The 70,446-nt window shown below is 39.9% G+C and overlaps 1 protein-coding gene across 7 annotated transcripts; it reads left to right on the plus strand.

Moving 5' to 3' along the window:
- The first annotated feature begins 26,636 nt into the window (after positions 1 to 26,636).
- On the plus strand, positions 26,637 to 50,727 carry LOC100019645 (leucine-rich repeat-containing protein 14-like). 7 transcript variants are annotated; one of them, XM_056822901.1, is made up of 7 exons: positions 26,732 to 27,110; positions 30,590 to 30,707; positions 39,687 to 39,741; positions 40,335 to 40,503; positions 41,909 to 42,352; positions 43,602 to 44,225; positions 44,872 to 50,727. In XM_056822901.1, exons 5-7 carry the CDS (start codon positions 41,958 to 41,960, stop codon positions 45,437 to 45,439), a joined length of 1,587 nt encoding a protein of 528 aa, XP_056678879.1. In that variant the 5' UTR covers positions 26,732 to 27,110; positions 30,590 to 30,707; positions 39,687 to 39,741; positions 40,335 to 40,503; positions 41,909 to 41,957; the 3' UTR covers positions 45,440 to 50,727. The 7 variants fall into 7 exon arrangements, with proteins under 7 accessions (XP_007488873.2, XP_056678880.1, XP_056678881.1 ...); XM_056822902.1 differs by lacking the exon at positions 40,335 to 40,503 and having other exon boundaries at positions 26,726 to 26,848; XM_056822899.1 differs by lacking the exon at positions 40,335 to 40,503.
- The last annotated feature ends 19,719 nt before the right edge of the window (positions 50,728 to 70,446 follow it).

A 70,446-nucleotide genomic window follows, 5' to 3' on the forward strand; every position in this document is an offset into this window, starting at 1 on the left:
TCCTGGCATTAATCTCATGGTCTAGGGACCCGTCATTGGCGATGGTGCTGCCCAGGTACTTGAAAGTGTTGACGTTGGAAAGCTGCGTGCCATCGATTGTAATGCACGGCTGGTTAGTTGGCCTCCCTGGTGCAGGTTGTAACAGCACCTCTGTTTTGCTGAGGCTGGTAGTCAGGCCAAACAGTTTTGTTGCGGTGGAGAACCTGTCCACAATGGTTTGAAGATGATTTTCCTAGTGGGCCATGAGAGCACAGTCATCTGCGAAGAGAGCTTCCAGGATGAGTCTCTCTGTTGTCTTTGTTTTTGCAGTTAGGCAGCAAAGGTTGAATAGTGAGCCATCCAGTCGGTATTTGATGTAGACGCCCAGGTCTAGATCCATCACAGCATGTCATAATACTTGGGTGAAAAATAGGTTGAATAGTACCAGAGCGAGGACACAGCCTTGTTTCACGCCATTGGAGATGTTGAAGCGATCGGAAGTCTCTCCACCAGATAGGACTTCCCCTGACATGTCGACATGAAAGAGCTGGATCAGTTTGACGAATTTTGCTGGGCAACCGAGCTTGCTGAGAATCACTGTGTCGAACGTCTTTGTCAGGTTTATGAAGACAATGTAGAGACTTAGGTTCTGCTCAAGACATTTTTCCTGCATTTGCCTCACCATGAAGACCATGTCGATGGTGCTGTGATCTGGTCGGAAGCCACATTGTGATTCAGGCAGGTTCTGCTCTGAAACAATGACAGGAGTCTATTGAGTATAACACGGGCGAGGATCTTTCCAGCAGTGGAGAGTAGTGAGATGCCTCTGTAGTTGTCACAGGCTGCTCGTGAGCCTTTGTTCTTGTATAGGGCTACGATGGAGGCATCTCTGAGTTCTGGGGGCATGTCTTCCTCTTCCCATATGTTGGTCAGCACTATGTGGAATGCCTGGAGCGCCTTTCCATTTAAGGCCTTGTACACCTCAGCTGGGATCCCTTTTTTACCGGATGCCTTGCCTGCACTCATTTGTTTAATGGCTTTTTGGACTTCCTCTATTGAAAGAGGGATGTCAAGTTGTTCAATGGTGCGGTTTTGGGGGATCTGGTCAAGGGTGCTTTGGCCAACTGAAGAGGGTCGGTTGAGAAGCTGACTGAAGTGTTCTTTCCACCTGTTGCTGATGCCTTTTTTATCTTTTATGAGAGTGTCACCGTCAGAGGATAGCAAGGGAGTGATGGTGGGTTTTAATGGCCCATAGACAGTCTTGAGGGCACTGAAAAATTGTTTGTAGTTTTTTGTATCAGCAAAACGCTGGATTTCTTCTGCCTTTTTTTCCCACCATCGGTCTTCCATCTTCCTGATCTCACGCTGCGCCGTGGCTTGGAGAGACTTGAATCTGTCCTTTTTAGGAGCAGAGTTTGGGTTATTTTGCCACTCCATAAAGGCTTTGTTCTTTTTGCTCAATAGGTCTTCAATAGCAGTGTTGTTCTCGTGGAACCAGTCCTGGTGGTTGCGTTGTTTGAGGCCTAGGACTGCCTTTGATGTTTCCTTCACTGCGTCTCTGAACTGGTTCCATTTCTTGGTTGAGCTTCCAGTCAGTGGTCCCTTGGCAGACAGCTTGTCGTCCAGGCAGGCCTGAAATGTTTGCAAATAAGATGGATCTCTAAGACGACTCATGTTGTAAAATGTGCTAACTGTCTGGGCGCGTTTTGGATGGCGAGGCGCAATGCGCATTTGAAGAGTCGCTCTAACCAATCGATGGTCTGTCCAGCATTCAGCTCCTCTCATGGCTCTGGTGATCTGTACATCCTGGATGTCTCGCTGGCATACAATGATGTAGTCAATGAGATGCCACTGTTTTGATTGTGGGTGCATCCACGTTGTTTTATATTTGTTCGCCATTCTGAACACAGTGTTCGTGATGGTGAGTTTGAACTCTGAGCATTTGCCGAGTAGCAGTAGGCCATTGTTGTTCATTTTGCCCACGCCGTGTTTGCCGAGTACTCCTTTCCATCTTTCATGGTCCTGGCCAACGCGGGCGTTGAAGTCTCCCAGTAGTATCAGCTTGTCATTTATGGGCACTGAGTGCAGGACAGCACTCAGGTCAGAGTAGAACTGCTCGATGGTCTCCTCTATGCTGGTCAGTGTAGGGGCATATGAGCTGATGATTGTGGCATATGTCTTTGTTGAGAGCAAACGGATCTTCATGAGCCTCTCGCTGATGCCCACAGGCAAGTCTGGCAGCTGTTTGAGCAAACTGGTCTTGATGGCCAGGCCAACACCGTGGATTCTGTCTTCATTTGAGGCTCTACCTTTCCAAAAGAAGGTGTATCCAGTGGTGGGTTCGCTGAGTGATCCCTCTTCTGGTAAGCGTGTTTTGCTTAAGGCTGTGATGTCGATGTTATATTGCGCCAGTTCTTTACCGATTAGAGCTGTTCTTCTCACAGGTCTTGGGGTATTCTCTCTATCAAGTAATGTCCTGATGTTCCATGCTCCTAGTAGGAGTTTCTTTGTATTTTTTCTTTGATCTCCTCCACTATCAATTAAATCAACATAAAAAATTCCAGCTGACTTGGGTATTTTATTATTTGGGATTTCTCCTGGCGACCACTTAAATTTAGATTTCAGTCTCAACCACAATTTTAAACTTTACAGTGGGACACCCCCTTCAGCATGAGTTCTGGGGAGATTCTTGGTGGTCTTAGTCTTGTGTGAACTGAAGGTTCTTTAGTGTTTCCTGGTTTTCCTTTTTTCAGATTTGCATTTGTGGTCTGGAGACATTAGGATTAAATTTAGGGTATTTTGTAGCTAGGTAGTACTTTCTGTCTCTTTATCTAGATTTTTCCACTTTCGCTCTTTGTAAATAAAGCTGCTAAAAGTCACCTTTACTTAAGCTGTAAAACTTTTAAATCAGTGACCACAATATTACTTTAGAACTTTCATATTTAGCATCAAACCTAAATTTTAATTCTTATACAGGCTTGTTATAAGGGTAAAATGGGATAAAAATGTATAAAGTATTTTATAAATGCTTATTATTATTATTATTATTATTGTGGATTAGATATGTATAATGAAACTAAATATAGCATAAGGCTATATTTTCTATAGTCCCAAAATTATACCATACAGGAGAAAGAAGACATTGTTTTAATAATATTAAGCTGCTTTACCAGGTCTGGATCTAAAATTTTTGGGTTGCTCTAACTTCAGTGTGCTGGAACAAAACTTTCTTGGTTTCATTTGATTCTGGATCAGAAAATTTACTTGGAATAATCAGTTTGCGCATGGAAACTTTACATGATTTAAGAGGTATAATAGCCAGACTATTGGTCAAACAGGTGAAAGATTCAAAGGAAAGAAGCAGGATAACAGGAAATGGGTCAGTGAATCCTGTCACTGCCATTATAAGATCATCTCAGCAACCCAGCATGTCCATCCTGATCTAGGTTAAAACCTAAGGTGTTTCAGATGAGACCTGCTAATAATTTATCCTTACATGATAGGCTGATGATTCATCAACATAAATAATATTTTTCCCAATACAAGATTATGACTAGGTCCCAAATAACAAGGGCTTCAAAGTAGTCACAGTATCTGAATACTTACTATTTGAAGTTATAATCAAGTCAAATATGGTTTCTGGTCCTAGCCCAGTCAAAACATGCAGGATACATTTGAATAATACAACCAATTCAGGAGATTTGTTACATACTAATTGGATCTAATTATATAGGCAATTGGGTAATCACAATTCCAATTCCAGGATCTCACCTCATACAAGTTCCAGCATTCACACTCAAAGCAATGTGCAATAATTCTTCAAGTTAGGAGTTTGGGCCTTTAGACTCATAAAAAGAATGTTTTTATATACATAAAATAAAATATGTAGAATTTAAAGGGAAGCTAATTATTTTGAAATAAAGATGTAACTTTTTCCCATTCAAGTTCATAAATCCTCTGAAATCTATCTATAGACCCCCTAGGGGGTTTGTCCTTCCTGGATTAAGAACCTCTACTTTATGATCCAGAACAATTCTGAGGGACTTGTGGCAGAGAATGTTCTCCACCTCCAGAGAAAGACTGTTGGAGTCAGAATGCAGATGAAAGCATATGATTTTTCAATTGTTTATCTGGGTTTATGTTTTGGGGTTTGGGTTTTTATATAATTACTTACAAAGATGAAAAATATGGAAATAGATTTTGCATCCCAGACTGAATTATTTGCCGGCTCTGGGAGGGAAAGGGAAGGGAAGGAAACAATTTGGATCATATAACTTTGGAAAATTTAGGAGAAAATGAGTTATTACATGTAATTAGTAAAATAAATAAATAAACATTTTCAAAGGGGAAAAAGAACCCCTATTTTAACTTGTGGGTGTATTTAATAGGTGTTAGTCACAATTCTAATAAGTAACTGATGCTACTTGTACTAAGTGTTAGAATTGTTTAATATTTGTGGCAGAATACATGATATTCATTAAATATTTTGTGCTAATTAAGGTCAAAAGAATTTTTCTAAAAGTTTCTAGCTTATTTTTCACCTTAACTTTCTAAGTTTCTAACTTTCATTTCTCCTTTGTATGTGTCATTCTCCCTTCCTCCCCTTTCTTTCTTTCCTCCCTCCCAAACTCCTCCCTCCCTTCCTTCCTTCCTTCCTTCCTTCCTTCCTTCCTTCCTTCCTTCCTTCCTTCCTTCCTTCCTTCCTTCCTTCCTTCCTCCCTCCCTCCCTCCCTCCTTCCCTTCCTTCCTTCCTTCCTTCCTTCCTTCCTTCCTTCCTTCCTTCCTTCCTTCCTTCCTTCCTTCCTTCCTTCCTTCCTTCCTTCCTTCCTTCCTTCCTTCCTCCCTTCCTCCCTCCCTCCCTCCCTTCCTCCCTCCTTCCCTTCCTTCCTTCCTTCCTTCCTTCCTTCCTTCCTTCCTTCCTTCCTTCCTTCCTTCTCCCTCCCTCCCTCCCTTCCTCCCTCCCTTCCTTCCTTCCTCCCTTCCTTCCTTCCTCCCTCCCTTCCTCCCTCCTTCCCTTCCTTCCTTCCTTCCTTCCTTCCTTCCTTCCTTCCTTCCTTCCTTCCTTCCTTCCTTCCTTCCTTCCTCCCTTCCTCCCTCCCTCCCTCCTTCCCTTCCTTCCTTCCTTCCTTCCTTCCTTCCTTCCTTCCTTCCTTCCTTCCTTCCTTCCTCCCTTCCTCCCTCCCTCCCTCCCTTCCTCCCTCCTTCCCTTCCTTCCTTCCTTCCTTCCTTCCTTCCTTCCTTCCTTCCTTCCTTCCTTCTCCCTCCCTCCCTCCCTTCCTCCCTCCCTTCCTTCCTTCCTCCCTTCCTTCCTTCCTCCCTCCCTTCCTCCCTCCTTCCCTTCCTTCCTTCCTTCCTTCCTTCCTTCCTTCCTTCCTTCCTTCCTTCCTTCCTTCCTCCCTTCCTCCCTCCCTCCCTCCTTCCCTTCCTTCCTTCCTTCCTTCCTTCCTTCCTTCCTTCCTTCCTTCCTTCCTTCCTTCCTTCCTTCCTTCCTCCCTTCTTCCCTTCCTTCCTCCCTTCCTTCCTCCATTCCTTCCTTCCTTCCTCCCTCCCTCCCTCCCTCCCTTCCTTCCCTCCTTCCCTTCCCTTCCTTCCCTCCTTCCTTCCTTCCTTCCTTCCTTCCTTCCTTCCTTCCTTCCTCCCTTCTTCCCTTCCTTCCTCCCTTCCTTCCTCCATTCCTTCCTTCCTCCATTCCTTCCTTCCTCCCTCCCTCCCTCCCTCCCTCCCTTCCTTCCTTCCTCCCTCCCTTCCTTCCTTCCTTCCTTCCTTCCTTCCTTCCTTCCTCCCTCCCTCCCTCCCTCCTTCCCTTCCTTCCTTCCTTCCTTCCTTCCTTCCTTCCTTCCTTCCTTCCTTCCTTCCTTCCTTCCTTCCTTCCTTCCTTCCTTCCTTCCTTCCTTCCTTCCTTCCTTCCTCCCTTCCTCCCTCCCTCCCTCCCTCCCTCCCTCCTTCCCTTCCTCCCTCCCTCCCTTCCTTCCTTCCTTCCTCCCTCCCTCCCTCCCTCCCTTCCTTCCTTCCTTCTTTCTTCCTTCCTTCCTTTCTTCTCTCTATCTCTCTTTCTCTCCCTTCCTTCCTTCTCTCTCTCTCTTTCCTCCCTTATCTTCTTTCTTAGAATTGATACTAAGTATCAGTTCCAAGGTATAAGATTAAAATTAATATCCAATAATTCCAAGTGTTATATGTTATAAGATTTATTAATAATACTTGAAGTAGAAGAAAAAAAGAAATAGAAGTAGAACCTGAGTAAAACTCTCCTGCCTCTCACCTCACCCCACTTCCACAAAGATCAGGGGAAAAGAAAGAGAGGGACGGGGTCACACACAAACTATCTCCAAAACATAAGGATGTAACATGAGAACGAAAGTAGAATGCTGGGAGAGATAGTCCTGGGGTTCAAATTCTAATTATACAAAGGGAAAAGAGTTGTAAAGACTAAGCAGTTGGGGTGAGGTCACACAGCTAGAAAGCATATGAGGCCAGATTTGAACCTCTGACCTCCTGTCTCCAGGCCTGGCTCTCTATCCAGTGAGCAACTTAGTTGGCCCACTACTGAACTTTTAAAATAAGACATTGCTGCTATAAATGAACAATTATAAAAACAAAATAGTGATGTTGTGGAATTTTATATAGGAAATGATGGGGGGGGGGTTACTATTTTAAACAACCTGCAGCAAGGAGATATGGCACAAATTCATTAAAATTCATATTTTATGTCTTAGCATAAATAGTTTTCTGGCAGTGATTATGACTAGATAGAGATAGAGGATCTCAGCAGTCAGGCCCAAAGGATTTCCAGGTCTCTGCTATACATTTACTACATTGTTTATTCTGGAAAAGAAAACATTTCAAACAAAGCAGTAACAAAACAAACAGTATAAAAACCCTATATTGTTGTTGTTTAGTCATGTCCAATTTTAGTCATTTAGTCATGACTCCATGGACCATACTGTCCATGAGGTTTTCTTGGCAAAGATATGAGTGGTATGCCATTTTCTTCTCCAGTGGATTAAGACAGAGGTTAAGTGACTTGCCCAAGATCACACAGCTAGTAAGTGTCTGAGGCTGGATTTTAACTCAGGTCTTTCTGACTCCAATCCCAGTGTTCATTCTACTGAGCCATCTAGCTGCCTCCATTAGCTAGCATTTATATAGTGCTATATTGTTTACAAGGCATTTTTTACAATTATTGTCTCCTTTTATTCTCACAAAAATGCTGATTGGTAGGTGCTTTTATTATCCCCATTTTACAGTTGAATAAACTGAGGTGGACAGAGGTAAAATGACTTTCTCAGAATTATACAACTAGTAAATACCTGAGATAGGCTCTGAATTCAAAATTCTGACTCCAAGCACCATCTAGCTGCCTCCATTGTGCCAAATTCATGATTCTTACTCCTCCAGGGCTGTTCTCTCTTGCTGAATTTTGGGATGGGGTAACATTGTCAACAAAGAAAAAGGCAGTACTGTTTTTATCACTATATTTCTAAATATATAATATCTACTTAGCCATTAATTATCATTCATTTGAAACCATTAATGGCAAGTACCATTTTTTTTTGTCATTCTATTTGTACCATTATTTGTAAAGGTCCATAAAAATACAGGAGCCATTTCTTATTTCAGTGAAATATTTTAAATCAGAAAACATTTCCCATATAGACAGAAACTACTCCTTGGAACTAGAAACCGGTAAGATTTTCATTCAGAGAAGATACCATGTTCCCAGATTGATACATATGTACTATTTTAAGAGACTGAATTCTTGGTGTCAAAATTTTATCTTCTAAAGTTTCCAAAGAGTTTCTATACAACAACTCTTCCCTTTTCAAAAAATTTCCACATCTCTAACAAAGATACCCATTTGCCTTTCATTTTGAAATTATTTCTAAAGCATTTCAAAATCTATCATCTAAAATTTTTGTCTAGGTCACATCTCTTTACACTTTATATTCTTTGTAGGTACATCTTAGTAAGTACACAATAAATAATTGTTATCTACAAAAACTATACATTTGCAGAAACAAAAATTCTTTGGCAAAATCTGGAAATCCCAGCCTACAGAGGGATATTTGAGTCATTATAAAGCAAAAAAAAAAATGAGGATTTAACTCAGTGAATAGCTATTCACATTTGAACTTAATCATAACAGTTTCTAATAATATACTCCACAATTTCTGTTCTGAATTAGGTTCATAAAAATATTTATGCAATTCTGGGAAAATAATATTTAAGACTTGAGTAATGTCTATTATAAAAGAGGCCCGTTAAGTTGGTACAAGATTTGAGGGAATTTCTGTATAATCTCTATAATACCCACTTCTATAATAGTGAGACATTATAACATCAGTCAAGAAGTAGTGGTAATAATGCCAGAACAATGCTCCTATGAGGCCAGGGGAAATATTTGAATCTATACTAGCCAGAGGAATCTATGTCCAAACAAGACATAAAGATGACATAATTAATGTAAAATAGATAACTTTGATTACATTAAATTAAAAGGGTTTTGCACAAACAAAATGAATGCAACCAAGACTAAATGGCAAACAACAAACTGGGGGAAAAATCTTTATAACAAGTGTCTTTGATGAAAACCACATTTCTCAAATATATAAAGAATTGAGTCAAATTTATAAAAATACAAAGCATTCCCCAATTGACAAATGGTCAAAGGATATAAATAATGCAATTCTCAGATAAAGAAATTAAAACTATCTTAAGCCATATGAAAAAATTCTCCAAATCACTATTAATTAGAGAAATACAAATTTAAAAAACTCTAAGTACCATCTTAGACTAACATGACAAAAATGGAAAATGATAAATATTGGAGGGAATGCGGAAAAATTGGGACATTAATACACTGTTAGTGGAGCTGTGAACTGATACAACCATTCTGGAGAGCAGCCTGGAACCGGGTCCAAAAGACCAACAAATTGTACATACTCTTTGATCGAGTAATTCTACTACTAGATCTGTATTTCAAAGAGATCAAAGATAGGGGGAAAGGACCTATTTGTACAAAAATATTAATAGCAGCTCTTTTTGTGGTGCAAAAAACTGGAAACTAAAGGTATGTCCATTAATTGGGGAATGATTGAACAAATTATGGTATATGATTGTAACGGAATAGTATTGTGCCATAAGAAATTACAAACAAGGTGATCATTAAAAAAACCTGGAAAGATCTATATGAACTGATGATGCAAAGTGAAGTGTGTAGAACCAGGAGAATGTTCTGTGCAGTAACAATAGTAATGTAAATGACAATGATTATCAATAAGACAAAGATCCAGGACAACTCCAAAGTCCCTTATGGGTCCAAGGACTGCACAGAAAGAACTGATGGTGTCTGAATGCATATTGAAGCATATCATTCTTCCCTTTATTTCCTCCATGAATTTTGCTCTAGTGTAAGCAACATGTGTCTTATTTCACATGATGAACATTAGAGATATGTATTATATTATAACATACAACATATATCATATTACCCACATTATTGGGGAGGGTGAAGGGGTAGGAGAGAACATAGATTATAAAATGTTAGAAAATGATTATTTAAAATTGTATTAACATAGAATCTGGGGAAAATACTTTTATTCATCTCTAATAGCCAAGTTAACAATCTTAGTGAAATGCTAGGTCTTTCCTCCTTTCACCTCTCTCAGACAAGTGTCCTGGGCTAATAAAAGAAACCAACTGACCTACTATGGAATAAGTTAAGGGGGAAGCTCTGACAACTGAGAAGAGAGGCAAATCTGAAGAAAGAATTTACATTTCACTTTTTCCCTTTCACAACATAGAGAGTACAAAAAGGAAGTGAGGATATTTCTATCTCTTCTTCCTCTCCATCCTTTGTATCTACAAAAGAGAATGGGGAATGTTATAATATCACTTTTCTTCCTTTTCCATCTCAAGGCTTTTGCCTTGAGTTGATTATGTCAACTGTCTGACTATTAGTGAAGAATGAAGACTGCTCATGAGTCTCAATTTTAGATAAACTCACTGAGTAATTGAAATCTGAGATAATGATCTAGTTTGAGTTGGGGGGGGAGTGTCAGAGAAGAGGGTGATATTTGTGTTTGGAGTCAGAAATTCAAACCCCTTCCCTACAGCAGGAAATGTCCTAGAAAAAAACTAGCTAGATTTGTGATCAAATTGATATCCAAAACAAGTCAGACAATTTCCCTTTTCTCATTTGAAAGTTAACTGTCTGTTTGCCTGCCCGTCTGTCTATCTTTGAAAGGATTTCATTTTCTCAGAGTCCAATTAATGTAATTACAAATGAAGGGTTGTGAATATATTAATAAAAAATTACCATGGCAATTTCTTTGAGAAATGTGAACACCTTTAGAGTAAATTGGAGAGAGTAAGGTCACTGGTTAGACTTGCCCCCTGGATGATCCTTGAAAGACAGTGTGAGAATTCTGTAGTTTGAGAGAGTAGTAGCCTATGGAAAAGACCCCTATAGAGGATTCTCCCTCCTCACCCCAATCAGCCATAGCATCTATTCAACCAGAGAGAGGCACCACAGAGTTCAAAGTATAGTTAGGGGAACAAAATCACACTCTGGACAGACATGAATATAGAGAAGCATATACTTGTGGTAGGAAGGAACTTCTTCAAGGAGAATCAACCCCTGGCATCTGAGAAGAAAGCCAACTTTGAACTCGAGAATGTTCACTCCAGCATTGAGAGTTGAGTTGTAAGAGGGCACCTGCTGACTGTTACTGGTAAAATTTAGGGGTTGAGATTGAATATATTATATTAGTGGTTGCCAGGGATTGAAATTCAATCCCAATGAAATACTCAAGTCAGTATGGGATTTATGGTGCTTTATTTACAATAGAAGGAAGAAATTAAGGAGAAGAGAGAAAGGGTAGAAGATCTGCTCTGACCTGGCCTAAGCCAGAGGGAGTTCAGAGGCCTCAGCCAAGGGGCCTTCTCAGAAGATTAAATCTAGCTTGGCTTCCAGCCACGAGTCCTCCTCCAAGATGAGGGGCCTCCTTGGAGGATAGTGCCTTCAGAAGGTCAAGGAAAAGGGGAGTCAGCCTTCTCACTCACCAAGTCCAATTCAAGGAAATCACCTCACCTAGACCATACTACGGAGCTCCTCCCTGGCAACTCCAACGCAAAGTCCGCTAAAGCCTCAAGTACGCCAAACGCCACCAAAAGCTCCCAATGCTGCTGAGTGAAAGAGCTCACAGGAAGTGATGCAAAATATATAAGCAGTTCTTTATATCACCTCTTGTATCTCACATGTACCAATGGTGGCTTAAGCTTGGCTTAGGACAGCCCAGGGGGGTCAGTCAGTTGTTTCTGATTTGTCACTTGCTAGCACATGCCAGTCATAGGCCATCCTCCCCTACAGTTAATCCTTAAGTGGGGGTGTATACATTTCTGGTTGCTAGAATTCTAAAGACTAAGCAGGGTAGAGTAAATCTAAAATCTAAAAAAAAATCTAAAATCAGCTAAGCATCTATTTTGCAGAATTGCTGCATCCATGGGAGAAATTTGGGTGGTCTCAACAGGAAAGGACGGACTTTGAAGTCCTGGCAATACCACAGTAGTGAGCTATATGTTTGGCCACATGTTTACACTACACATATCCCGCTCTAACATTGTATATTTGGCTTCTGCCTACTTTTACCTTGGACACTGTGTTTATTACTAAGTGATTTTTACTAAGAGTTAATTGTGGGGCAGTTAAGTGGCTTAGTAGATAGAGCCAGGTCTGGAGACAGGAGGTCCTGGATTCAAATCTAACTTTGGATACTTCCAAGCTGTGTGACCCTGGGCAAGTCACTTAACCCCCATTGCCTGGCCCTTACCACTTTTCTTCCTGGGAACTAATACATAGTATTGAATCTAAAATGGAAGGTAAGGTTTTAAAATATATATATTTATCATACTAGAAGTAAAAACATCTTCGTATTGTGAAAATAGTTTTGATCTTGCTGACCCCCTCAAAGGGTAGAGTTCCTGAAGTACTATTCTTCTTTCTATGGAATGGTTCAGGCTATAATAATAGGAAGTGGGAATCATCTCAGAAATGTTTGTTTTGGTCAACTTGAATAGGTGGTGGTCAGGCTAAAATTGAAAAAAAATTTAGCTTATCTCCAACAATGTTCTTCCCTTTGAGTTTTGCATATTTTAACAACTGAGGATACAATGATATTATTTTTTGCATTCAATTTCTCTATATCGCCATAATTTCTTCTGGTACTCCTTCCCCTCCCCTCTCAGAGAGCAATCCCATATAACAATATTTTCCAAATACAAAGAAGAAAAAGGGGGGGGGGGAATCATCCTAATTGATTAGTAGATTAAAAAAGTCTGAAAAATATGTGCAATATACCACACTCATGGACTTCCTACCTTCTCAAAGGGGTGGGGATAGAAATATTTTCTCATATATATCATATATATGTATATCTTCTCACATCTCAAGCCATTGCAATATTTATTTTTGTTTATTTTTAATTGTTCTTTCTATTTACATTGCTGTTGTCATTGTGTATGTTTTCTTGGTTTTACTTGTCTCACTGCATCAGTTCATGTTGATCTTTCCATGTTTCTCTGTAATCATCATATTCTTTATTTCTTTCAGCACAATAATGCTCTATTATATTTAAATTCTACAATTTATTTAGCTATTCCCTAATGGATGACATGCAACAATTTTGTTTATAATTCTTTACTATAACAAAAAGTGTTGCTATGAGTATTTTGGTATATCTAGAGTCTTTACTCATCAATGGATTCCTTTGCATATTAATATTATAAATATACAGCTCTATAAATATACAGATTGTCAGTATTTTATTTTGCCCTTTAATTTACATTGTGAGTTTTTTAAATTATGAATTTGAGATTCCTCTCTCAGTAACTTTCTCAGGTTAATGTCTATCCCAAGTTTTAAACCCTCAGGACTCATGGACTTAAAATTTTTTTTTTTTTTATCTAAGCCAAAGCTAAATTGTAACATCCCTTATTTAGAAGATTATCACAAACAAGAAAATTTCATTTAGTCATAAATCTCCTTATCGCAGGATCATAATGAATATTCATGAATGAGACTGGAGACTCTTTTCTTTAGGACCAACAAGACCTTAGAATCCCTGGAACCCTAAAACAAGATTCATTAAGGCTTGTACACTGAATGGATTAAGGGAGCTACTTGTGTTGCCTACAGTAACTTGAGAAGGAAGGTCGAAGGCTTCAGTGCTGCAAAAGGAAAGTAGAGCAGAGCTGCTCATTACCTTTAACCTAGAAACAGTCTCAGAAGTCTCAGAATTAAAGGGGTGATTCCAACTTCTCAGGGCACAAGATTTTACCATTACTCCTTGTATGATAGCAAAATGGACATGGTAGCAAACTCACAGTCATGTATAATGAGCAATGGTTGAGGTTTAGATCTTGGCAATGGGCTAATTTTGCTAAAAGAAGGAATATTACAGGTATGGCTTTGGGGAAGACCTATTCATTTCCTTACTGGAGAGGGAAATAAATTTACAATCTGAATACATACCTACACATATGATGTGTAAAAATACACACATATATCCACAACACCCAAATCTATCTATCTATCTATCTATCTATCTATCTATCTATCTATCTACACCACTACTTTTACATACATACACACATAGTATCTGTGTCTGCATCTGAGTTCATACAGCAAAAGATAAGATCACAGATTTAGAATTGGAAGAGACCTTAGAAATCATCAAGTCCAGTCCTCTCCATTTTATGGAAGAGGAAAATAAGTCGAAAGAGATTAAAATGACGTGGCCAGGCTTGCATGTGATTCATGCTAGGGTATAAAACATCTGCGAACTCTCTGGTACCAATTCAGTTTACTCAGGATTGATGATAGGAAATAAGGGAGGGACACCTACATTCCAGATAATCTCTCACTTCACTCATGAGCTAAAAACTCAGTTTCCTCAGGGAAAATCTACTGACTCCAACTGACAACAAAACAAAACAAACCCTAGATTTAATTTCAATATTTTCTATCATAAAAGTCTAATGTTTAATTAGTGAATTTAACCTATTATATGTAGATACATATAGAGAGCTATTATGTGAATATATACATATATATATGTGTGTGTGTGTGTGTGTGTGTGTGTGTGTGTGTGTTAGCTTGGAATACAGTTCTTGGCCATGTTCTCCATCCCCACTCCCCCTTGTGTAGATGTGTACTATGCAAAAGGATTTGCTGTTTTGAAAAACTCAACATTTTCTTGCTCTCCAGAAAGGGGAGGAGCACATCAAAAAAAGAATTAGCCACTCACACAGGAAGGACAGGCTCCCTCTTTAGATTTGAAAGGAAAAGGGGCCTTCCTTCAATTTCAACTTCTCCCTCATTCCAGGATTTCCCATGGGTAAATGTGGAGCTCCTATCCTCTCTGTAATGGCAACTGCTCCCACATGACATCAAGGGCATGTGTTAGCTAGCTGAGCCTGAGACTACTTCTCAAGGTCCTGACTGTCTCTTCTGCTTTGTGTTTCTCTTCCTGGACATTGTTGTTCAGTTGTGTCTAACTCTTTGAGGCCCTATTGGGAGTTTTATTGGCCACGATACTAAAGTTGTTTGCCATTTTTAGGAACTAAGACAAACTAGTTAAGAGACTTTCTTAGGGTCTCATAACCAATACGTGTCAGAGGTTTCTGGAAGGTAGGATATAGGAACTGCCTTCAGTACCTATACAATTTACTTGTGGGTGGTGACCTGAGAAGGAGAATGGAGACTAAAGGAAGATGGATGAATAGATAATAGAGATAGAGGGAGAAACACTGGAATAAAGACTCAGAGACAACAAGTTAAGACATGTGGGGAGTCGCGATTTCTGGTAATACTTCTCATGGACCAGAGAGCCAGAGGAATAACGAGAAGTATGAGAAATAAGAAAACACATGGGGAGCAACGATCTCCATTAATACTTCTCATGGGCAAGAGAGCCAGAGGATTAATGAGAAGTATGAGGGGCAACAGCATTGTGAGAAACAAGAGGTCATGAGGAACAAGGTAGGCTAAGGCGGCAAGAGCATCTAGAGCAGTCAGAAGATCAAGAGAGGATCAAGAACAGGATCAAGAGGGAAACTCGTGCTTGTTTTTTTAATTAATTAATTAATTAATTTTTATTTATTTTATTGGAGATTTTAGGAAGGTGAAATGGAAGGTGATTAATGCATATGTAATGTGGCATAGCTTTTAATATTGGTTGAATTGGCAATCACGAAATCAAAGAGGAGATTAATGTATAATTGCATAAGTGAGTAGGAAGACAGTCAGTAGGAACTCTAGTATCCTAATGGAATTCACTTTATTTCTGCATAACTCAACCATTGCCTATGTGGCCTTAGAGTTGGCCTTGAGACATACTATTTGGTGAAGAGGCAATAAAGGCCTTTATTTAAGGAATTAGCAGCTTTTCCTTGGTACATTTTCTAGCAACCAATGTCAATCTTTCACAAAGGAAGATAACCTCTTTAGTTTTCAAAAATCTTAAAAAACAGACATATTCTTATGTACATTTTGAAAAAAAGGTATAATAGTTACAAACCAGCATGTAATGCATTGTCATATTAACAGTTTAATTGGACCAGCCATAGTGTAAAAGCAAATAACAAGAAGCCATTAAAAAAAGAAGAGAAATATGTCATGACATGTATATCAGTATATAGCAACATATGAAGTTATAGCCAAAGTATACATTCGACACATATATATTGTTAGAGTTTTCTTGACATGTGTAATCATTTCTATTTTTTCTGCAATATCCTAAGTTAATTTGTTCACTTGTCAGATAATCCTAACCCTTCAATGACCTGCTACTCACCTTTTGGCACCAATACCTGAGTTGGTTGATGGTCTATACCAGTGACGACAAACTTAGGGTATACATGCTGGAGGGGGCTGGTCCCCTTTCCCCTTTCCATGCATGTTATAAGAACATTTCTCACATCACCCACTCCTCTGCCCAGCAGCCCAATGAGAATGTTTCCTCCCTCCCTTGTCTTGGGTAAGGGGGCAGTTCACATGAGTCATGAGGGTTGCAGTTTAGGCATTGGGTATCTAAAAGGTTCACCATCACTGGCCTAAGTTGACCACTAGCATTTTAAGGCTCATAGACCTTGCATTCCCAAATTTGTGTTGACAGTTGGTCCAAATGGCTGTAAGCATTTTTAGATACCATAGATCATCTTTATATAACATAAATACACACACATACATACATACATACATACATGTATATATATATTATAAACATATAGTTGAAGCAGTAGTCAGAAAACTAGATGCTTCAGGATTCAGTCTATCTCCATTCCCCCACCAGGTTCCCTTGGGACTGAGCAAGTCAGTAAACCTCCAAGTAAGTGACAGTACATAGTATCTTCTTCTGAATTATTGCCTTGAGTGTTACTATCTAGTTCAATTTCTTTGTGCCGGTTGATTGGTTTTTTCTCAGAATTATGTCTATCATATCTTTCCTCTAGCTCAATAGGGATTCCAATTTCCTCTACAATGAGTAATAGGTAAATAATTATCTTTATATGATCTTCATCATTTTAAGAGCCTGTTGTACAAACAGACAACTTACCCAAGCCTTCAACTACTTGGCATGTAATAGTTTTCCATGTCCATGTCCACTTTCTTGTATTGTCCCCTGAACACCAAGATTTCTCAGTAAGATCCTCACTTTGTTGAAGTTCTTGATAATATACTCAAGAATCACACCATGTCAAACCTGCTTTTGCTTGCCTATGCCCCCAGGCTGCCTGGCAGCTAAGGTGCACCATAAAATGGATTGGAATTAGGAAGACTTTTCTTTGCAAATTCAAATCCAGGCTCAGGACTTACTAGCTGGGTGACCCTGGACAAGTCACTTAACCCTGTTTTCCACAGTTTCCTCATCTATAAAATGATCTGGAGAAGGAAATGGCAAACCAGTGGGGTCATGAAGAATTGGACTCGACTGAAAATAACTGAATAACATCTGCCTAAGCCAAGAGAGGATTTGCAGGGGGACAACCCTATGCTGTATATGCAGAGGGAAATGTGACTCTGAATTGGCTGAGAGAGTTCTGAGCATGACCCTGAGGTAGCTCCATAAGAAATTTACTTTGGTTTCAAATAGTGATTTCAAAGAGATATTTTATAGACATGAGTGGAAAGAAGAAAGAAGCCAAATGAGACTTGAATGTCAGATCAGAGACTGGAGTCACAGACACGTATGGGAGCCAGTACTATCCTATACTTTATGCTCTGGAAATTCTAGAAACTGTTGAGAATGAACCTCCCCTAGGTGAAATCATTCTTTCTTATTTGGCTTCCAGCAGGAGAACTTGTTTGCTATTGTGCAATATTTGGCACATTCTCATCTGTGGAACTCTAATTTCTATTTGCTGTTTTGTTTGGGTTTACTTGCTCTTGCTTGTGACAGTCTTGCTTTTGGTGGGAAAGAGCTAAGCTTGCAATCATTAGTTAAAGGCTGTTCTCCTTTTCTCATTCAACAGCGATGCCCTAGAGAAGTGGCTTTTGTTCCAAGCCCCTAATGACATACTCCTCGGCTAGAGATATTTGATGGGAGACAGGTAGGTATTATTCTACCCCAATATCCCATAGAGATAGAGAAGTTTCCCAGCCTTCGGTAGTCTTAGATCCCAACTGTCCATCCCCTAGTTAGCATGCTGGTGGGACACGTACATCCTATTCTACTTGGGAGCCATACTATGTATCGAGACAGACAGCTACACATAGCTTACAACATTGTTTCTGTCAGAACTCCTCTGAACTAGAGTTGTAACTAGATAGTAGGCTACATCTCAGACAAGAGGCCTCCTAACTGTGGGTCTCCATCTTTCCATTTTCTGAATGTGCAAGTCCATGGGGAAGTGTGGCTCTTTCCTAAACAGTAACAAGGTTGAGGTAACACTGTGATATCAGACCTAGAAAGATAGGATTACGCATTGGAAATACCACATGTATCAGGATTTGTTTTGCTTGACTATGTAGATTCATTGTTTTTCTTGCTTTTTTTTTTAGTGGGGAGGGAGAGTTGGGAAGGAAAAAAATGTTTGTTAATTGAAAAAATATATCATTTAAGAAATGTCACAGTTTGGCTCCTTTGAATCTTCTATTCACTATTTTTAGCATGATTTTTAAAAAAATCCTTACTCTTTATTCTAAAATTAACACTGTGTATTGGTGCCAAGGCAGATAAGTGGTAAGGGCTAAGGTAATGGGAGTTAAGTGACTTGCCCAGGGTCACAGTGCATAATTGAAAATTTGTTACCCTAAAAAAGAACTACATTTCGTTGGAGCCTACTTCCTGTCCTTACGTACTTCCTGTAGACAGAGGATATTAGCAAGTGGGCAGGCCTCTTGGGGTTTTTTGGCAGGAGGACAGCAAGTGTGGTGGTGGTGGTAAGCTAAGCACAGGGATTTTAAAATGGGCTAAGTAGCCATAGGCACATGGTCTTTATTTTGTATCTTCTTTATTCCTTGATTTCTAATGATCATTAATAAATCTCTTAAAATAAAATATTTTTATTATTGAGATTTAATTTTAACTTTTAACTTTAACTTTTAATTTTTAACTCTCAGATCAAATCTGGTTTGAGACCAGATTTGAACCCCTGTCTCTAGGCTTGGCTCTCAGTCCACCTAGCTGCCCCCTCAAGGTATGATTAAAACATTTGGGTTTTAAATCCTCATTGGTCTCGTAAAGTGTAGTTTTAGACTTAATGATTTCTTCCCAAACCAACATTTCCTGGAGTAGTTTGATCAAATAGCAATAAGTACTGGACACCTACTATGTGCTAAGCACCACATGTACTAAGCAACAATAGGGATATAAAGAAGAAAGTGGAGAGTACCTACCCTGCAAGGAATTTGCTTCTTAGCCAGCAAAATAACTTGTACATATATTAGCATGTATGCTTGCAGAATGTATATCATATGGAATATGATATATAGTTTTAATCTTCACAAGTTTCTATTCTATAAATACATATTATCTATATTGTGTACAGATACATGTATACACACACAGTGTACATGCATACAATATTGTATACTCATACAATTCAATAAGATATACATAGATGACAATATATGTATACCATGTATACTTATATAATATATATATATGTCACATATCCAATATACATATACAGAATATATATAAAAAGAATAGAATGAGGCAGCTGGGTGGCTCAGCTCTAGCCAGGCCTAGAGACAGGAGGTTCTGGGTTCAAATCTGGCCTCAGACCCTTCCTTGCTGTGTGACCCTAGGCAAGTCACTTAACCCCCGTTGCCTTGCCCTTACTATTCTTCTATCACATACATAGTAGAGATTCTAAGGTGGAAGGTAAAGATTTTTTTAAAGATGAATAAAAGGTCATTTGGGAAGGGAGAGCACCAGTAGCATGGAGGATCAGAAAAGACTTCATGTAGAACAGTATTTCCAAGTTGTTGTTTATACTGCTTGTTAATAAGCACTAAAAACAATTTTAGAGGACCTCTACCACTGTAGAAAAGTTTGAGACCCACTGAGGTAGATGGAACTGCTTCATCTGAGCCTTGAAGGCAAGCCAGAATTCCAAGAGGATGAAGTGAGGAGGGAGAACATTCTGGGCATGGGGGGCAATCCGCACCAAGGTATGAAGACAAGAGACAGAGGATCCTTTGTGAAGAACAGTGAGGAGCCAGGGGATTTTGGTTGGAGTTTGTGGAAGAGAGTAATGTGTAGAAAGACTAAAAGGTAAAAAGGGCCAGGTTGTGAAGAGATTTCCAAACCATACAGATGAGTTTCCACAAATCCTAGAGATAAGGAGTCACTAGAGTTTATTGAGTGTGTGGGTGGTGGGAAACATGATCAGGCCTGCACTTCAGGACAAACACTTTGGCAGCTTATGGAGGATGGATTGGAATGGGGTGAGGGTTGAGGGTGGGAGACCAATTTGGAAGATATTGAAGAAGTCTAGGTGAGAGGCCCTCTGGCAGGGAATCCACATGGAGAAAAAGATTTCTCAAATATTACTTCAACAACTGCGGAAGTTCAGCGATTCCTGATTGGGTTTGCCTTTTCATGTCAGGCAAATGTATCTGTTACACCCAAGATGTTGCGTATAAGCAATCTCTCCTTCCAGAGATTTTTTTAATCATTGCACTTATTTTGACTACTGACTAGTCATTGCCCAGACTAGTAAAACAAAAAGTTTTGCTTTAGCCATTTTGAATTCAATAAGCCTTTTACTAGGGGAGAAGGGAAAGGAAAGAATATTTATTAAGCATCTGCTATGTGCCAAGCACTGTGATAAGCCCTTTACAAATATTCTCTCATTTGATTCTCACAATAACCCTGTGAAGTCAGCATTTGCTAGGAAGTGGGTGGTGTTATGGTGGGATTGTTAAGGGGAAATAAGAGGGAAAACATCTAGATATTTTAAGTTTATTGATGGGAAGATTGAGAGGAAGGAGGGTAAAAGGATGAGGGAAGGTTCTTGATCTTAATCCCCAAAATAATTCCCATAAAACTATCTTAATGGCTAACCTATCTATGCTAAATAAATTACGTTTTCCCAAACACAATCTCACAAAATAGAGTCCAGTAAATGAGCCAAGATCCCAGAAGAAATGTCCAAAGTAGGTCCAGCAGAGAAGTGGTTCTTCTTTGGTCTTCTGTCCAGCTGCCAGCAACCAGTCCAAGCAGGTTTTCCTCCACTCAAGCTGGTATCTTCCAAAGGGCCAGAAACCTTGTAGTAAGATGGAAAATCTCCACTCTCCTCCAAAAGCTTCCTCCAGGAGACTGTTTTACAGTTAGGACCTTAGAATCTTGACTCAGGCTCCCATGTGACCTTCTGTCACATGTCCCTGTCAATCAAATGGAAGTTCATTTTGCAAAATCCTTTTGCAATCTTCCTTTGCTTACTACAGTAGATAGAAGAAAGGAAAGAGAACAAGCATTTGTAAGCACCTACTGTGTGCTAGATATAGTAGAAGTCACTGGAGATACAAACACAAAATAAAAGCTTTGCTTAAGGAGCCTACATCCTATTTGTTGAAAATGACATGTAGCTAGAAAATTAAATACAAAATACATTCAAAATGTCCAGGGCAAGAGTACAAGCATCTGAAGGAACCAAGTTAGTCTTCCTAAAGGAGGCAGTATTTGAGCTGAGCTTTAGGAATTTGAAATCAGGAGAGAGTATATACCAGGCATTAGAGACATCCTTGACAAAGACATGGAGATAAGAGGCGGAATACCATATACAGAAACAATAGGCAATAGAGATGGGAGGTCCTAGGTTCAAATCTGGTCTCAGACATTTCTTAGCTGTGTTACTCTGGACAAGTCACTTAACCCCATTACCTAGCCCTTAGCACTCTTCTGTTTTAGAACCAATACATAGTATTCTTAAGCAGAAGGTAAAGGTTAAAAAAAAAAAAAAGAGCAGGCAAGCCACTTTAACTTAAATAGTAAGTGTGAGGGAAAGTAATATATAAGTTTTTAAAGGAAGAATGGAGCCATATTATAAAGGACTTTAAAAAGTCAAACAAAAATTTGTATTTGAACTTAGAGACAAGAGTGAACCACCAGAGATTCTTGAGCATCATATCATGCTAACCCTGCTTCTGCCTGCCCAGGCACCCAAGCTTGAGAAGTGCAATGGAGAGATCACTGGGCTCGGAATCAGAAAGACTTATCTTCACATGTTCAAATCCAGCCTCAAGTCTTACTAACTGTATGACCCTGGGCAAGTCACTTAACATAATTTGCCTCAATTTCCTTATCTGTAAAATGAGCTGGAGAAGGAAATGGCAACCCACTCCAGTATCTTTGCCAAGAATGGAAAATGACTTTGTCAATTGTGAAATTTTGCCAATTTAGTAGTCATGTGGAAGAGTTCTAGAGTCAAGATCTAAGTATCCAAAGTCATCATGTGATGCCTTCATAGCCATAGAATGAAATACCTTGGATGGCATGATCTGCTTTCTTGTTAGTAAAAAAAAAAATTGACATTAAATATATTCAACAAAGGTCTAACACTTAGAATTTGTAAAAAAAGACACATGGTCCACAAGGGAGTTTGGCTCTAAACTCACAAAGTACTAGGTTCAACCTGAGAGTGGCCTGACCCTTAAAAGAGTCAAGCTTCTCTCATTCTTTCTGGCTCATTGCCCCCACCTCAGAATGATTTCAGACATCCCTTAAAGTTTAGAGGCAGCTATGTGATTCTGTGGCTAGAGAGCCAGGTCTAGAGACAGGGTTCAAATCTGACTATGTGACTTATTCCACTTATTTCCCCTTATTCCACCTAATTCCAATTGCCTGGCCCTTGCCACTCTTCTGCCTTGAAATCGATTCTCAGTGTCTATTCTAAGACAGAAGGTAAGGGTTTTTATGAAAAGAAAACAAAGCTTAAATATGGCTTATGACTAGGATCTCCTCCAAAAGTGGATAAAGGGGCCCTAAAAAAGGTACTCAATGGTTCTCCCTTTAACAGTACATATGTTAAAGTCAGAAAGTTATAGAAAAGATCAACATGTCCACTGTACAAGGAGAACATGAAAGGCATTCGATTTCTGATATAAGTATCAGGTATAGGACAGTGGTTTCTTTTTTCTATCATAGAAAATGCTTAAAACATGAAAAGCTCATAAGCATCCATTAACAAATACAGAAGTATAAAACAATAGCCTATCACATATACTTTTCCAAAGGTAAAAAGACAATTTCTTGAAATGGATTTTTCACTTTTATCTCAGATCTGAACAAATCACATGGCCCAGATGGCCTTGGCCTGACTGAACAGGGTTTGAGCTATCTTAATTTTTACTTCTGCTACATCCTCTTGCTGGAGTCAAGACTTCTTTGCTGTGGCAGGAATTAGAGTGGGCAACTAGCACCTGATTCAGAAACTTTTCAATGACTAAAACAGGAAATGTTTATTTCTCATTCTCATTGGTCATGGGTCTGAATTCAGGTAAGAAAATAAGCAGAAAGAAGCTTAGTCTCAATTCTAAAACAGAAGGTAAGGGTTTTTTTTTTTTTAAAGGAATTTTGCTGTTATATCAGCAAGGGGGCACATTGGTTAGCAAAGAATCAAAGTAGTATCATATTCCAAAACTCACCCCATTTTCTCTCCCTGTAAGTTGCAGCCCCTAACTGTGCTTCCATTTCATGGTCACCATCACACCCATACAGGCTACAGTCTCCTTACCTTCCCCATTTTGACCAATTCAATTGTACACTGCTTTCTTCTTTTGAGTCCCTTGCTCCCTTATCCTCTTGCCAATCTTGGTCTGTAAAACCTCAGATTTCGACCATCCCACCACTTACTGCCTTTGTTTCTACTCTTTTGGAACTGGCCAAAGCTGGAGAAAGTCACAAAAGGATAACAAGTGGGATCCACTATAAATTTGTTGCATAATCTTAAACTGAGTCCTCAAATGCAGCAAGAAAATCCTTTTACATCTACCTAATTGATTTATCAACCCACTAACCATAGGATATTATTTCTACCATTTATTCCCTCTTCAAATCTCCCTCAGCTACCCTTCCCCCCATCCTCTCAGCTGAGAAGCTGGCCTCATCTTTTACTAAAAAAAAAAAAATCAAGGTTATTCCCTGACAGTTCCATTTATCACTTACTCTTTACCTTACATTACTCAGATGCCTTCTGCTACTATCTCCTGTACCCCTGTCTCATAAGAACAAGTAGTCCTTTTCTTATTAAGGCAAACCCCTCTACATGCAGAAGTGATTACAATCCAACCCATCTTCTCCAGCGGATTGCCTCCTCTGCCATCCCTGCTTTCCCTAATCTTCTATCTTTCCCTGCCTAATGGCTACTTCCCTATATGTACATGTCTCCCTCATTCTCAGAAAAAAAAATCTCTTAGACTATCCATCCCCACTTACTATTTGAAAGTTGTCTACAATAAGTGTCTCCATTTACTTTCTTCTCACTCTCTTAACTCCTTGAAGTCTGACTTCATCATTTCACTGAAATTACTCTCTCCAAAGTTACCAATAATCTCTTAATGACCAACTCTAAAGACCGTTTCTTACTTCTTATTTTTTTTTTACCTCCCTGCAATCTTTGACTCTATCAATCACCCTCTTTTCCCTTATACTCTTTTTTCTTTAGATTTTTGTGATTCTGCTGTCTTCTTGGTTCTCCTCCTACCTGTTTGGCACTACTAGTGAGTATTCCCTAGAGCTCTCTCCTGGGTCCCTCTTTTCTTTTTCCTCAACATAATTTCACTTGATATCGTCAACTCCCATTATCACCTCTCTGAAGAAGATTCCTGGCAATTAGGTGACCCAATGGAGACAGAAGGTCCTGGGGTCAAATTTGGCCTCACACCTGTCCTGGCTGCGTGATCCTGGGCCAGTCATTTACCTTCAATTGCCTAGCCCTTACCACTCTTCTGCCTTGGAACCAATATATAATATCAATTCTAAGAGTGAAGGTAAGGCTTAAAAAACTATTTCTAGATCCATTTTATCTAGCCCTCAACTCCTTCCTGACTTTGTCTTACAAGCCCTATAGCTCATCAGACATCGCAAAATGGATGTCCTGTAGACATCTTAAACTCAATATATCCCAAATGAAACTAATCTTCTTTCTACCTCTGCTCTTCTCTCTTTTTAACTTTACTATCACTGTCAAATTCACCATAGTCCTTCTAGTCACCTAGGCTTACAGTAACTTAGGTGTTATTCTCAACTCTATTTTCTCACCTTCTCATATCCCACTTGATGCTTGATTCTGCCTTTCCAACATCTCTCATGTATACCCTCATCCCTCCTCTGATATGCTACTACCCTGGTTGCAAGCCTTTTTCACCTTATGCTTGGACCATTGTGAAAGCCATGGTCTCCTTGCCTCAAGGGTCTCTCTTAGTCTATCTTTCACTTGGCCATCAGAGTGAACTTCCTAAAACATAAGTCTGACCTGTGTCCCCTTCCTATTCAGTAAGCTCCAATAGTTCTCTATTACCTTTAGGATAAAATATATATCCTTAATTTGGCTTTAAAGGCCCTTCATAACCTGATTGCTTTCTACTTCTCTAGTATTTTTACAATTTATTCCCCTCCATATACACAGTGATCCAGTGACATTGGTCTCCATGCTGTTCCTCAAGCATAATACTCCATCTATCTCCTGACTGGACATTTTCACTGGCTGTCTCTCATGCCAGTAATTCTCTCCTTGTCTCCTGGCTTCTTGGGCTTCCTTTGTGTCCCAGCTAAAATCCCATCTCTAACAAGAAACCTTTCCCAATTCCCCTTAATGCTAATGTCTTCATTCTGTAGATTTTCTCATTTGTACATAGTTGTACATTTATCTTGTTTGTACATAGTTGTTCGCATGTTGTCTCTCTTTTTACACTGTGAGCATCTTGAAGGAATCTTCTTTCTACATATTCTCAGAGCTCACAAGATGACTGGCACAGAGTAGGCACTTAATTGCTTCATGATTTGACTTTGAGATCTAGAAGGCAGAATTTCTTAACTTTTTGTGTCATGGACCTCTGTGGCATTCTTTTGAAGTCTATGGGTCCCTTCTAAGAAATTTTTAAAAAATTTTTAATTCATAATTGAAGTAAAGTCTATATTTCTGTTAGAGATTAGTGAAAATGAAGATGTAAATTTTTTTTCTATCCAAGTGCAGGGAACCCCCTGAAATCTATCCAGAGATTCCCCAAGGGACCCATGATCCTCAGGTAGAAATTCTCTCTCTTGAAAGAAACATATTTTCCTCAGTGAAGAAACGGTCAAAAGGAAATACATAATCTTTGAGGAATGAAGTATATAGCTAAATTTAAGTCATGAACATTACAAGTCTACTATATTTCAGATACCGTGTTAAGCTCTATAGTCAGAGAAAGGCAAAAAACTCTGCTCTTAAAAGTTTACAAACAGAAGCTGGGTATACAGTGGATAGAGCACTAGGTCTGGGGTTGGGAGGATTTTCAAATCTAACCTCAAACACTTTCTAGCTGTGTGACTGGGCAAGTAACTTAATCCCAATTGTCTAACCCTTGCTGCTTTTCTGCCTTAGAACTGACATTAAGGCAGCAGGTAAAGAGGTTTTGTTTTTGTTTTGTTGTTTTGGTTTTTTTTAATAGAATATAGATCTCTCATTTTAATTGTATTAGTCCTTATCTACGAATGATTTCAGAGGTATGGCTAACTTGTACGCAGGCAGAGATTGAACCTCAAATTTTAGGGAGTTGCTTGGGACACAGAGGATAAAGGGATTCTGTTCAAGGTCACCCAGAAACACAGAAAGAACACTTGAACTTCTTTAGTGTTCTAGACTACAAAACCAGCCCGCTGGCCGGGAGGAAGGGAACCCCCGAGATTTGGCCAAGTTTTTTGTGGTCGGCGGCACCCCCTCCGGAAGGGAGGAAGGATAACAGAGGACGGTGGAGGAGGGGCGTTCAGGCAGTGTGGGAGGTGCAGGAGCCCGAGTCCGGGAGGCTCCATTCCGGTCCCCCAGCCCTAGCTTTCTGGCCGGAGAAGCAGGAGGCGGAGACTCCATCCCCCTAAGTGCTTGGGGCCCAAGAGGAGGGAGGAGACGAGGCCAAGGAGGAGGAACGGCGCCAACCAATCCTCGGGGGAGCTTTCGATGAGCAACCAATGGTGACCGCGGAGTCTCTCCAGCTCGCGCCTCCGGTGAGGGGCGGGACAGGATTCATTGTGACGCCAGTGACAGCCGCGCCCTCAGAGCGCGGGGAGGTGGCGGTGGGAGAGGCTGCTTTGCGGCTGCGGTGCGGGAACGCTCGGGTGTTTGCTGGCTTTGGGGGCAGCGACAGCGGCAGCAGTGGCGGAAAGAGGTCGGGGCCGGTGCTCGTTTGCGGGCCTGCGGCGGAAAGCTCAGGGCGGGTGCTTCTTCGCTGTCCTACGGCGGAGAGCTCAGGGCGGGTGGTCCCTTGCTCACCCGTGGCGCGGCGGAGAATTGGGGGCGGGCGTTCTCCCGCTCGCTGGGAAGCGGAGGCTGCCTAAGTGGTGTGGGGTGAGGGCTGCGTTGGCGGCTACAAACACGGCGGCCAAGACGGCGTCGACCGGGAGAAGAGCGAAGATCAGGCCGAGGGCTAGGTGAGGGCTGCTGGGCCCTGGGCGGGGGTCTGCAGGCCTGAGGCCTAGTGCTCCGTGACCTGCGCCTCGGGCTTACCCGCACGGGAGCTAGAGAGGCCAGGGAAGCGGGGCGCTGAGGCCTGCTTGGGGTGGGTGGCGGAACCTGAGGAGCCCCCAACCTGGGGGAAGAAGCTGAGAGGTCGCGCTGGAGCCCTCTGCGGGGGAGATTCCGGAGGGAGGGGCAGGAAGGCCTCTGATGGGAGGGGGTATGTGAAAGGGAAGGCAAGAACGGCCTTGGTAGGGGGCGGGGCAGAAAAGCTTCTGGTGGGAGGGGATATATGCAGGAGAGGGTAGAAAGGCCTCTGGTGGGAGGGGGATGTGAAGAGGAGGGGCAGAAAGGTCTGGTGGGAGGGAGGTCTGAGGAGGAGGGGCAGAAAGGCCTTGAAGGGGGGGGGCGTGCAAGGAGGAGTGGGCAGGGAAGCCTTTGGTGGGAGGGGGCTGTGAGGAGGGGCAGAAAGGCCTCTGGTGGGAGGGGGATAGCTTGGGAGGAGACAAACTTGATATCCTGTTTTAAGAGAAAGGGTGACCTCTATAGAGCAGGAGTTATGATGGGAGAAGAGGGAACTTCATAGCAACTTTTGGTCAGGAAGTGCCAATAAGGATGATAACACCTTACATTTTGCCCCTAAAAGTGTTCCTTAACAAAAAGATGTTAAACCCATGATGAATAAAAATGGTTTGCATTTATATAATGCTTTAAGACTTACAAAGTGCTTTCCTTAATATATCCCGATGAAGTAGTGTAAGAATTGTCACTAATTCTTGGGTTTATATGTTTTAATGCCTTCTAAGCAATTTCCTCACAACTGTATGAAGTAGTATTAGGAACTATTGCCAAGAATATCATATTCCTATAATATGACATTTTGAGTTTTTCAAAAATAATTACTGTAACCCCCATTCTTCTGAGGGAGGTACCACAAATAGTATCATTCCCCATTTTATAGGTGAGAAAACTCAGATCCAGAAATGAAGCGAGTTGTTTAGGGTTACAGAATTAGTAAGTAGTAGGCCAGATTTTGAAAATGGACATTTCCTGACTGCATACATTTTTCTACATCGTATTGTAGAAAGTGGTATCTTTCTAGTACTTAGGTATTTGACTTCCTGAGGTCAGGTGCAACTTGCTGGAGTTTTTTGAAGAGCAACTTCTTTTCTCCTTATAACTTGTTTTTCAGTTTCTACTAAGACCAAAGAGCTGCCACTCATGTCCAAAGGCTAAACTTTGTTTCTCTTGTTTGGCATTTGGGCACCTTGACATTCTGGGACATCTCTTGATACCATGTAACATCAAATAAGGGAACTAATACAGTTGTGAGGGTAGTAATATGGGAAAAGGTGATACTAGGTTGTAGAGTGCCAAGTTGAGTCTGGAGTTTATTTGGTAGGTAATAGAATCTTTATATTGCAGGGTTGAAATGACCATATAGGCATCTACCTAAAGATTATCATGGTAGTAGATTGAAGAATGCACGAAATTTATTTGAGATTGCTGGTTAGATATTTCCTATCTCCTCCAGTGTCTACAACAATGCACTCTTAAGTAGTAGCCCCTCATTAGAGGAAATGTTAGAAGAGAAATCAGAACTGGAGATAAATTTGAGAGCCATTGATATAAAGGGGATATTTGAAAGAGCAAGAGTGAATGCGATTGGTGAAGAAAATACAGGGGGGCTGAGAAAATTGAACTTTGAGAAGTAATCAACTTAAGGTGCTTCAAGATGAGAGAGCAGAAAAAGATTATTGATGTCATGTAGACCCTTTAGCGTTTATGGCTTTATTCTGTAATAATAATAGAAACTTGGTGTTGGAAGGGAAGTCAGGGCATGTAGTCCAACAGGTATCTGAACAGAATACTTTTCTATATTCAATATAAGTGGCCACTTGAAAACCTTTTCTTGAGATGTCTCCTGAAGTAGCTTGTTCCATAATTAGCTCTGATTATGTAAGTTTTGCAAAATCTGCAAATTTTACCCATTTTTCTTAATTCTGTCCCTAGGACAAAATTAATCCATCTTCAGCAAGACAGACTCTTAGATAAATAAAGACTCTTATATAGATCTCTTTTTTTCCCCTTCCTCTGCTTGTCTCCCCGTACAAATCTAGCTTCTGGTTTCCCAATCTCCTCCTTAAATGAAGCTGAACTGAAGAAGATATTCAGATAACACTCTGGCCAGTGCAAATTACAGTAGAACTATTGTAGTCCCTTACTTTTTTAATACCATGCTTTTACTTCTGTTATAACAATTTAAAATTGCAATTCCACTTTTAGCTGTCATCACATTTTAACTCACTAAACTTCCTAGATCCTTTTCATATAGTATTATATAGCCACGTGTTCCTCAAACTGAACTTATGTATTGATTTTTTTTCTTAACCCAAGTGAAAGTTACTTGTTATTCATCCTTTTATATTTCATCTTTTTGTATTTGACACCCCCTGCCCCTTGTTCTAGTCTCTTCTTTTTGGATCCTAGTTCTGTTACTTTAAATGCTAGCAAGCTTACTGGCATCCAATGCAGATTTTAAAAGTATGCTAATGTTGCTGTCATCCAAGTAATTTTTAATTCCATCATTCATTTAACACCTACTATGTGCTTGTCATTTATAAAGATGTTGAACTACCCAGAGGCAAGCAAGATCATTGAGACACTCTGATATCTTCTTCATATTGATATATCCCAGTTCACTAATTACCTCTCCTTTTTGGGACTGGGTACTAATTCTCAATTCACTAACACTCATCTTGATCACCAGATCATCTTGAGGGGCTTTACTGAAATTAAGGTATACTATGTATGTGATATCTAATCTAGTAATAGATTAAATAAAAGTAAGGGGTTAAGGTTAATTTGGTATGACCTGTTCTGGACAAGCCTGTGTTTAGTTTAGTCTTGGTGATCACTTCTCTTTCTCAGTATTTACAAACCATTCTTTTAAGAATTCATTCTAGAGTTTCAGCAGGAATCACATATTAGATCAACTGGATGACATAGTGTCTGAGATACAGTTTAAACCCAGGCCTTCCTGACTCCTAAATCCAATGCTCTATCCATTATATCATAGGTACATGCCTATCAGTTATGAGCTTATTATGTGCCATGTACTGTTAGGTGCTAGAGCTGCCTTTCACTTATTAAATCCCCTAATCATTGAACTCTTTAACTTGAAGTTTTTCCAAGCCAACATTTCCACCCATTCTTACTTGTCAGTGGAGCTTATCAGTACATTTTTCTATTCTCAGGCTCAATCAGGAATCCTCCTGATAGCATGTCAGGCTTGTACTTGGTACTTTAAAAAATATTTATTTTTTTCAATGAATAGGCATTTATTTTCTCTCATTTCCCCTGGGGGTGGGGCAAGGACCTTGTAACAAAAAGTATTGCTTTATTATGCATATTCCTTACTTAATATTTTTCAATGCTTTTCCCTCCCACCAAGGTAATATAAACAGGGAGCATGTCACCATCACCTCAACAAGATCAGAATTTAACTTTACGCTTGTTACCCCTAAGTTCATCAAAAGACAACCTGGTTCTTCACATCTTCCTGAAGTACAGTAGGTGTCACTCTACCTAATTGCCTTTCCTCATGCTATTCCCTTTGTTCTTCCTCCATGAAACTTATAACAGGTGGAAAAAACTTTTTCAAATGAAAGTCTTAGGGGTTTTGGTTTACTTTAATTCAACAAACATTTTATTGAATGCCTACTATGTGTAGAGGATTGTTCTAGGCTTGAAGGACTCCTGTAGTCCCTTGTGAGAAAACAACAAATCATGACCCAAGATAAAATGTACATGAGTTGTTCAAATATAAATTTAACTGTGTGGACACCTTACAATTATGAGCTTTTTATCCTTTTGACAGTGAAAAGATTGTCTCCTATGACTAGAGAAACTGAACTACTATATTCCTGTTGACATTTTTCCTTTAAGTGAGCCAGAAACTAAAGAGAAGGTGGTAAATAGAAAGATGTCCTGAAGAAAAAGTTGATGGTGTTTGTTTTATCCAACTCTGTAAACTCTGGGAGGAAAGGGAATGTTTCATTTGTTTTTGTATCCTTCATTTCTTAAACATTATAGACACATAAGTGTTTGCTTAAGGGAATTGAATTATGCCCTCAGGCAACAAAAAAAATCAGCATTTTATGGGATACTTGGTCATAGATCATCACTATTTATGGTAAGTATAAATAGACCATTATGAAGATAATTACAGCTTATGTACCAACAGCTATTACATGAAAAACATGAGAACATTTTCCAGACCAAGTCAACATGTATTTAGGGTAACTTTAGTATGAAGGTAGACATAGAAATAGTGGGAAAAGTTAGAAATTATGGTTTGGACTTAAGAAATGAGAGACCAAAAGCATGAGGCTTTTGAGTATCATGTATCGTGAGGCATGTCTCTCCCCACAAAAAGAGTCAGAAGATGCTGGATGTAATAGACCTTGAATACCACCACAAAAAATGACATTAGTCATATGAACTCCTGCGCAAGGGCCACTGAGTTCGGAATAATTTCAAGGGGGCTATTTCTTTAAATGACTCAGCCTACTAAATAAGAAAAACATACTTAAAGACTTAATAAATGTCCTTTAACTTCTCAAATGTATCTAAATGCTGTTTTGGCTAATAAAATTCATTTAAAGACATTATTGATTTATAGTACCTTGCTGTCATTTTCTCTATTTGAGAAATATGTCATAGTGAATAGAGAGCTGGACTTTGGAGTCAGGAGTATGGGGTTCAAGTCCTGAACTTTTCAGTCCTCTAAGCAATTCTTTAAGACTTTTAAGTTAGAAATAAAGTAGCAATTTGCATCAGTGAAAGGAGTTTGAAAAACAGCAGCACTGCACACTAATGAAATGACAAGTCCAGATCCAAAACAAAACTTCTAGCAAATGTGGTTATACCACTACTTGAGGGTCTGTGAAATTTTGTGACAAACAAAAGGAAAATGGTTGACATTGTACTGGAAGGTTGGGAATAACTGATCTGGCTCTCTGTGTGGTTAGATCTGCCACTTTACAACAAAGGTCAACAAACACCAGCATGAAAAACTAAAGAAGAAAAGACTACATGAAGTTATAACAACTCCAACCTAATTTCTTTAAACAAACAATTTACTATGGAATATGGATAAAAGTAAAGAAGCTTATTCTGATTATCACTACTTCTTAGAGAAGTTTAACAAAGATAAAACATCTGCTATAACCAGTCAGTAAGAAGAGCTCACAATCTATTTCAGCCAGTGGTCATCTGTTTAGTCTCAGTGCATGGGAGTTCTGACAGCCAAGAGCAATACTTGTTCAGAGGCCAATCTTGTTTACAAAATATCATTGAAGAGGAAAGAAATTCAGAGCTGTCTCAAAGAATGAGAAGACAGTAGATGGGGAAACAAGCTTACTGAAAGCTTGGAGTGAAACTTAACTAAACCAGATCATTCTGAGGGCAACTACAGATAAAACTGGAAGGATGACGACATGTGAAATGGAATGAATTTGCCAGTGTTTCTGTAGTAGTCTGTTCCCACTAATGATGACAGCAGATGAAGTAAAAATGGTGCTTTATGAAGAAAGACAACTTGACCACATATATACAGGTGAAACCTGTATTGGAGGTGATCACCTTAAAGGGGGCTAGGAATTTTTTATTTTGGTTTTTCAATATGTCTCAATGTTCAAGAGAAAAGATTAGTTCTTAAAAAGGTGTCCAGGAAGATAGTAGCTCAGGTCTCTCTGTCTCTGAATAAAATCTTAGGGAATGGCTTTTGCCATTACAGGACATCCTTGGTTAGAAATGAAAAAGAAACAGGTAGGATTTTGTAGATTGTCCAACCACATCTCATTCCCTGTTGGCTAAAATATAGCTTCTTTTGCTCCCATTATTGACTGGTTGTTAAAAAGCATTTAGCTTGGTGTAGAGAAAAATACAGACTTAAAAGTTATTTTTCTAGGAAGGTGTCTCCTATTCATATGGTAACATTATGTAAAATCCCTTTATAAATTCAATTATTGAAAATGCTAATTATACTGAGCATTGATGCTAAATGAAACTAGGGATGCATGCTCACCAAAAAGTTGTCTTTTGATAAAGTCTCAGTAGAAAAGGGCTTTTGTATAGATGAAGTTCTCAAGGCACTTTTATTCATAGATTAAATTGTTCTGAATACATTGATGCTCAAGAATCTTTAAGGTTTCCTCCATGAGATCTATATCTGTATGAATCTCAGGGTCATACTTGACCCCTTAGACTTATCCCACATAACCAGTAACTTGCCAAATAGTGTTGGTTCTTCCTCTAAAATAGTAGTCTCCAAGTTTCAAGTATTTCTCATTTCCAATCTGTCTTCTACACAGCTGTCAAAGTAATGCTCCTAAAATAGTACTCTACTGAAATTCCAATAGTTTTCTACTACTTGTAGAAATAAATACAATTTTATTTGTGCTATAGTCAAAATCTTTCACAGCCTAGTCTCAACTTACTTTTCCTTTACTCGATTAATGGTTCAGCCAGAGAAGTTGCCCAGCTGTTTTTCATACTATGTTCCATCTCCCATTTTGACCTCCTTTACATTGGGATTCCTCCATGCCTGGAATGTACACTCACTTCATCATTGTATCTTAGAATTACTCATTTTTAACAACCCAAATGCTACCTTATACACAAAGCCTTCACTAACCCTCTTCTGCCACTTGTTCCCTCATGCAAATGATCTTTTATATTGTATATGCTTTTATATGATGTACATGTTGTCTACTATAGATTGTAAGCTCCCTGAGGGCAGAGACTTATTTTTATTTTGGGGTTCCCAATGCTTAGCACATTGGCTAGTGTAAGGATAATTTTATAGTTGTGACTTAAAAATCTAAATTAATTTGGTCGCCAGGGAAAATCCCAAATAATAAAATACTCAAGTCAGCTGGAAATTATGGTGATTTTAATTAATATAGAGAGAAGGAATTAAGGAGGAGAGAGAGAGGGGAAAGAGTTAATTTAAACTGCTCCAGCTCAGGCTGAACCAGGCAGGAGTTAAAGGCCTTGGCCTAAGTGGCCTCCCTGAGCCCAAGGGAAAGGAAGTCAGTCTTACCCAAGTCACCACGAGACTTTCTCAAGGAAGCTGTCTGAGAGAGCTCCTCCAGGCTGAGTTCCACCATTGAACTGGTGCCCAGGCTGCTCATAGACCTTTTCACCCTTCTGTCTCCTCTAAATTTTCACATCTACCAATCACATCAAAGGCTTTCTCCAGGACTGCCCATACTTTTAGTTCTTACCTTCTTTGATTATATCTTTAGAGTTACTTCACACTTCTTTGTTAAGTTCACTTTTTGTTAGTTACTTGACCTTTTTGTGATTCATTTAACCTTTATAGGTATTTAACATCTTTTTGTATTAAGATACTAAAAATAGACTTAGCTTAAAGTTTTAGCTTTCCTATAAGGTGAGAACTAAGTACCTTCATTGTTCAATCAGGAGATTACAACTTTATCTTCCCCTAAAGTACATCTAAGTAGGGTGGAGCAATTTTTAAAGTTCACACCAGCACATAATAGACCTTTAATAAATGCTTTCAGAAAGACACTGCAGTCCATTCAGAAAAACTAAATGTCAATTCCATTGACCAATTTCTTTCTGGGCTTTGGGGGAAACTACTTGGTATATACAATGTAAGAGTTGATTTAGAATTTAAAAAAAAGTTATTTGAGTAGCATCAATTAGACAATAATTATGGGTTTCATATTTTGAAGTATACAGTTGGCTCATTTAGAACAGCAAATAAATCTGGTTGATCTGACTCCTTTTTCTTAGAATTTCTGGAGGATAGTCTGGTAGACTTGTGTAACTATTGTGGGGTAGTTTGTATAGTGTTTATTAGAGCATGTATTTAGATAGAAAGCCTTCATTGGCCATTTTATATGTATGGGGTGCTCAGGGAGGAGTAGTATCTCTGGTATGGAGGGCTTGTCGTGCCCTCCTAGGGCAGCTCTCCAACCTCTGACCCTCACCTGACACCCAGCTCTCACTTGTGGCTCCTAATAGCTGCTAGCATGCGGCAGTGGCCACATCCCGGGCAATGGCTTTGACAGGCCGGCTAAACCTTGTGAGGGTAGCCATCGGGTCGTCGACCCCTGGTGAACTAGGGCTTTGCCCACCCAGCATGTGAAGACTGCTTCGGCTGAACAGACAGAAGAAACCAATAAGAAGGTTCAACGGCTGAGGGCAACGCAGCAAAGCACTGTGGAGTGCTATGGGCGTGTTGGAGCACAAAAGACAACCCGGCCATCCAATGCAGCTGAGGAAGTCTCCAGGTATCACGACTTTTTGTACCACTGGACCCAGGCTTCCAACGCTGAGAGAGTGGGACTGTTTCTGTGCATCGACTTTTCCACTTAAATCTCCTTCACGCACAAGTGTCTTTGTGCACACTCATCTACATCACAGATGAAAGCGCACAAAGACAATCGTCATCCTTGGTTACCGAGAGACTACTACTATATAATCTTGCAGTGTATTGATTGCAGAAGGAAATTTTTAGCATCAAGGCTAATGTTTCTTGATTCAAGATGTGTCAGTTTCATTGGTTCATGGGAATGCCATTATGCGTTTGTTTGAGCCATGTTTTCAGACCAGCATATAATATTTAATTACGATGATATATAAGAATGCACCTGACTGATCTTGTCTGGGCATCAACAGATGTGGGACTCTTGTAAGGATAGAAAAACTCAGAGCATATATAGGAGATAAAAAGAAATCTAGCCAGTTTGGATGAAGTACGGGGTACATGATGATGAAAGGGGAATAATGATAAAGTGTCCAGAGCAAGGGTAGTGAGTTTTGTTGTGCTTTATACTCGTAATTATTGTGATTAGTTCCTGTTACTCCACCTTATCCAAATGAGCCAACATGACATGAAGATTATTTAACCATGTGATGAGGAACAGACCAGAAATAATTTAGTACGGGGAAGAAAACACAGTGCAGAGTTATTATGGTCACCTTCAGATAGCTACAGGATTGGTTGTCATACAGAATCATTATTAGACTTGTTATGCCTGGTCCTAAAAGGTAGAATTTAAACTAGTGATTGGAAGTTAAAAATGCAGATTTCAGCTTTATTGAGGGGGAAATCTTTCCAGGAATTAAACCTGTTAAAAGAAAAAAAATGAATTAATTTGCCTGATCTCTGTTAATTGTTAAAAATAGAAGTGTTTGTTGGAGATAATGCAGAAGGAAATGTGTTCATTATCTAGAAGGTTAGAATTAGAGAGGACTTGAATTGTTATCTAGTTCAAACCCTATACAATTCACAGCTCCATTTTTTGACTTTGAAGACCAGGAGTGCTTAGCTAATTAATCATAAGATAGCCTTTTCCAGCATATAGCCTCCAGCATATGTATAGTCTGCATATGCCCTCTAGGACTATTTAGAACAATTTTAATATTTGAAGATGATGATAATTATGTAACAAAATATTTTCCTCACAAAAATCCCCTAAAGTAGTTAATGGAAGGTTTTTTTTTTTTACCCCTCACCTCCATTTTATACTTCACTTAATGGCTTTGCATCGTTTATATATCCTTGTGTATTCTGTTTAACACCATTATCAGTGACTTGGAGAAAAGTATACAAATCACTTATTTAATAATAGGATGGAAGAGTTACAACTAGACAATAGACCTCAGGCTCAGTGTGAGTCAACAGTATGATATGGCAGTTAAAACTGCTAATGTGTTTTTGGAAATATGAACTCATGGCTGTGCACAGATTGCAACCTAGCTTTACCTTGATTATTTTCTCTTTTCCCATAAATCTAACTTAAAAGGAAGAATTAGAAAGAAGTAAAAAAGATTTCTGGGGCTGTGACAGCTGTCTTCAAGTGTTAAAAGGGCTGTCATGTGGAAGGAGGAATTTGTTTTTCCTTTATTTTAGAGCGCTGAACTAGGAGCAATGGATAGACGTTCATAAGCAGGTTTGGGCTTATAAAGAAAAGCTATGGGGACAGCTGGGTGACTCAGTGGCTTGAGAGCCAGGCCTAGAGACAGGAGGTCCTAGGTTCAAATCTGGACTCATACTTCCTAGCTGTGTGACCCTGGTCAAGTCCCTTAACCCTCATTGCCTATCCCTTACCACTCTTCTGCCTTAGAACCAATACACAGTAGTGATTCTAAGATGGAAGGTAACGGTTAAAAAAAAAAATCTATACAATTAGAACTGTCCCAAAGTGTTATGTACTGCCTCAGTAGATGAATGGATTCTCTGTTATTGAAGGTCTTCAAGTGGTTTCATCATGAATAGTTGATGACGATTCCCACTCAGATAGGTTGGACTAGATGATCTCTGAATTTTTAACTCAAGAGTCTGTGATATAAATGAGGTTAGTAAATGTTGGTGCTCTCCTGTTTCCCTTATTTTCTTAGTCTAGCCATCTCTATTTCACAGTCTTATTTTCTCCAGGCTAAATGTCCTCATTTCTGTCTTATCTGGTATTTCTTGGCTCTGTCACCATATTGGCTGTTAAGAGGTAAGGTCTAGATATGATCCAGATTGTCATTGTGCTTTCTAAGAAATGCCTAAAACTAAATAGTAGTCCAGATGTGGTCTGGCTAGGCAAGAGTACTGTAGGTCTATCACCTCCATTTTCAAAATGTATGGAGTAGAGGAGGCAGCTGAGTGGCTGAGTGGATTGAGAACCAGGCCTAGAAATGGGAGGTCCGAGGTCCTGGCCTCAGACACTTCCTAGCTGTGTAGCCTCGGGCAAATCACTTAACCCCCATTGCCTAGCTCTTACTTTATTAACTCATCCAAGCCTTTAGTGATTAACTTTTCTGAAAATTCATAATCTCTCTCTTTTTTAAACCCTTACTTTCCATCTTGGAATTGATTCCAAGGCAGAAGAGTGGTCAGGACTAGGCAATGGGGGTCAAGTGACTTGCCCAGGGTCACATAGCTAGTAAGTGACTGAGGCCAGATTTGAACCTAGGACCTCCTGTCTCTAGGTCTGGCTCTCAATCCACTGAGCCACCCAGTGTTATGGTGAAAAATCACCTTTAAATATTGTTATAATATTAATTTATGGTTGCCACTTATGAAATTCCTAAAATGAAACACTCAAGTCAGAATGTAGTTTATGATGGTTTAATCACAAAGGGGGTAAGAAAAAAAGGACAGGGAGTGAAGGAGAGAGGAGGAACGGGTAAAGGTTAACTCAACCTTCTGGCAGAGCCAGAGGGAGTTTAGGCCCTAAGGCCAAGGTAGAAAGGAAAATCAGCCCTTGACTCACTTGACCAATCTGAAGGAAAGCTGTCTATGGGCCTCCTCTCTGCTCCAGTTCCTAGCATGAACTCGGGTCTAGCTCTGTCCACAGGAAGTGAGCGAATTCCAGAGGCTGTTCCCTACCTCACTTCCTGTGTCTCACAAGTGCCAATGGTGTCTCAAGCTTGGCTTAGGACAGTCCAGGTGAGCAGTTAGTTATTTCTGATTTGTCATTGACTAGCACATGCCTGTGTAGTGTGGGTGTGCACAATTTTGGGTGCTAGACCAAGCAAGATGGAGATTTTAAAATTCACACCAGCTGCCCCCATAATCTCTTTAATAATACATGTGAGAATTTAGTTAGGTATCAGTCAAGGTTGCTGGTCTGTAGTTTAAATATTTTACCTTATTCATTTAAAAAAAGTCAGATTTTTCCTATCATCTCAGATATTTCACATAATTTCAGTCATGATCTAGTCCAACCATACCAAGATAAGAATTCCTTCTGTTACACTGTTATTTAGTTTTTGCTTGATGAGAAGAAGGGACATTATCTCCTGAGGGAATACATTCCACTGCTGGATAATAATTTTTGGGAACTGTTTTTCTTAGGTCAAGCCAAAATAGACCTCTTTCTAATGTCCATTGTTCTTAGTTTCACCCCTAAAGTCAAATCTAATTCCTCTTCCATGTAACTCCACTTGATATACTTACCGATAGCTATTATGCCTTATCCCAAGTCTAGCTTTCCCTAGTTCCTTCAGTTGATTTCAAAATATGATCCAAGATCCTTTGTTACCCTAGTCATTTATGGACTGGGTCCATCTAATCAGTGTCCTTCCTAAAATATAGTATCTAGAATTGAATTTATAGGACTAAGATTTCATCTCACCAAGGAAGAGCACAATGGTATTATTGTCTCAATAGTCTCAGTGCATGTCTTGGCACAGTGACTAGCACATAGTAGGCCCTTAATAAATGATTGTTGACTTGATTGTGAGATTATATATATATATATATATTTTTTAGTAACTGTAATCACTGTTGTTTATTGAGATTATAATCCATTTAAATGCCCAGGTTTTGTTAACATGAATTGCTATCTAGCCTATCTTGTATTTAAGTTATTTAAAAAATTTTAATTATAGGCCTACATTTGTAATAATAAATCTTATAGAACCATAAGATTTCAAAGCTCTTTATATAGATGATCTCGTTTATGCCTCATGACACACTCTGTAAGGAAGGTACTACAGGTATTATCTCTATTTTGCAGACGAGGAAACTGAGGCTCAGAGAGGTTAATTGACTTGTCCATGGTCACACAGCTGGTAAGTGCAAGAGGAAGGATTTGAATCCAGGTCTTTCTGGAGTCAGGCTTTAGTGTTCTATCTGTTACTCTACTTCTTTAATTTATTCTTCTTAAATTTCATCTTAATTTTGGCTTAAATATTCTAACCTGTAGAGATAATTATGGATCCTGATCTACCAATATGTTAGCTATATTTCTGTTTTATGATTTACAAATTTGACAAATATGCCCATATACCTTAATTAAAATCATCGTGTAAAGCTTTGTGTGTTAGAGAAGATTTCATCGATTAGGGTGGAGGGTAATCCCAGCATGGAAATTCCTTCCACCAATGCAGACTAATAGTAGTTTCCAAATCTTAGAGAGTAAGTATTTTGGGTTGTGAGAAGTAAAATGGCTTGCCTCAGGTCATACAGCTAGTATGTTGAGTAGGACTTACGAAGACCCAAGTTCAAGGCTAACCCTCTGCCTGCCATATCGTGTTGCCTCATCACATCATTGATAAAGAATATTACATAACCCAAAGCCAAGGATGTATCTTTGGTATTCTCCACTAGAGATTTTCTGCTAAGGTGACATTGAATCATTAATGACTCTTTGGTCTGATTATAGTCACAGGATGTCACCTGGAAGAAATGCTATGGTTCCATCTTATTCAGTTCTATTTTGGAACTGTGAAAATGTGTGAATGCAATTTGGATGTGAAAATGGAACATCTAGAAGGGAAGGGACTTTTGCTCCAAGATCATACCACTGACCAGGAAGTATGATTTGAACCCAGGTATTCCTGTCCCTAGTCCAAAGCTTTTCTTTTCCTCCAACTTTAATTCTCTTTACTCTGATTTCTTCCCTCTTTCAGTAGCCCCTTTTTTATTCATCCTGCCTTTACTCCCTCTCGCTGAGATTTTTTGTGTATTATCTTGTTCGTGCCTCATTCTACCTTTGTTACCTTTCTTTCTCTCTCCTTGATCCCGGGTACCTTCTGATGTTGCCTCCCCTTCACAATCCTGAGGTGCAGACACTTGAGCTCCAGGGAGTTATCATTCCAGCTCAGACTGATAAAGTGATAGCTGCTCACCAGTAACACTTGAAAGATAGAGCATGGTCACTACTTTGGGACCTTACAGCTGCTTTGGTCAGTGATTCTCTTAACATTTTCCCATCAGTGAGGCGAGTGATGTTTACACCATCATCCAAGTCACATGGCTTCAATGATCACTTGTATGCAGATGTCTCTTATCCATCTGCAGTTTCTGCCTGACTCCCACTCCTCATTATTGTACTAGCTGGCAGCTCTATCTGGATGCCTCCTAACACTTCAAACTTGACGTGTTCAGGATGAAATTGATCACATTCCCCCTAAAATTCAGTGGTGGTGGTGGTGGTACCCAAACTTGAAACATGGTCATCATAAACTTCTCATTTCCTCTATCAAATCATTTTCTTAGGTTCTAGCAATTCTAACTCTGCAATGTAGGTGACTGTTCCTTCTTCCCTTTCACTTCATCACTGTTTCAAACCATTGTGTCTCTCTTAGACTATTAATAGCTTCTTAACTGGTCTCCGTGCCTCAGATCTCTTGCCCTCCTTCACAAAGTTGGCAAAATAATCTTCCCAAAGCACAAATTTGACCCCTAAAAATAAGGAAGTTGAGACCTAGTGAGATCAAGGGACTTGCACAAGTCATATAACTTGTAATTGATGGACTTGGGATCAGGACCTAATGCACCCCATTATGTACCACATTTTCTCTGTTTCAGAGAGCAACAGTGGTGGCCATGACCCCAAAGCCTTCATACTATACATAACCTGTATGTCCTAGAATTTTTGTGTCTAGTTACTCCCTGGCATGTAGCTGGAAGAATCTGAAAATGTGAAGCCTTCAGGGCAGGAGATTGAATCATTCAAATGTAGATCAACTGCTAAAGAGAGTATCTTGCAGGGTGGGAATAGTTGAGGACAGGGTTCCACTTAGTACATAATAAGCTTTCAGATATTTGACTTGGATTTTGAGAACTACAAGAAAAGCAGAGAAGTTTGTGAGGGAATTAGGTGCTGAATGATAGTCACTTGGAGCCCATGATATGACAGTTGGGTGAGGAAGAGGACTTGGGACTATCAGGCCCAGCTCTTTAGTGCGGTTTCAAACAACCATTCTCAGTGCTAAATGCTTTTCCTCCTGGCAGGTACTACCTGTCCTGTGTCATAGGTGGCAGCTGCCCACCATATTCAGCCATGCGTCCGCTGGTGTTCCTGTGTGCCCAACAGGTGATCAAAGATGAGGAATCTGCATGCCAGGCCTTAGAGCTTCTGCCACAGGACTTGTACCCAGTCCTGTTCAAGGCAGCCTTCATGCATGGGAAGACATTGTTGCTTCAGGCATTGGTGCATACATGGCCCTACCCCATTCTCAGCTTCAAACAGTTATTGCAAGATCGACCACATTGCCGTAGGGCTCTGAGGCAGGACTGGCCACACTGCCTCCGAGCCCTTCTCCAGGAGTGTCCAAACTGCCCCCGGGCCTTGCTTCAGGACCGACCTGCAGAGGAGCTGGTACAGGCAATGATCATGGGAGTAAAAGCGCGGCTGGAAGAATCAACAGATAATGGAACCCAGCAGTCCCTCTACAGGTAAAATGCTAAACTGCTGCATACCTGTGGTAGGGAATAGAGGTCCAGAGAGGTGATCAGAACCTCAGCTGTTATCTTTGTACAACTGATGGTAGATTGGAAACAGCAGCAGAAGGGAAGAATCCTGTCCACCCCATTTATTGTGTACCAGCTCTTTGGAGACCAGGGTCAGGCCTTCTTAAAGGACTCAATCTAATGCAATTGCTAAAGTAGCAGATATTCTGAACCAGGAGGATAGAGGATACCTAGAATCTTTGCTGGACCACCGTGATCCATAGGCCTCCAGCAAAGAATTTGAGGATGAGTTCCTTTAAGGGCTGCCTGGGATTTGTTATAAGGTGCCTATTAGGAGAATAATAATTGAGAGGTGGTTCCCCCACCCCCTCACCCTGGCACCTATTTTTAGGCTGAACTGATGGAACATCTTAGTGTATTCCCTATGGGATAGAAGGGAGGGGCAGCATTAATAGGGGCAGAGTATTTACTCTGATCAAGCTCTATTAGAATCAGTTCAGAAGCCACAGTCTAGCCAAGGACTTTGATACCTGGAACTTACCCACAGCAGAGTAGAAGTAGAACAATGTGGGAGAGTTGGATGCCATTCCTAAATCATATTTGCTGAGAGTACTAGAGATGTGTAGTCTGAAGAGAAGACTTGGAACAATATGATAACTCTTCAAATACTGAAGGGGCCATTGGGTAAAAGAGGGATTAGATTTGTTCTGAGTTTAACCTGGAGCAATGGATATTAGTTGCAGAGAGGCAGACTTGAACTTGTTTTGTGAACTACCTGATGATTAGCTCTCTAAAACCAGATGCATAGTTTCTCCTTCAATGGAGATTTTGCCAAAAAGAGCCCTTTGGTGTCCCCCCTCCCACCCCCAGTAGTTGGTGTCTCATTTTATTAAACACTCGGCACCATTATAGATTTGATTGCTTCTGGCCCAGTTAATGTCATTCTAGGCCCCACTGGTAGTCTTTGAGCAAAGTCTGATTTAATCACCTTTTAGATATATTGTAGAGGAGATTCTTTAGGTACAGGTTTGATCACATGGCCTCTGAGATCACTCTCATTTGTGGCATGATTCGATGTTAACTTTTCTACTCCCTTTTTCTCTTAATACTTTTCTCATAGCTTAATTTAATTCTTATATTTCATTATTTCAGGGATACAGAGTAAGTTGGAATGGGATTAGTAGGATGTGGGTTACTTTCTAGGCCAGTCTCACCTTCTCTGCCCTTCCCTCAGGAGACATCCACTACAGCTATTAGACATGACTGGACTCCTGGATTATGGCTATGAGGAGGACCTAAAAACTATGAAAATGTGGGCCCGTACCATGACCATGGCCCAAACTGGCATTTGCCACCTCTTGGACAAAGTTGAGCAACCAAATGAAAGCCCCAACAAGTGTAGGAAGGTTGAGGACTTGCCGTGCACACTTCTCCCTGTGGAAGTACGAGTAGATCTCTGGGTAACCCCCTCCTCCAGTGGCTTTCTGAAGCAGGCCCTACAGAATAATGCAATCAGCCCCCTGCGCTTGTGCTGCCGGGATTTCCGAGCCGAAGACCTCCCACCAGACATCACTGTGGATCTCCTAGGTCTATTGGACCACTCAAGTTTACGCCGGCTAGACCTGTCCTTCTTTACTCTAGAAGCAGGAGGAGTGTGGGAGATTGTGGCTTCCATCATGAAGTTCACTAATCTGCTGAGTTTGAAACTTCAGTACAGCAATATGGATGTGTGGCGACTCTGGGCCATGTTGGAAGGCACCTTCAGCTTCTTGGCTTCAGAGATGAGCAAGCTGAAACGCCTCAAAGAGCTTAATCTGGGTACCTCCTGGCTCTCTGGCCAGCTGAGGCAGCTGCTTAGGTGAGTGAGCCCTTTGTTCATACATTTTTCCTTGCTCCTAATAACTGGTCAAGGCCATACAGCTCAAAAGGAATCTGATGAAAGGCAGCTCCAAGACTAACTAATAGGAACAATTCAGCTTGATAGAAATGTACTCTAAAATATTTGTCTAAAGGCCTCCTTTTTCTTTCCTTAAATCAAGTTCCTTGTTTGTTTTTATAAACATGTTAGAATGAAAGGATTGTTGGAGACCTGCTCTCAAATCCTTGTTCCAGCACTTCTTGGCTCTTCAACTTGGGGCAAATGAGCTAACTTCAAGCTTCACTTTCCTCCTCAGTAAAGTGGAGATCACGATACTTGCTGCTCTAGCTCCCTCTCAAGACTTGCATAACTGAAAACTCTCTGTAAACTGAAAAGACCTGGAGAGTAAGAGTCATTTGATTGTCATTTTGTAGAGAGCCTTAAAATTTTGCTGTTTGTCTCTTGTATATATGCCTTTTCTCACCAAGACCTTGGGCAAGATTTGCCCCTCTTACAAGAGGAAACAGTTACCTGGCCAGCTAGTGCTTAGGCATAGGTCTCAGGAAATTAAAGTGCCATCCTAGCTTCCTTATGTTTGTTCCATTTTCCTTGGGAAATAATAGCATTTCTGTGTCTCTCTCTGCAGTGGCCTGCAGTGTCCCCTGGAAAGCCTGGAACTTCCTGTCTGCTACCTGCTCCCTGTGGACTTGAGCTACTTGTCCCAAAGCCCCCATGCTCCCCACCTCAAAAAACTGGACCTCAGTGGCAACAACCTGTCAGGTGACCTCTTACCCCCCTTCCAGGCTCTTTTGGGGGAGGCCTCAGACTCCTTGCTGTGTCTCAAGGTGACAGAGTGCCAGCTTATGGATGTTCACCTTATTAGTACCCTGCCACTCTTGTCCCGCTGTACCCGCCTACGATACCTTGGTCTCTATGACAATCCCCTTTCTAGCATTGGCCTGAAGGCCTTACTGTCACGTTCTGAGGTAATGCCTGACCTCCAGCTGGTAGTGTACCCATTTCCTGTGGACTGCTATAAGGACCTGCCTGGTGTGCCCCTTTCTGCAAACCTCTTGGAGGACTATATTGATGAGGAGAAGTTTGCTCAGGTTCAGGGAGAGATGCACCAGATGCTAATAGCGGCAGGCAGGGCTGATGTGCTGTGGACCACAGATGTCTATGGCCCAAATATGCCCGACTACTTTAGCTTGTGACAGGAAGGCTGCCTGCCAGGGACAGGGAGGCCCTTGCAGTCATCCATTCCCCCTGGGCCTGGCAGGAGAGTCTCCTCACCTTTTGGGCTACATGTCTTGGGGACAGGTGGGGAGCCACAAAACCTGTACTCTCCTTACCTGCCGTCTTCAAACATGGGAATGGGACTAATTAACAGGGAACCTCTAACCTGTACCTCACTTGATGGGTCCTTGATAAAAACGATCAGTGTAAATGAGGAGCTCTTCTCAGCCAATGGGGTTGGCCCAGCATTCTGTAACCCCATTCAGTTAACTAATTGCTCCTGTGGGGAGGGCAGAGTTCTACACATCCCCCAGTAAGGGAAAGGAGTCAGCATTCATTGCTGAGCTGCAGGAGATCATACCCCAAGCTTAGGCCCAAGAGCTTCTAAATTATGAATCACTAATCTGGAGTCTCTAAAGCGCTCTTGGTCAATAGGCTATAACCTTTCCCTTCCTGGACTACCTTTTGGAAGGCACAGCTGCTGCTGTGAACTTCTGCCAGAAACTAAGGATGCTGCCTTGGTTTCTCATATCTTCTCCTAGGTTCCTGCTTGCTTTTCTCTTAAGAGTCTCCCTTCAACTTCTTTTTTTTTTTCTTTTAAACTTCTACCTCATCCTGGGAAGGGTTTGAGTTTAGGCAGGTGCTGTCCCCCTTTCCCAGCAGCATCAGCCTTAGTTATTCTAGTGTCAACCACCCTTAAGCAGAAGAAAGAGGTGCAGAAGAAGGGGGCAGCAGCCTTTAGGACCATTCCTTGGACCTTAGGCCTATTTTCTCTTCACTTTCTGCACAGCTTGAGTTCATCTTTGAACTTGATTCTGGGTGGTTTTGCCCTTGACCCCAGAGCTTTCATTTTTCACTACTTTCTAAATTTCACTGATTGTTCACCCTTTGGCTTGAGACACTAATCACCTCTAGGTCCCTGGACCTGCTTCCTCCAGAGCTCAGACCCACTGACCTTTCTTTAGCTGCTGTCACCACTATAGCTTGGTGAACCTAGTTTTGCTCCACTGGGCCCCTTTTTTCCTTTTAAACCTGGTTTTTCCATGTTTCACACAAAGCATTTTTTAGAATTTAGTCCCAGTTAAAGAAGGAAGAGGGTATTGATTCAGAAAAAAAAAGATGTGATTAGTTAAAACAAAAATTCATTCCAAGGCAAAGGATTATATTTCATTTTCTGAGATGTTCTGTGGGCTTAACTTGTCCCTGTGAACCCCTGTCTTTTATAAATACTCCAGGAACTCAGAAAAGAGGATGACAACACTTGTCTCAAAGCCCTACTGTATATTTGCAATTTTTTCTGACAGTAGTTCACAGTTATAATCAGGATGCTTTCTGATTGCTACTCAATAATCACCTAAATTCTTATATAATCAAGTCACTGAATATCTCTCATCGTTTCTGTTCAAAATAGTGGAAGAGGTGATAAAGAACTACTTATTCCTGAAGTGTTTTTCATTTTCCCATTACTCAGAAAAATACTAATTTGATTCAGTATCCTATTTATATCATTTTATCCTTGCCAAATCTTTCAAAAGACAATTCCTTTTATTTCCGGGATCCCAGGAGTACATGGTGCTTGAGTGGGGTTGGTGCTTATCCTACTGAGAGAGGGTATGACAATAACCAGCCATTTCCTCCCCCAACCCCTAGAGAAAAGCTGTCTGGCTGAACTAGTGCCTGTCGCTTCCCCTATCCCCTGCTTCCTTATCCCCACACTCTTAGACACTGGAGCAGGAAAGGCTATATATGTCTGTGTGTAGACTTTATTGACTCTTAGGAGAAACAGCTATGGCTAACATGCATGGGGACCTGCTTGATGATATGTCATAAACTAGATTGCTTCACAGATGATTTGTGATCTCTACTTGGCAAACACAGGTAGTGAGGGAACCTTCTGTCTTCCTCTGGGGTCCTGATGCTTGAGCTTATCAGGATTCCAGGTTTATAAAGGAAAGGTAAAAAGACCCTAATTCTTATTCTTTCTGGCATATTTGCTTGGCCATTCCACAAAAGGTGGAAAAGTAAAGGAACAGAAGGAAGATTTCAAACTAAGAATAGGGTAATTGATTTGACTCCACATGAACTGTCTACTGATTTCCCCAGCCAGTGCTGATGGGATTGTTCCTAAATGAAGGATTCTACATTCATTCCTGTTCAAGTTAACTTTGTTTCTTGGTCCATTTTGTTGGGATTTTGTGAATCTCAGCTCTATTGTTTATGGGTAGCTACATGCCATTTACAATTTGAAGTGACAGGTCCTCAGAATGCTCACTGTGGACTAGCTTTTGGAACTACTATCTGAGCTTTCATCATTCCCCTTCAATGCCCACATTGCCCTGCAAGAGGGGAAGGGAATGGGGATTGGGGGCGAGAGGGGAATTGCACACCAGCATATAAGCTTGACATCCAAGCTCATGCATGTCAAACTCTTTGGGTGCTGAGGAGGATTCAAAAGGTTGCTTTTACTGCAGAAGTGAGAGGTTAGGATAAGGGGAGAGCCAAACCCAGTCTTATTCTCTAGTGTTTCTTCCTTTCCTGGGGCAGACAGAGAAGTTTAGCTCTTTAGTATCTCTTTTAGAGATGTAATGACCCAGAAATAGTCCCTGGGAGCATCCAAACCTCCCAGACTAGAACTTGCATGTACCTGCGTCTGACCCCAGGAAGCTCCTAGCCTCAAATTGGACCTGGTAGGGGCCATGCCAGTTGTTTTCCCTATTTCTAGTCTCCCTTCCACTTCAAGAACTCCTATAGGAAACAGGCCATGGCCCATAGACCTGCGTAGGAGTGGGGTCAGGCTAGTTGAAGTAGTTCATAGATTAATTGCTGCAGTGTTATCTGTCTAGCCAATATTTAGGGAACTGATTTCCTTTTCAGCCTAAAGGAAGACCTTCACATTTATCCTTAATTAATTTAACTTTGGTTTAGTTTTTTCATCCATCATTCCAGCCTGTGAGTTCTTTATGATTAGCTCTGTGGTCCATTGCTACTTTTGTTACCCAATTTCCATTCAGTTAAGTGTGTGACTGGCAGAATCAAGGGCCCTGTGGTGGGGAGGATTAAAAAGTAGAATAAAGATATAGCCCCCTGCCCTAAAGGAGTTCTAAATTAATAGAGGAATAAGATGGGCACAGTTCTAAAGGAGAGAGGCTCTTTCTGTTAGGGGAAATAAAAGACTTTTTTAAGGCAATTTAGTTAAATTGTGAGGGATTTTAATGAGATTTTTGTTTCAAGCAAAAGCAAAGGCATAGAGAAGGAAGGGAATGGATAAGATAAAATCAAGTAATGAGTATCTCATCTTGGTTGACAAGTAAGATTATGTAAAAGGATAGTACGAGAAGGCCAGGAAAGCATGTAGAACCAAGATTATGGAAGGTGGTAGGGACAGGATCAGCGTTTTTATACTTCATTAAGTAGGAGCGCAGAAATTGATGAAGTCATTTTTAAATACAAAAGGGCTACAATCAGAGGATAGCTGGGGAAGGGGAAGGTCAGAGACCTAGAGGATAAATTGTGTTTGAGGTGTCCATGGGGAATACAGGCCTGGAATCATGGAGATAGGGCAGGTCTAGAGGTAGAAATTGGGGAAATATTCATGTAGGTTATGATGAATAGATTTGAACCCCCAAGAAAGCAGGAGTGACAAACTGCCTTGGGGGACATTCCTCTGATTACTGCTTTAGGTGTTCAGATATTTAGATTGATACTCTTGCTGGGTGAGCTTCAGTGCAGTGACTTGGACCTCAAGGAAAAGTGATAAATCAACTCCCATCCATCATCACTGATGCTATTCATGCTGTTGAAATGATATATGGAGGACTGCAGGGAACAGCTACAAAGCAAGATAAGATTCTTGAGTGAGTTTTTACAAGTTAATTTTAGTGTTGCCTTCCAGCAGTTCACCTAAGTCCAATTTTACTTGTTTTTTCTATAATGGAAAATGCTTTTCACATTAGGGAGATTGAAACTTGATTGATTCAGAGGAATTGGGACCTAGGAATCTGATTAGATCAGCTGTCCTCACTCCCTACTGTGGTTAAACTTCTTAGCCTGACATTCAAGGCTCCATGCTATCATGCTTGTTTTATTACCACATATGGTGCGCTCAGTGCTTCAGACAATCTGGACAACTTGCCATTTTTCCCTCTCTTTCTTTTCCCCTCCCATCAGCCTATGTCCAGTTTGTCCTGCCTCTGCGATTTTGCTTAGGTCATTTTTCCTGTGTCTGTCCCAACCCCCAGCCATCTTTGTTTAAAGCCTATGTAGCCTTTTAAGGTCCAACTCAAATAAATGTTATCTCCTTTCACCTCTTTTCCCTCCCCCAATCTACAAAGTCCTTCTTTGCTCCCCAAAGCCATTGCTTGCACCACTTGTCATGCACTTATTAACACAATGTTTAGTATTATAGTTATTTGTGTATGATGCATCCCCTTGCTAGATTTGTGAGCTCCTTGAGGGCAGAGATTATATCTTATCTAATCTTTTGTGTCTCCCCTCAACCCAGGCACAGTGTTCTGCATATAGGGGGCCCTTATTAAATGTTTGTTAGAAGCTTATTGAGGAGAGATAGTGGAGGAACACCTAATTGTAAAAAGAGTTTGAATTTTGGGCCCACTGGAATAATAATTTTGCTAAGACTGTGGGGGTGGCAAAGTCAACTAGAGCTGTCTAACTGAAAAGAATACAGAGGAACATGGAGAAGGTGATGGTCCAGAAGCAACAAGATAAGAAAATACCAGGGCCAGCAGAACATCTTGACTCAACAAATTGAAAGAACTATTTGTCTAGCTCCACGATTTGTTTATCCTAGTACCAAACTCCTCACCTCCTGCTCATCCCCTCAGACCCTACCTGTTATACTACTTGCTCTTCAGCTGTGCCTTCCCTTCAGCTCCCCAGCCTGGGATTCTCAGTTACTGAAGATTCTCACCCCCTTCCTCTGTTTGCTTGGAAGCTTCCCCCTGGCTTTGGGACCTCTGGACTGGGAAGACTCCAGTTTGCATCATGGAGTCTGTTTCATCATGTCAGTGACTTGGGGGATTCTGGTGAGTGGGAGGGGTGCCCTGGATCTGGAGATGTGTGCATGCCGTCCTCATGTCTCCTTGTGCCACTCAGGCCAAGGAGAGGGGGGCCAGGGCTGCTTGGGTAGTGTTGTCTAGATTGTGTGACCTCCAGAAGGGCAGTGACTGTGTCTTATCTAACCTATGTATCTCTCTTAGCGCTGAACCCTTGGTGCTCTGCGCTTAATAAAACGTTGGTTAAAGTTGAACTTTGTAGAAGAGTCATGCCAGTAATTGCCCAGGGAAACCAGGGTGCCCTAGGTTCCATTAAAAAAAATGACTGAATTTGGAGCCCCATGACCTGTACTTGATCCTCACCACTGCCATTTACTAGTTAACACCTTGAAGAAGCCCCTTCCCCTTTTCAGACCTCTGTAAAATGAAGGGGTTGGGCTATACATGGTCTCTGTGGTGCCAGTTCACAAGCTATATGTATTCCTTTTTCTTCTCTGATCAGATGTTCCACAGGGTAACTAGGACAGAGAGATTTTAATGACCAAGATGAATGCTAGAGAAGAATTTCTTGTCTCTTCAAAGTCCAAGTGTTCCTTGGGCCTCTAGCTCTGGGCTGTGATTGGCACTTTATAGTTGGGCACATAGATCTAGGACTGGAACAAATCGGTAGTTATCCAATCTAGCCTCATTTTGCAGCTAAGGAAATGTTGGACCAGGGATTGGGACTTGCCTAAGGTCACGTAGTGACAATTAGAATTTGAACTTGGGTCCCCTGACTACAAATTCAGCCATTGTACCACACCAAGGAGTTCATGGGGTTTCCTTTAACTTGGAATCATAGTGGAAGAAGTATGGGTGTGTATTGGGAGATGGTGTGGAGATCCAAGGATGGACAGGGCTCATTTTACTGCTGGAGAGGGACAAATTTCCTAAGAATGAAGTCACCACCTCTGCCGAAACCTAGGCTGTATCCTTGGGTCCCTATTGTAGCAGGAGCCATGTCTTGAGTCCCCAGTGGGAAGAAAGTATCTGATCTGAGGAATTTCCAATTTCCCTAATTGCTTTCCTAAGGCTCTAGCCATAGAAGATGGCCAGAAGGAAAGAGCCTAGATGTTCCTGGGACCGTTCCTAATTCCATTTCCTGCAGATTAACTTCCTTCTAGGGCCATGATGGTGAACCTATGACACACATGTTAGCACTGACACTCATAGCCATTTTCAATAACAGTCACATGCAGGCTCAACGCGCCTTGGGGTCCACCCAGGGAGCTACGCATCCTCGGCCATGGCCATGGCTGTGCCCCAACCCAGGGGAGGGGAGCGGGCAGCAGGTGCCAGGCCTGGGGTGTGGGTCTCCTGTGGGGGTGGAGAGGAGGAGCAGCCACTGCTCTCACAGCACACCCTGGCTAGCTGGCTAGGGAGGGGCGAGGCCAGGCCATTGGAAGACTGGGCGGGGCTCTGGCCCACATGCAACAGAAGAATGCCTGGAACTCTATTATTATTAGACACTTTTAGCACCCTGAAAAATATAGCAATGGCTTTACTCACAATTTTTCCCTCTATGTACTTTTGTGAGACCTTATTCTCAGCATTAAATAATATCAAAACCAACAAAAGAAACAGATTAACAGATGAAGTTAGTCAAAGATTTAGCCAATGAAATTCAGCAACAATAAAGTCACTAATAGGCAGGTTAGTTAAAGAATTCCCTCTCCCCCTCACTTAGTCCATGGCACCCCACACAAATAATATCAAGACCAACAAAAGAAACACTGGCAGAAGAACAAAGAAGTCACTAAACAGGTAAGTTAAGTAATTCGTTTTTGGTTTATTAAATATATATTACAATTATACATTTTTTTTTTTGAAACTATAAATATAATGAAATTTCAGGGTTTTTTTTCTCAAAGTGACATACCACCCAAGTTATGCTCAGTTTTTTGGCGAATTTTGACACACCAAGCTCAAAAGGTTACCCGTCGCTCTTCTAGGGCTACCTCTTGGGATCAAACAAAGTAAGTAAAAAAACTCCTCTACAGAGCCCTCCAAATACCTGAAGAGTCTTCAATTTAAATATCCCTTATTCAGCTAATCACATGGCATGATCCTGATGCTCTTCTGCATTTGAAGGCCTTTTTGAACACTTTCCAGGTTTAACAGTCTTTCTAAAGATGTGTCATAATAAAACTGAACACAGTACTTGGATGCAATCTGACTAGAGCAGAGTGCAAGACTAGTCTTAATTGTCCTAGGAACTATTCCTCTTAGTGGAATGCAAGATCACTTATTTTTTTGGCTGCCCTGTTGATTCACTGAACTTACAGTCCACTAAAACCAAGATGTTTTTAGATGAACTGCCTTCCCAGGTTTCTCATCCCAAGAACTTGTGAAATTTGAATTGAACCTAATTGTAAGACTTTACATTTATATCTATTGAATTTCATCTTATTAAACCCAAACTTGAATTCTAGCCTACAAAGATAATTTGGGATTCTGGCTCTAATCCCAGCTTTGTTTCCATCTACAAATTTGACTAGCCTAGGTGTGTATATGCATTATCTTACGAGTTAGTGATGAAAATGGCTATTAGAACCAGTGGAAGTAAGAACAATGCATACATTTTTGGGGCTCTAAGTGCATGATCAAAGACAGTTCCATGGAGCACTCCAATGGAGATTTGCCACGGTGACAGAACCATTAATAATTACTTCTTGGGTTCAGTCAAGTAGTTCTGAATTTACCTTACTATAGACTATTCTAGGACACATTTTTACACTCCTGGGGCTCAGGTCACCTCATCGAGGGAGACTACAAAGTTGTCAGCTGGGGCTGCTTCTGCTTTGCCCATCACTAACACCCCAAGGCTACTATAGCAGGTGTGTAATTGGTATCTGAACCCCATAACTACAATTCCCAGTGCCCCATTCTCCTCACATTACATGGTGACATAGGCAGGATATAAATTTTGTACACTGTAGCCCTGCCTCTCGCTCTTGTGATCACTGGCAGCTGTGGACATGGGCTTTTTGAGAGGAGAATTTACTCATGTGGGTTTACTTTTGTTAGATAATTAGGTTTTTATACTTCTCTGTCTTAAGTGAATAGATTAAAAAAAAAAGCCACAGCATTTTTTGCCTTTCCCCTCAGGGGAATACTGGCATCTCCACCTGTCTACCTTGCTTCCCACTGCTGCTGCTGCTGTTGCTGCTGCCTCTGCTCCTGCCTCCCTCACTAACTGCCTGGGGGTGGGGGGATGGGGAGGTGGGGGGGTGGAGTTCTTATAGAGCCTACAACCTCTGCTCCTCCTACTGATGCTGCTGTGCTTGTTAAGTATTAATCCTCTTTCCCTTGCATTGCTAACACCTGAATAATTGCTGCTGCCTTGGAAACCTGGGTGTTTCTTTTAGGCAACAATCAACCTCCAAAAGGTTTTTACCTGAGGAGATGCTTCCATCATCTTAATTCCCCTGCCCACGTGGGTCACAAGCATGTGGTAGTTTAGGGCTGACATGGCTTTTTAGCCTAGCTACATCCTAACAACTCAGTGGACATGCAGCAAAGAGGAATTCCTGGGTCCCTTCCACAGCTGCCTAACCCCACTTACTCTCAACCCCTCCCCCCCTTAACCTCCCAGATCAATTTTAAACTAACCCAGGGAGGCTCCTAACTGTAAGGGTGGTGAGAAAACTTGCTTTTTCTTTTAGCTAAAGCCTTTCAGCTGCCCTCCATTTTTTAAACTAGCTATGAGGTGCGTGTCCAAGAATGGTATTTAAAATCATGCTGGCAATGAGAAAATGACTTTTCCTAACTTTGAAAAAGCCTGTGCTCTCAGAATTTTACAGAGTTTGAACTGTTCAGCACTTCAGAATGGTTTTATGTAGCACTGTTCCTGGGAGGGCTTCTATTCATAGCATATTTTCTCAAAAAACAAAACAAAAAAAAAAACCACAGGATAACTTTGATTAAACTACAGACTCAAATGGATGGCACTGAGGAACACTTAAGTAGTCTTAAAATTCAGAAGGAAGATTCCCCTACATTCAAACCTGTCCAGCCCATGCCTCAAACTAATTTCCTCCTCTCACTTTGTTCAGCTTTTGGAAGCCTATGGCCCAACCTCCTCCCTCACCTTGCTCAACCTTTCCATCCCACTCAGCCCCTACCCTTTCCTCTCACCACTTTTGTCCCTGCCAGATCTCTCTTTGCCCTGCCTCTTCCTCTTCTTCCCCTGTCTCAGACCCTCCCTCCTGTAACCATGAAAATGTGGTTTGCAAGGACTGTGAATTGCCAAAACTGTAGAGGTTTTGACCAAACTGTAAAGATAATTTTAATGTCTTGATTTTAAATCTAAAATTAAGTGGACTCCATGGGAAAATTCCCAAATATGAAAATTTGAAAATTTTATGAAAATTTATGAAAAAAATATGAAAAAAGTCAGCTGGGTTTTATGGAGATTTTAATTAATACAAGTGAAGGAATTAAGGGAAGGAGAGAGAGAGAAAGAGAAAGAGAAAATAGTAGAAAAGGCCTAGGCCAAATGGCCTAGGCCTGAGCCTAAGGGAGAGCGAGTCAGTCTTTATCACTCACCACAAGATTGTCTCAAGCAAGCTCCAGTCCTCCACTGAACTCCTGAACTCCTGAACTGAGTTCAGAGCTCCAATTTAGCTTCCAAACGGAACTAAAAACCCAAACTGAACTGAATTCTCCTTTTAAAGAAATTTTCTCTTATGTCATCTCCCCTAAATTTTCACATCTACCAATCACAGTAGATGCTTTTTCCCAGGACTGCCCATTCTTAGTTCTCACCACTCTTTAGTTCTCACCTTCTCTGAGTAGATTATATCTTCTGAGTACTTCATACCTCTTTTGTTAAGCTTGTCTTTTGTAAGTTGCTTGTGACCGTTTAGTGACAAATTTAACCTTTATAGGTAGTTAGCACCTTTTTGTATTAGATCTAAAAATAGACCACCTAGCTTAAAGTTTTGGCTTCATTATAAATATGAGTTGGGAACTTTTCATTGTTCAGTCAGGAGTTTATAACTTTATCTTCCCCTAAGGCACTGTCTGAGTAGGGTGGAGTAATTTTAAAAGTTCTCAATACATTCCTGACCAAGTACCTCCATTGTTAAAAATGGGGAATAGCTTAATCAAATCTGAAGTAGAGTCTGAGCAGTTTTAAGAATCACACTCCTCTACCCAATCCACCTCCTCTCCTGCCCCTCCCCTGAAACCTCACCCCCATTCCTCCCACACTGCCTCCCCATTCCCAGACAAACCCCTCCCTCTTAGCTCACCTACTCCTCCCCTTCCCTCACCTGCTCCATAGCAACCCAAACATCCAGCCAAGGACAGAAATAAATAATGCAGTTAAATTCCTATTCCCCTTAAAAGAAGTACCCACCTTCAATAAAACTGGAGATGTGGTACCCTTAAGACACTATGCATCCTTCATTCCCCCTTGATATTGATTCAAGCAAAATACCCCTTCCATTGAAGATGAGCCTATTGTAGTTATTAAGCTGGAAAACGTCTGTTGGACATATAATCCTGCATGGCAGAACATGGAAAATATGCTCCAAGCTTTCTTGACAGAGAGAAATATAAAATCATCTCTCTTGTTAATGAGGCCCAAGGAAGGAGAGCAGCTCATTGGCCCTGTGAATGAATACAGAGGAAGGTTACTTAAAATTATGCCAGGCTAGAGAAGCATTACTTACAACAATGAGAGCTTGCCCTGATAGGCCCCATACATGGGCAAAATTAGAGAATATTAGGCAAAAGCAAGGAAAATCCCTCCCAGTTTATGGATAGACTTATTGAGCTGGGAGATAGATATATAGAGTTGGATCTGTCCAGAGAAAGAGAGGTTAGATGAATACGTAGACATAAAAATTGTTGTAAAGTGGTTAGAGACTATTTTAAGACTAGCTGTCTGAATTGGAACTCTGAATCTTGAGGAATTGAGGAGGGTAGCAATCTGTTTTTAAGGGCCATGAACAGAAAGATGAGAACAATGACTTAGTGGAGGACTTAAAAGAAATAAAATGTTTAAAGGAGGAGATTTAAAAAGAAAAAAATCATTGAGTGGCCATAGCCCCTTTGCAGGAATCTACAAATCAATCGTTAATGTGTTACTTCTGTGGGAAAAGGGGTCATGTAATGGATGATCTGTAAGAAGTGGAATCAGGCAAATAAAAATAGTAACAACTTTAGAAATAATAACAATTATAGAACCAATACTCCAAATGAGATAAACAATAATATACAACAAAATACCCAACAATAATCTATCCAAAGTGGGGCTTGTCCACACTATACTCAGGGTGAAAATGCCCCTCAGTGTGGGGGATCCTAGAGGAATACCCAAGGATCTTGATGAAGGTGTGCAGGGTGGGTAAGGGCCCTGGAATCAAAGAGTGAAACCTTTGATATTCCAGACCCTGATGTTTTAGTTATCCCTATCCATTCCCCCTCTCCCATAGTGATGAACCTCATGTTATCCTGAAACTTGAAAACATATTATGATTGCCTCATAGATAGTGGAGCATCCAAATGAGTATTAATGAGGAAACCTGATGCTGAATGCCATTATGTTGACTTGCTAAATGTAGTGGAGGTATTAGGGCCACCCCTAAAGGTCCCAAAACTTTCCCCTAAAATGGTGTCTGTGGGACTCCTATCAGTAGAACATTCTTTCTTCCTAATGCCTAACTTCCCTATAAATTTGCTAGGAAGAGATCTTTTATGCAATTGTTCTCTAGACAGCTCTATGTCACTAGAATTGCCTGAGGAATCAACTTTACTCCCTGTACTTCTTTCAGATAGTCAGGAGATGAAAGAGCCTCTCACCTTTGAAATCCCAGCTGATATACCTGAGCCTCTCTGGGTCACATCATCTTCTGATGTTAGCCTACTTAAATCAGCTGTTCCTGTTCAAATTAGGACAAAAAGTGGTCTGCCTCCTTCCATTCTTTAGTATCCTCTATCAAAAGAGGCAATTGAGGGAATTACCCTAGTGATAGATTCATTAATTGAGCAAGGAATAACAATTCCATGCAAACATGAATATAATACACCCATCCTACCTGTAAAAAAGCCAAAATTAGGCCCTGATGGGAAAATTGCCTATCAATTTGTCCAGGATTTAAGGACTGTAAATAATCATGTTGTTAAGAGACATCCTTTGGTTCACAGCCCAACCACAATTATCTCCTCTATTCCAAGCATAGCAAAATATTTTACTATGGCAGACCTCTCTTTAGCTTTCTTCTCAATCCTTATTTATGAGACTTCAAGACATATATTTGCCTTCACCAGGAAAGGTTTCCAGTGGACATGGTCGCAATTACCAAAGTGGTTCATGGAAAGTTCCATCTTGTTTTCATAGATTTTAAGCTAAAATTTGAAAAGTATTAAGTTTAAGGAGAGCTGTTGGATACAGTTTATGGATGATTTGCTCTTGGCCTCACCAAATGCCACAGCATGTCAAGAAGATAGCAAACATCTCTTTTTAGAGCTACATAAAAGAGGCCACAAGATCTCTAAGGAAAAGGTTCAGTGGTATCTCCCCAAAGTGGAATATTATGAGTTCATTTTAACTGCTAGTGCCTACTCCATTTCCCGTAAGCACATTGAAGATATTTAAAAAATGAGTACACTTTCCACTAAGAAACAGTTGATGGCAATTCTTGGAGCAACAGGGTTTTGTAGGCAGTGGATCTCTTGCTATGGGGAAATCACCAAGACCCTTACTGCTTTGACAAAAAAATTGGTCCCTGAAACATTTAAATTAGAGGCAGAATACCTGTCAGTTCTTTCAAAATTAAAACAGGCTATCCTGTCTGCCCCTGCTCTAGGCAACCCAGATTACAACAAGCCATTTACTTTGTATGTACAGGAACAGAGAAGAGAAAACCTTTGGGACCTGTTCAGCATCCAGTTTCTTATTATTCAGCCCAACTGGACCCAGTAGCTTCCGGAGCACCACCATATCTTAGAGGCATAGCTGCCACAGTTTTAATGGTAACTAAATCAGCAGTTTAGTATTGGGATATCCATTAACCATAATGTACCCACATGAAGTCAAAGCATTGTTGCTAAGACATAGAACACGGGCATTTTCTAATAAGAGACTTGCTAGGTATGAAGTAACTTTGTTAGGTAATGAGAATATTACCTTAAAAGGCTGTACAATTCTAAATTCTGCAACCTTGCTTCCTGATTTACCACTCTTAAGAGAACAATTGCACAGTTGTGAATCTTTAGTGTCTATTGCTGAGAAGCCTTGATATAATCTCCTGGATACTCCTTTAAATAATCCAGGCTTAGTCTTATTCACTGATGGTTCTTCTTTCATGAGGAATGGCATACACTGCACTGGAACTGCTGTAGTCACAGAATTTGCCACTCTGTGGTCAGCTTCACTGCCCTCAAATAGTGCTCAAGGAGTAGAACTGATAACTCTGAACCGTGTCTGTATAATTGTCAAAGGTAAGAAGGCAACAATTTAAACAAGTCTACAGGTATGCATTTGGAATATGTCATACAGTGGGTATGCTTTGGCTTCGAAGGGGATTTTAAACATCAACTGGAAAATGCAAATGCAGAAATTATTAATGAAATTCATTCTGCCCTTCAGCTCCATGAAGCCCTAGCTGTAATCCATTGCCCTGCCCATACAGGTGGCACTGACCCTCTCTAGGGGAAATGACTGGGCAGATACCACTATAAAACTAGCAGCCTTAGAAGGACCTGAGTTAATTTTAACATTGGAAACTATTGATGAATTTAATTTATCCCTTTCTTACAATGAAAAGTGTAATATTTATAGGGAGAGATGAGTGGAAAAGAAGAACAGGGGATACGTAAGGTTTGTAGCAGGGAATGGAGAAGTTGAAGGGAGAGAGGGAATACGGCTGCTGGTGAGGCAAAAGGAGAGAGATGCCGCCTGCTGAGAGGCTATTTTTTTTTTTTTACAAAATAGGGTGTCGGAGAAATGGGCCGCTTATGATAGCCTGCAGGGATGTCTTCTTGCTGGATTGAGGCTGAAAATGCCACAGAGCAGGTAAACATGGACCCTCCTGAGGGAAAAGCCTGAGTGACTTAGAAGGAGGCTGAAGAAGAAGGGGGAAGGGGAAACTGAAGGGAAGAAGAGGGGAGGAAGGGATATTGGAAGAGAGAGGAAGGGAAGTATAAAAGGGAGGAGGGTAGGCAAAGGAAGATAACTACTTGATCTATTAGTTATCTATTATCCATCAAATACACCCTCCAATATCATCTATTACAGAGTATACATTCAAATAAATGTTCAATCAACCTTCAGTTCAATCAACCACACCCAAAGTTCATTCTGGATCTTCTTGATGTAGCATAGGTTTTCCAGCATCTTTCTGCAACAGTTCATTCTCTGGATTTTAGGAGTTAGCAAGCTTCTTTCCTTGAAGATCTTTCTCAAATAAAATTTCAAAATCTTGGATTTTCATTAAAATACAACACCTCCCCCCCTGAAGTGGGTGTTAAGAAACATCTAGCTCATCTCAGGATGCATGGTTGAGTTATGGGGGTGTATGAGTCAGTTATCAAAAGAAGAGAAAAAAACATTAAGAAAAAATGGAAGAAAGTTAAACTTTTGGGAGAAAGAAAAAAAATTCAAAATCAGAATCAAAATATCAAAATCTATGTATATAAAATGTTGAGTAACCAAGAATAAATTCATAATATGCCCTTGTATTAGGATCCAATTAAAGTAATTTCTATCCCACAACTCTGTAGTACAGAATGCAGGAATATTTTACTTACCCATTTGCAGCCAAGACTACAGGATGTTGCCATACTATAAGAGAGAAAAAGACTAGATTCTTATTTTTGTGTATGTGATAGGGAAGTGTCATTCCCTGATTTAATTTTTTGTCATTCTCAGGGATGGGGAGCTAGGGTGATAGCCAAACTTTGGTACTTGTCTGTGAGTATTTCACAAGGAGTAAGGATATAAGGAAGTCCTACAACTTAACATGTCAAGCATCGCAACCTTGAGTCTCACACTAGGTTCAAGTCCTTTTGTAATGGCTTAGAAGTGCATCAATCCTACCTGGATTGGTTTCTTTCTTTTTACCTGTGTGCTCTTTTTGGCACTATTCAGGTTAAGTCTGTGCTCCTTTTTTATCCCATTTCCTAGAATCAGACACAAACATTAATCACAGTCCCATAGCATTTTATCAAGAAATGGCAGGTTCCCACAGTTTAAATTTTTGGGATATGCATTAATATTATAGAAAGTATATATATACACATCATATATATGTATGTATATCTTAAACATATTACTGCTGAATAAAATTAATATTGATTGTATGTACCTTAAGTATAAGAAATTTAAAAAAAGGAAAAAATCAAATATTCTAATGAAAATAAAAGAAAAACAATAATAAAAATAAGGGGGAAAGTTCAGGAATTCAATGTGTTCCCAAAAAACAGTATCCACTTGTCTGTGGATCATTATTTCCAATGCATATGATAGGATACAGTCAATAAGTCTCAATAGAAGATGCTTTCTTTACATGTGAGCAATGAATCCAAGAGTCCTTCTCTCCAATCTTTATAGATGTTGGAGTAGTTAACAATATTTGGAATGGCCCTTCCCAGGAAGGCTGAGTTGCTTCAGTATACTGGAAATTCTTTATATACATCTTGTCTCCTGGGTTCAGGTCATGAAGTGAAAAGTCTAGTGGTCTGGTTTGTACTGCAGCTCCAGATTCCAGATTCACACAGTTTGTGCTGTAATTCCTGTATGTAGGAAGCAATAGTAGTATCTCCCCCTAATAGTGATATATATATATATATATATGCAGGGGAGAAACGCTTAGCCTGTAGAGGTGAATATCCAAAAAGCATCTCAAATGGTGAGATGTATAGGTCTCCTCTAGGCCTGCTTCTAAGATAAAATAGGACCAAAGGGAGAATTTCAGGCCAATTCAAATGTGTCTCAGTGCATAATTTTCCAATAATAGTTTTAAGTTCTCTGTTCATTCTTTCAACTTTGCCTGAGCTCTGAGGATGATATGGTATGTGAAATTTGGGAATTATCCCGAAGCAAGAATATATCTGATTTAGGACAGAATCAGTAAAATGACTTCCTCTATCTGAATCAATATGTGCTGGCAGGCCAAAGCGAGGAATAATTTCTTTTAAAAGCACCTTAATAATAAAAGCCATTGTGACTTAGGCTGCAGGAAATGCTTCTGGCCATCTGGTCAGTTGATCTACTATGACTAGACAAAATTTATAATATCTGGCCTTTGGCATTATTATGAAATCTATCTGTAGGTGCTCAAAAGGTCTGTAAGCCAGAGGACACCCACCAAAAACTTTGCCATGAAAGGCATGTTGGTTATATGCTTTGTAGGTAGAGCAGGCTGTACATACACTTTAGAGGCTATAGTAGTTATACCAGGGGCTACCCATACTCTCTTAACAGAGATGCTCTGCGTACCAAAGTGACCATTTTTATGAACAGATGGGCAAATTTGGCGATAGAAAATTCTAGGGAGCAGGGGTTTTCCTCAGATGACACCCATACTCCATTCATCTGTTTTGCTTTACATTTTTGCTTCCATTTTCCCACTTCCTTTTCATTATAGGAAAGTGATAAATTTAACTCATCAGGGGATGTCAATGTTAAAATTGATTCAGGCCCTTCTATGGCTGCTAGCTTTGCAGCTGTATCTGCTCAGTCATTTCCCCTAGAGACAGAGTCAGTGCCACCTGTATGGGCAGAGCAATGAACTACAGCTAGGGCTTCAGGCAGCTGGAGAGCAAAAAAAGGTTCATTAATAATTTCTTCATTAGCTATAGATTTTCCAGCTGAGGTTAAAAATCCTCTCTGGAGCCACAGCATCCCGATTGAGTGGCAAATGCCAAAAGCAGATCTAGAATCCGTATAAATTATTGCCTTTTTATCCTTGGCAATTATAGAGGCATGTTTCAAGGCTATGAGTTCTGCACCTTGAGCACTAATATTAGAGGGCAGTGAAGCTGACCACTCAGTAGCAAATTCTGTGGCTACAGCAGTGTAGCGTATGCCATCCCTCATAAAAGAAGAACCATCATTAAATAAGACCAGATCTGGATTGGCTGAGGGAGTGTCCAAGAGATTATCTAGAGGCTTTTCTGCCATGGGCACTAGTGTTTCACAACTGTGTGTTCTCCTGAAGTTGGTAAATCTGGAAGTGAGGTGGCAGGATTAAGAGTTGTACAGTGTTTCAGAGTAATATTTTCGTTGTTTAACAGGGTTATTTCATACAGTGTAATTAGTTGATCAGAGAATGCCTGTGTTCTATGCCTTAGCAACGATGCTTCTACCTCATGTGGGCACATAATTGTTAATGGGTTTCCTAATACTAGATCAACAGTTTTTGTCACTAGTAAGGCTGTAGCAGCTACTCCTCTAAGACATGGTGGTGCTCCTGAAGCTACTGGATCCAGTTGGGCTGAATAATAAACAATTGGTTGCTGAGAAGGTCCCAAAGTCTGAGTTAAAACACTTGAAGCTACCCCTCTTCATTCATGTATATACAAAGTAAATGACTTGTTGCAATCTGGGATTCCTAGAGCAGGAGCAGACAGGATAGCCTGTTTTAGATCTGATAGAGCTGACAGGTGTTCTGGCTCTAATTTAAGTGGTTCAGGGATCGAATCCATTGTTAGTGCTATAAGAGGTTTAGTAATTTCCCTATAGCAAAGAGTCCATTGTCTACAAAGCCCTGTTGCTCCAAAAATTGCTCTCAACTGTTTCTTAGTGATATTTCCTTTGAAAGACATCACAAAAATCTCAGATACAGCAGGAGTGTTACTTTCTAAAGTCCACAAACAATTCCTTTTATACAAATTATTTAGCTCCCATGAACATCATCAGTTTATTGAAAGAACTAGGTCTGACAGCACCCTGACTAGTTGGCCAACAGAAGAGCAAAGGGAAGGTTTTTTACTTCTCTAACCCAGCATGCATGACTTATCTTGGGAAACGTAGGGAGTATTTTCTCCAGGCAATTAAAATGTTTTCCTCCAAACCAAATGCATGGGGTAAATTTGATAAATTAGTTCAGGAAAAAAACCAAACACCCTGCAACATTTATTGATTTCCCCTCCAAGACTGCAGAGTCTATTATGTAAATAGAAAAGACTCAGAGGAATCTGAAGCTCATGTAAGAAGGCAATTTCTAAGGGGTTGTACACCACACCTCCGAAATTGTTTCAAAAAATACTTTCCTAAATATGACACTGTCACATTGTCTGACCTGAGGGAAGTGGCATCATATCTTGTTGACAGATATATGAGCAGAATAAACAGATGACAGAGCTAAGACAAAACTTACATGATACAGAAGAGAATTTGAAGCAGAAAGAGATTCAAGAAATTAAAAATCTAAATATAGTCCAAACATTCACAAAACCTTCTTATCAACAAAGGAAAGTACCAAGAGAAACTAGACAGTGCTTCTTTTGTCATAAGACTGGACAGCTCATAAAAGATTGCTTTTCAAAAAAGAAATATGAAATAAATAACAAGAACACACAAGGAAAACATTACCAACAGAAAAGATATGGGTGCTACAAACATTATAGTTTAAAAAATGAACTCAAAAAGCTTCAAATATTCAGGAAATGCATGCAGCTATTAATGCAGGGACTAAACCCAAATATTCAAAGGTTCTGAGAAGGGATTTATGAAGCCAAAAGTGTAATTTAAATAGTTTGGTACATGGAGATAGACAGAGAGTATTGCATGAGGTGGAAAACAGTGAGAGAAATACTGGTTCAAAACAAAAGCAAGGAGCAAAACAAGAGAAAGAGCAGAATAGAGAAAATGCAAAGATGATGCAGAAAACCAAATGTATTAAGTCTGTGAGTAATGATGAGAGCAAACCAAACCAAATATTAAGTAAAAAGCAGAGACAGGTACAGAAGCTAGATGAAGAGATTAAAAATATCATTGCTCAGATACAAACTGAAATAAGAGACTCAGACAGAAGAAGTATAGTAACCACTCATGAAAAAAGCAGAAAACAAGTGAAAACCTATTTAGAAAATGTTTTTCAGTGCATATTGGGCACAGGGATAAACCTAATCAGGATCTGTTGAAAGAGACAGTGAAACAAAATTTCAGTTCCCTGCAACAAAATGACTGTTGCAGATCATAGGAAAAGGTTGCTATTACAAATAATTTTACTGGAGCTGTAAAAAACTTACAAAAACTCACAAACGGAAAACCCTACATGAATCAGTTAAAACTTCAAATAGCTATATGGTACAGACTTCCTTAGAAAAAAACATCCAGCTTGCTGACATTTTTCATCCTACAGTAAATAGTTTGGAAATTACAGATTAAAATGAAAATAGAGCTGAAATTACAATTGAAAATAATAATCATAATCAAGGTAATGGAAGTGAAATAGCAGTTAAATTTCAAAATATGAATAGAATGGAAGACTTAACTGTTAGGACAGCTGAAGGTTCAAGTGGCATCCATAAAACCAACATTCTAAAGGGGGGGGGAGGTCTGGCCAAGTAAAACTATATGAGGTTACCATAGCTATGGTTTAAATTTATATTCCAATGAAATAGAAGATATAATACAATCAAACTTAGATGAAGATCACATAGGAAATTATTTAAGCCAAAGAGATTTAATTAGGTCAACCATACACCTAACAGAAGATAATAGAGCAGTGCAGAGTGAATCAATAACATTTAATTCAACAACTACACAAAAGCCAGAAACATATGTATGGAGTACTGTGGGGGAAAGAATGAATACACACATCCCAGTGATACAAGGGAAAATGCAGCTGTACTAAGCTCATTCCCAGAAAATAACATCATAGAGGGAAAGATTTCTATCTCCACACAGTTAAAAGAGAGATTAGATGAACAAAACCTCAAGGCTGAAGAAAGTGTAGAACCTGTGAATTTTAATAACAGCACTGCATATCTGCAAGAAGCAGTTGACCTACCTCCACATAGTTAAAAGAGAGATTAGATGAACAAAACCTTAAGACTGAAGAAAGTGTAGGACCTATGAATTTTAGTAACAGTATTACATATATAAAGGATAATTTTAGTGTTTTGACTTAAAATCTAAATTAATTGGTCACCAGGGAAAATCCCAAATAATAAAATACCCAAGTCAGCTGGAAATTATGGTGATTTTAATTAATATAGAGAGAAGGAATTAAGGAGAAGAGAGAGGGAAAACTCTGGTTTCTAATTAGAATTTCTAAGTCCCAGCCAGGGGAAGAGAGTCTCAAGAAGTTTAGGCTCTTCCTGGAGGCTTCACGCCTCCAGAAAGGCAGGGTTATTAAGTCAGCTTTCACTCACCAACAGTGACCGTCTTAAAGAAGTCTGAGTGTTGGTCTTCCAGTTGCTCCTCTGAGTCAGTGCTCAGAATGTCCGAACAAATGTATATTCTCCAAATAAATGAATATCCCAATCTGAACTTTTCATCCTCTTTTATAGACCTTTCACTCTTGTGTATCCTCCTCTAAATTTTCACATCTACCAATCACATCAGAAGCTTTTCTCCGGGACTTCCCATACTTTTAGTTCTCACCTTCTTTGATTAGATTTTTGAGTTACTTAACACTTCTTTGTTAAGTTCACCTTTTGTTAGTTACTTGACCTTTTTGTGATTAATTTAACCTTTATAGTTTCTTAACACCTTTTTGTATTAAGATCTAAAATTAGACTTAGCTTAATGTTCTAGCTTTACTATAAGGTGAGAACTAAGTACCTTCATTGTTCAATCAGGAGATTCCAACTTTATCTTCCCCTAAAGTATGTCTAAGTAGGGTGGAGTAATGTAAAGTACTACAAGACATTCCTGATTCTGTTAAAGAGAGTGTCTTCATTGTTACAATCAAGAGATAGCTAAATCAAATCTTCTAAAGTACAGTCTGAGTAGGGTGGAGTAGTTTTAAAATTCACACATATCTGCAAGAAGCAGTTGACCCCATAATATTAAATTTATCACTACAACTTTAGAGCTTATTAATGAGAAACAACTAGAAACAGATTTTGGAAAGATAAAACCCAGTGACATAGGGTTAGACCAACACAGAAAATTTGAGTTAACAACATCTGACACAAAATTATATGGCACTGAACAAGATCCAATGAAAAACATAAGGATTACAGAATTCAGTGATCAGAAATCAGATTTATATCACAAAGATTCAATACCAGATGGGGTAATAATAATGGACCAAAACAGTGATCAAGAACAAGAACCCTATGGATTTTATAAGCTTGATGAAGAACTTAACAGAGATTGGGAGGTGTGGGATACAAATGGGCAAAGTGACTACCTGGACCCAGAACAATCAAAATTTTATAAATATGATGATGATGATGAGATCCTAGGGGATAGAGGAAATTCTTTATCAATGGATGAAATATTTGCTATGTTAGGAGTTGATAGTTATGAAGAATTTGTACAGAAATTGAATTACATTGCTGATATAGATAGTGATTATGAATGGGAAGAAACATATTAAAGAGCAAACTGAAGGGGAGATAAATATACAATTTCACATCTATTCTCTAACTTCAAAAACATAACATGACAAATACCATCTATGGAGAAAGACTGGAACCAGGATTAGTTTGAGTTCCATAGGGTAACATACAACACAAAACCTTGTGAGAACAAGAACTAGTCCTAGTTATGAAATCTGACAAAAGAAAAATTAAGAAATTTAATCACATCAAGAAAATCCCTAGGCGGCAGCTGGGTAGCTCAGTGGATTGAGAACTAGGCCTAGAGATGGGGGTCCTAGGTTCAAATCTGGCCTCAATCACTTCCTAGCTGTGTGACCCTAGGCAAGTCACTTGACCCCCATTGCCTAGCCCTTACCACTCTTCTGCCTTGGAGCTAATACATGGTATTGACTCCAAGACAAAAGGTAAGGGCTTAAAAAAAAGAAAAAGAAAAAAGGAAAATCCCTATGTTTATTTGTTTGTTTTTTAAAAAAACAACTTTAACTTCATGACTATGGCAAGTACAAACACACAGTAATGGAAGATGGGAAACACCTAGAATGCTATTGAAGCATCTATCCACATTGGATGAATTTGTTATCAAAGACTTTAACACCAAGTTATACATGAGAACTGAAACAGGTTACCCATTGTAAAGAGTAAAATTATGGTTGAGACTGAAAAAAATCTAAATTTAAGTGGTCATCAAAGGAAATCCCAAATAATAAAATACCTAAGTCAGCTGCCAAATTTTATGGTGATTTAATTGATATAGTAGAGAAGATTTTAAGAAGGAGGAAGGAAGGAGCTAGTACCGAGCAGGAAGATAGGAGATCTAGAAAGTAAGGTTTTGAATGTGAAGGAGGAAAGAATCAGCTTGACCTCCAAAGAGGCTTAGCTAAGATGCCCCAACCTGAAATCAGCTCCAGGGCAAACTCACCACCCAACACTCCAAGATGTCGAAACCGCTTAGCATGCTGCCAACCAGAGTCATCTCTCCAGGGAAAGAGCGAGAGGCAGCCTGTGACATGCCTTATATGGAAGTTTTTACATCACTTTTCTGCATCTCATCTGTACCAATGAGGACTTAGTTTGACTTAGGACAGCCCAGAGGTCTGTCCTTTTTTTGCACATGTCTGTTGAAGGCCATCTCCTCAGATAATTAAATCTTGTTAAACTGAGTAGGGTGGAGAATGTGGGTTTTCCAAGACCTGATTCTGTTATTCCAAGTATCTCCATTATTATTGATCAGGAAATAGCTAAATCAGATCTTCTAAAGAATCTAAAGAATTCTAAAGTCTGATTAGGGTGGAATAGTTTTAAAATTCACACCTTTTCTCTCAACCTTCATCCTAAAAACAAATCTCTATCAGGGGGAGGAAGAGAGGGAGGGTATACCATGAATATTTTACCTCATATTTTCAGACATCTCACAAGAAACAACAATGTGGTCACGTTCACATGTAAAATTGCATCATACCCATGACATTGTCAGCAATGAAGATACATAAAATATAACATCTGTAACAAATAGCCCTAGCAATAGTTAATAACAGTCCCTATGAATGAAAAGCTTTGAAAGACAAAACATAAAGAATAGATAAGAAAGCATTAATATAAGGAAAACACATGAGAGTACAAATTAAAACAGAAACAAGCACTGCAAAAGCAAATGAAACAGCTCCAGATAGAGAGTAAAACAGACAGATGGAAAAACATGCACGTTAGAATTAGCTCCAATGAAAAAGTCTCTACAAAAGTCTCTGCCAACAATTGTAACAACAAAGAAAAGTAATAAAGTTATTTGATTATGAAGACATAACTAAATGACATACATTATATCAACACTCATAAGCCAATAACAGAATTCTATCTCCAAGAAACCTCAAAAGTCCACAAATCTTAGCATGAACATCAAAGAGAAGCAAAAAATACCAATAAAAACCCCTTGTGAAAATCAAACATCAATTGAGATAATGATATCAAATTTATAATCATAACATACATTTAAGGACTCATACAATACAACATACTACATACAGCCACACATGAAGATGACCATATGAAAAACTTACTTCCACGCATGAAGAACTAACTCATACTTGTGAATCTTAAAACTACTCAGACTCTACTTCAGAAGATTTGATTAAGCTATTCCCATTTTTAAGAATGGAGGTACTTGGTCAGGAATGTATTGAGAACTTTTAAAATGACTCCACCCTACCCAGACAGTGCTTTAGGGGAGGATAAAGTTGCAAACTCCTGATTGAACACTGAAAAGTCCCTAACTCTTACTTATAGTAAAGCTAGAACCTTAAGCTAGGTCTATTTTTAGATCTAATACTGTAAAGATTAAAATTTAGGAATATGGGGAGACTGAGGCAGGTAGAAATTAGTTTCTCTCTGCAAGGAGTATTATATTTTTTAGAGGTTTATTAAGGATTAAGGATTAAAGAATATACAAGTAAGAAACATGTGCCTAGGCCAGAGGCCTAGACAAATAACCTCACATCATAGAAGAGACGTTTCTGCTCCAAAACGGAAGTCCCAAAGAAGACCCAAAAACCTTTGCCACCAGCTTAAATCCTTCCTCGATCTCGGCCCACCTCAGAATTCCCATGAGATTACAAAGCATTTTGGGGAAGTGGAGCAAAGGCTTGTGGGGATTGTAGTCCTGTATTCGAGTCTATTTTTTACAATACAAAAGGTGCTCAGTACCTATAAAGGTTAAATTAATCACTAAACTAAAAGGTCAAGCAACTTACAAAAAGGCAAGCTTATCAAAAGAGGTGTGAAGTACTCAGAAGATATAATCTACCCAGAGAAGGTGAGAACTAAAGAGTGGTGAGAACTAAGAATGGGCAATACTGGGGGAAAGCCTCTACTGTGATTGGTAGATGTGAAAATTTAGAGGAGGTGACACAAGAGAAAATTTCTTTAAAAGGAAGGGGAGTTTGAAATTGAGTTAGTTGGAGTTTGTAGAATTTTTGGATTGGAAGTTAGTTGGAGTTGGAGTTCAGAGGTTTGGAGCTTGCTTGAAGGAGATCTTATGGTGAGTGATAAAGATTGACTCACTCTCCCTTAGGCCCTTTCTACTATTTTCTCTTTCTCTTTCTCTCTCTCTCCTCCCCTTAATTCCTTCATTTGTATTAATTAAAATCTCCATAAAACCCAACTGACTTGGGTATTTTCATATTTGGGAATTTTTCCATGGTGACCACTTAATTTTAGATTTTAAATTAAGACACTAAAAATTATCTTTACAGTTTGGCTGAAACCTTTACAGTTTTGGCAATTCACAGTCTTGGCAAACCACATTTTCATGGTCACATACTGACAAGCACATATGAAGAATTCATACCTTACATCCACGCACAATGAAACAGAATTCAATCTTACATACAGGCACATGTAAAGTCTTACATGCATGCGTGTTCCTGGAT

The sequence above is a fragment of the Monodelphis domestica genome, chromosome 3 (genome assembly GCF_027887165.1).
Source record: "Monodelphis domestica isolate mMonDom1 chromosome 3, mMonDom1.pri, whole genome shotgun sequence".
Taxonomy (NCBI): Eukaryota; Metazoa; Chordata; class Mammalia; order Didelphimorphia; family Didelphidae; genus Monodelphis; species Monodelphis domestica.

Bases quoted from the DNA above. Each gene is read 5' to 3' on its own strand.
- LOC100019645 (XM_007488811.3), top strand. From the start codon at position 26,652: ATGGTGACCGCGGAGTCTCTCCAGCTCGCGCCTCCGGTGAGGGGCGGG. The intron at 26,849-41,908 runs GTCGGGGCCGGT...TCCTCCTGGCAG, and splicing joins GGCAGCAGTGGCGGAAAGAG to GTACTACCTGTCCTGTGTCA. The intron at 42,353-43,601 runs GTAAAATGCTAA...CCCTTCCCTCAG, and splicing joins ACCCAGCAGTCCCTCTACAG to GAGACATCCACTACAGCTAT.